General features: G+C 37.1%; 5 protein-coding genes and 1 long non-coding RNA gene across 10 annotated transcripts; 3 read left to right on the top strand and 3 right to left on the bottom strand.

The window, feature by feature from the left end:
• The first annotated feature begins 7,754 nt into the window (after nt 1–7,754).
• LOC108664556 (protein TsetseEP-like) lies at nt 7,755–9,704 on the top strand. Of its 2 annotated transcripts, XM_018151169.2 has the most exons (3): nt 7,755–7,858; nt 8,845–8,975; nt 9,012–9,704. In XM_018151169.2, the coding sequence occupies exons 1-3, from the start codon at nt 7,822–7,824 to the stop codon at nt 9,384–9,386; spliced, it is 543 nt and encodes a 180-aa protein (XP_018006658.1). In that variant the 5' UTR covers nt 7,755–7,821; the 3' UTR covers nt 9,387–9,704. The 2 variants fall into 2 exon arrangements, with proteins under 2 accessions (XP_018006658.1, XP_018006657.1); XM_018151168.2 differs by having other exon boundaries at nt 8,845–9,704.
• Nucleotides 9,705–14,078: 4,374 nt separating this feature from the next.
• On the bottom strand, nt 14,079–15,673 carry LOC108664557. The gene is made up of 2 exons (XR_001930371.2): nt 15,584–15,673; nt 14,079–14,894 (listed from the first exon to the last, which is right to left on the bottom strand). It is a non-coding gene; the product is annotated as an uncharacterized LOC108664557 (long non-coding RNA).
• A 6,833-nt stretch (nt 15,674–22,506) lies between these two features.
• Nucleotides 22,507–30,442, top strand: LOC108664555 (deoxynucleoside kinase). Of its 4 annotated transcripts, none has more exons than XM_018151162.2 (7): nt 22,507–22,526; nt 24,193–24,679; nt 24,974–25,093; nt 25,613–25,794; nt 28,457–28,575; nt 28,811–28,905; nt 29,069–30,442. In XM_018151162.2, exons 2-7 carry the CDS (start codon nt 24,308–24,310, stop codon nt 29,351–29,353), a joined length of 1,173 nt encoding a protein of 390 aa, XP_018006651.1. In that variant the 5' UTR covers nt 22,507–22,526; nt 24,193–24,307; the 3' UTR covers nt 29,354–30,442. The 4 variants fall into 4 exon arrangements, with proteins under 4 accessions (XP_018006651.1, XP_018006656.1, XP_047737681.1 ...); XM_018151167.2 differs by having other exon boundaries at nt 22,510–22,526; nt 24,314–24,679; XM_047881725.1 differs by lacking the exon at nt 22,507–22,526 and adding an exon at nt 23,517–23,545 and having other exon boundaries at nt 24,314–24,679.
• A 244-nt stretch (nt 30,443–30,686) lies between these two features.
• On the bottom strand, nt 30,687–47,845 carry LOC108664551 (tetratricopeptide repeat protein 21B). The gene is given in 28 exon segments (XM_047881727.1): nt 30,687–31,430; nt 31,707–31,848; nt 32,317–32,463; nt 32,705–32,901; nt 33,740–33,963; nt 34,173–34,329; nt 34,653–34,800; nt 35,159–35,317; nt 35,982–36,107; nt 36,434–36,600; nt 37,155–37,357; nt 37,766–37,959; nt 39,274–39,434; nt 39,982–40,108; nt 40,452–40,561; nt 41,048–41,276; nt 41,855–41,991; nt 42,175–42,265; nt 42,493–42,563; nt 42,848–43,040; nt 43,569–43,626; nt 44,468–44,593; nt 44,793–44,984; nt 45,581–45,703; nt 46,092–46,162; nt 46,536–46,673; nt 47,000–47,170; nt 47,717–47,845. Coding segments are annotated over 28 exon segments (4,035 nt in total). The 5' UTR covers nt 47,744–47,845; the 3' UTR covers nt 30,687–31,284.
• Nucleotides 47,846–48,201: 356 nt separating this feature from the next.
• On the top strand, nt 48,202–56,542 carry LOC108664558 (sperm-specific H1/protamine-like protein type 2). The gene is made up of 5 exons (XM_018151170.2): nt 48,202–48,374; nt 52,574–52,742; nt 52,901–53,043; nt 54,647–54,775; nt 55,106–56,542. Exons 2-5 carry the CDS (start codon nt 52,583–52,585, stop codon nt 55,250–55,252), a joined length of 579 nt encoding a protein of 192 aa, XP_018006659.1. The 5' UTR covers nt 48,202–48,374; nt 52,574–52,582; the 3' UTR covers nt 55,253–56,542.
• On the bottom strand, nt 56,393–60,543 carry LOC108664559 (protein POLR1D). Its single transcript, XM_018151171.2, has 3 exons — nt 60,386–60,543; nt 58,463–58,593; nt 56,393–56,882 (listed from the first exon to the last, which is right to left on the bottom strand). The coding sequence occupies exons 1-3, from the start codon at nt 60,415–60,417 to the stop codon at nt 56,467–56,469; spliced, it is 579 nt and encodes a 192-aa protein (XP_018006660.1). The 5' UTR covers nt 60,418–60,543; the 3' UTR covers nt 56,393–56,466.
• Nucleotides 60,544–72,012: the final 11,469 nt, after the last annotated feature.

The raw sequence follows: 72,012 nt of genomic DNA on the forward strand, positions 1-72,012 counted from the left end.
GATAAGTACAGAAAGAGAAGCCTAATGCTGAAAAGGAATTTTGATTTTCGATTAGTTCCATGCTTTTAATTAGGTAATCTAAATAATGTGCATGTTTGGCATCCATGGAATTTTCACTGTTCCCTTTACCACGTTTTACTGGTATCGTATAGCAATTTAGTCGAGTACTGTTGTCGAGTACGTACTGCATTGTTTTAGTAGAGCTTCATCGACCGCATCTTAATGAGTCGTCAAGAAAAACGATTTAATCATGGCAAGAGGATAGTAAATGATTAAATCAGATTCGTCTTTTGAACCCTCTGCTGTCCTTGGACCCGTGATTAAGCAGCTACGGTACGTCACAAAACTGGTAAATCTACCGGCGTCGCGACAATGGACCATAAGATTTGTAGCAAACAAAATAATTTTACCATTTTTTTCATATTGAAACTTTTTAAATTATTTATTCTGTCAATGATTTCTGGTATGTTTACTCCAACTTTACGCAAGTGTGCAACACCGGGGTGCATTAATGTAAGCCTCGTGCCAACAACGCAGTCACAAACACGATATGAATACATTAGTTACCCATTCAGAAAGTTATATAAGTATTTTGGCCATCAATTACATGCATAGTATTTTATACATTGCTGACATCTAAATTTGATCATAAATTCATAATTTCAAATCGAGATCTGATGTAACTTGAGGCAGAAGAGTATATTTTACTCGCCCAAAACATACTACAACATGTATTTTACAGATTTTAGATACGTATTTTGAGCCCATCTTCATCGAATGCGATATCGACTAACAGTCAGAGCAGTGGAATGGCTTGTTAAAGTCGAAAAGAATTTTGGAGACTCCAGCCTTACTTAAGGTTGGAGCGATAACAGAAAAAATAATTCGTACTCTTAGTCGCATATACGGATATATTCAAAAACAGACTAGATGAAGCTATGCAGGAGCATATGTTCAATATTAAAATGCCAAGCAATATACGGACCAAGCAATAAGTCCCGCAGCTATCTCAATCAATCGTCAGTTATGGAAAGATCGGGTTTCAAAGACCGGATCCCTTGTAGATCAAGTCACGAAAAGTTCAAGAATCGGCAACAGGCCATGGGCCCATTTCTTCAATGCCGACACTTCTATTCTATGTGATAAATTATGAAGTTTATCTTATTTGCGATGGAAAGGTATGAAAAGAAAAGTCATTGGGCGAATAATACATTACATTTGACACCTGAATAGGTTTATAATGTTATAAAGCCAACAGCAATCATAATCACGAAAACATTTTTTTACCCTTCCGCTGTAACGACTGCAACCGCTGATCTGCGGCGCAAAATGCTTGAATTTGAACCAAGCTCAAAGCTCAAGCGTCTCTTCAGGCTCGTGCCTGTCATGGCTTAAGCTCAGGCCCTACGGTTATCCTCGCGCTTGTCCTGTGGGCTGTGGCTCTAAGTCCACCCAGAGTGTACACCCGGAAAAGAAGAACCCTAGCTTGTCATGTGTGTTCTTCTGCCAGCTGTCAACTGTACTGTAACTGTCGTAGCCTCACTCACTCGTAGGTCCGCTGCCGCCTGCCAGCTGAGTGCTGACTGTTTTTGTTTGATTTTATAGCGAGTTTGGTCTCATTTCTTTATTTAAATATTTTAAAGGTCAAATTAGCTGCAAGTAGAAGCACGTTGCCGCTAGTTTTACACCTTTACAAATATATACAAAGATGACAAACCACTGAAACCAGAATGGCCTAAAATTGTTGGACTATCTTCTTATAGTTATTTCCTATGCAGTGCCTGGCAGCCAGGCAGTGGAATAAGGCTGCAAAGTTCCTAAATCCTAATGGCTAACGTAATAGTATAATTATATTGCTACTTATTTATAGTTAACAAGTCTGCAATCTTTCAAATTTAATCAAAACATGTGAACTGGTATTTATTATCCATGAGATTTCTGTTATAGTGAATTAGTGTCTAGTGACATTTGCCTTTGGCTTGCTAAATGCTAATACAGTAATACTGTTTACTCACTTTACTGTATAGTGTATAGGCATATAGGGTAAACGCACCATATTCCAACATTGTGGATTGTGGTGGCCGGTAAACGGTAATTGAGTAATTCCGACACTTCTCAACTTTTTCCTTTATATTAAGCTTTGTCTTAGTTCCACCATGCATGCGCCATACCCAGGATGGTGCCGTTTTCCGCGGATTAATCCGGCGTAAACGAGACTCCAAGCCCTTCTACTGGCGTACAACGCGGCGTACAAAGAGCTAAAATAACGTTATTGGCGCACACGCCCGGCGTACGTCCGCATCTAAAAAAAGAAAAACATTTACTCTTACATAACATTTAAGTTATGTAAAATGTTATGTAATGTTATGTAAGAGTAAAGGTTTTTCTTTTTTTGTCCGTTAAGAAAACGTAGTTTTTTAAAGTTTTTTTATTTGTTTTATTTAACTATTTTTAGTTTTGTAAAAACCAGAAAAACATGGTTTTTTAAAATATTTTTTATATATATTTATTTTCTACTCTTTAGTTAGCAATTTTAGCAATTCAAATCAATTTCCAGTGTTGGCAAGTGTGGATGTTCGAGAAAAAAACTCAATTCCAAACCGTGAATTTTTAGTGTTTTTTTTATTTTTAAATTTTTTTATTTAAAAAAAATTTTTAAATTATTATTTCTGATGATCATATCTTGAATTGTTAGGCAGCATAAGCATGCATGCCAAATATCAACTTACTAGGATCTATAGAAGTGCTTTAAATTAAGGTTTGAATTTTTGATGACAGACAGACACGAAACGAAGTCAAGAAAAACGTGGTAATACGCAAATTTGATCTTTCCTGTATTTGTATATGTGAAGTTTTTGAACTGATGATGGAGCTGGTCTCCGAAACTCAGCATCGCCGTCAAAATTATCTATTTACAATTCTATTTGGATAATAATTAAAAGTAGCATTAAAACAAGACTTCAAGCCGTTTCAAATTATACCGGGAGTCGAAACTTCATATCTTTTCGCTGAATGGGCTCCAGTTTCACCTGGTATTTTCTCAAATTAATATTAATAAATTTGTTCCCAAGTGCGATAATGTGAGCGTTGTTAATTGTTCATCTTCATTATTTGACCCAATATCTGAGGCTGTGTCATGGGAATGGATTATTTGGCTCATTGTTTGGGAATACATATCTTATTATATACTATTCATGTATTTTCATATATAAAGCTTTAAATTTGTTCCCAAGTGCGATAATGTGAGCGTTGTTAATTGTTCATCTTCATTATTTGACCCAATATCTGAGGCTGTGTCATGGGAATGGATTATTTGGCTCATTGTTTGGGAATACATATCTTATTATATACTATTCATGTATTTTCATATATAAAGCTTTAGATTTAGAAATGTTGAATGTATGTTCTGTAGGAATGCCATAAGATAAGGTAATTACCGTCTGTTAGCCCACATTGTCTATGTTCGTTTAACTTCGCTTAGCTTTGTTCATCGGTGCTTGTCACTTAGGGGTTATTTTTACTGAGCTTGTTACTTATCTTTGTAACATTCGCACATAAAAGATTCCGTTATTGGAGATCATTGCTCATTTGATTTTAAACCTATGTTTATTCATTCGTTAATTTAAGTGCTCTGTACAACAGGATTTTTTCTTTCCCCTAAATATAAACTCTCTTTATGTCATTTTTTCCAAAACTTAATGGCAACATTCTTGGCACGAACCAGCATTAGTCGCGAGGTTACGAAACTCAAGTGTTAGTGCGACTGGCCTTCTTAATTAATGAATGAATTAAATTGTGCTATCTATGATTCAGTTGATTGCTTGGGAATACAAATGGAACATTATTATGACTTGGTTATATTTTGATTCACAATTACTCTCATTTAATTTGTATTTGTTCTCGCAATCGGATGCTACTCAATATCACAAGTTCACTTAAATGATTAGAGCCGCCAGAGAAATCCAATGTTGGAAATTTCTCCTCTAGAGCAGTCAGCATTCATTAAGATATTGGAAAACAATCACATCCCAAACTTTTCTCATTGTAATCGATCATTATAGTGAAATAATGTTCGATTTCAATCGTATTATTTATTGGTTCATCGTTGATACCTTTTGCGCCTTTATTTTCAAATCCAGTGTGTGTATGTATTATCTTCCGCTACTCTAACTGAACAAATTCTGAACCAGCCTTACTAGGATATTTAATTTTAGTTATATATTTTTGAGAGGATTGCATAAAAGAGGACAGAGAAAAATAAATATTTCTTTTTATTCTTTTTGTTTGGGTTGGTGAAAGTTACATGGTAGGGCTTGATAACCTTTTGAACGTTAATCATCATATATCGTTAGTATTTCATTTTAAAATCGGGTAATTAAAGATAATTAATTTTCCCTTAGTTGGGAAATTAGAATCTTGCTCCTGTTTCTACTATACTTAAAAACGATTACAAGTTGAAAATCCTGTCAAAATTATTGCGTGTTTGGATGCATGGAAAATATGTATCAGGAGCACACTAGCCACTAGAGTACACTCGTGCTGAAGAATCTTCGACATCCACGGATTGCAGGTCATCTCTTTAACTTGTTTCTTTTGCGGCGTCCTCTGACTAGACGGTCGTGTGACGATGCAAACAAATAGCCAGAAGCCTAATGCGGTGCTCCAGCGTGGCCTGGGACTTCTACATTGGGAACATTTTCATAGGATACCAAGGACAAGAGTTTAATTCAGTGCGAGTCAGTGAGGGGATGAGGAGCTTGAAGGCAGACTATGTCATTTGAAGCAGTGAGTGCGGTGCAGTCGGTAACTGCTTCACAATTTTGGTTCACAGAACTTTGGGTTTGAATCCTTGTAAGAAAAGTTTTGTATTTCTTCCATAATATGACCGCTAATCTGTATGACTGAATTAATAACAGGTCGACCGTAAAATCCAACATTCGTAAATTTTGTTATTTGTGTCCCTTGCCGTGGTGACGTTGTAGCGGTCCGACTTTCTGTCGTTCGCGCTCTTCTTCTTTCTTTCTTTCCGACGCATTACTCGGAGCTGAAATTGGACCTGAACCGGGGTTGGCTCACTCGATTGAGCCGCCTGCCTGGACGGGCGTGGCAGGACGCGGTAATGGGTCGGCAAGGAAGTTCCTCAGATCCAGTCCGATGCTGCTGTCAACCATTCCTTCAAAACCAAGTTCTTGTATTTTGGTTACTTCATTCGTCGGCCATGGACGGGTGCGGCTGCAGGCAATCGGAGCTAAAGTGCCAGTCTCAAGACGGTAACGCTTCCGGCACTGTACGTCGCCTGGACTTGGTCGATGATTTGAACATTTCTCTCCCACTCGCCGAACAGCGTAGAAGGAAGCTGCAACTTGTCGGCAACGTTGGACCAGAGCCTCGTTGTAATCTCAGCAAGCACTGCGCTCCTCCGCTAGATTCCCGCACTTTGATTTGACTTGTCTATCTTCACGGAACTGCCTTCCTCTCGGCGACAGCACCGATGACCTTGCGGATGGACCCAGCCAGATTTAATGTTCTTCAATGTTTAACCATTCGTTTACCGTCTGATAGCTACCTAAGATTATTACTGATAAACTTCTCATGGATTCGCTTGTTCATTTTTATACATTGTTCATTAAATATATAGTTCATGCTTTGTTCATTCTTTCTAACTATCCCGTTGGGGTAGCCCATATGTGTTGCCCCCTCTCCCGCAACAACGTTGCAGCCCTGATGCTCCTCTACGAGTCTGCAAGAATTACTCTATTAAGTAAAGCGCATATAACGCAAACAAAACATTGGTCTACAAAAAGCAACGATTTAAATTTAAATTCACATAATTACATTGCGTTCATCTCATCCAAACATTTGTTTGGTTCTCAGTATCCTAAATGATACCTTGCAATGTTTTACGCATCAAATTGGTTGTCGTAGTCAGTTCCCAGAAAACGCATCAGTTGCGAGAATAATGCGAAGTTTGCACGTGTCGGTCTTGTCGCGGCTGGATTTTACTCGTTTCCCAAATTCTAAAAAAGTAATTTGGCGACTTAGTAAATTCCAGGTAACGACGAGGCAGGTTTAATGCAGGATAATTGCACTGTATTTTACATGGTATAACGTACCAAATACAGTAATTACATCTAAAGTAAAAAGCTTAATTTTTATTTTCTAGCAATCAATCATACAAACCGAAATTCTGAAGAGACCAATTCTTGAATATTTGAGCTTTTTTCTTCAGTGAGAATATATAATTTGGATAGCGCAAAAAATCATAATTTCTTCAAATATTCTCTGTTATTTGACTATCCGAGAATGAAATAGTAACTCGGAAAATTTGTTGATTGGACATTTTCTACAATAAAACCAGTTGAAATTTAATGATAAAACCGAATCGAATCATATATGAAAATTAATATCCTGACTGTGGGGGAAAAAATGTGGAAACGGAGAGAATGCAGGATCTTCTTCAGACGAGAGTTGGAAAATTTTCATGCCGCTTCGTAAATTTACATTGGCTTGGTTCGTAGCATTTGAATTATTCGAATATCAACAAAATAAATATATCAATGAATATCGAATATCAACAACAATGCGACCTGGAAATATGGTAATAAATTCTTTAGTAACCTCGAGGTAGTTGACTGCAAACTGTACAGTGAAGAACCCATATCACTTCAGAAGCACATCCATGCATACTAAGTTGCTATTGCGTGATAAGCATGCTTGAATTCAATAATTCTATCCTAGCATTCATTCATTCATCGTTACAAGCTTTGAATCATTCAGTACTTCTCGCTAAAAATCAACACTCAGGCTTTGGGACTGAGATCCGTGACCCGTGGCCCGGCTCTTACAGGAATGCCGCATTTGCAGGATCAGGTTATCAACTGAGTATTTTAGATTTTCACGTCCTACAGATATTGGTTAATTGGTTATTGGTTAATTATTGCTTAATTAACAGTCATCATACGTCTACTACACTCATATTTAGATTTGTTAATCCTTTTCAATTTTATTAAAGTATTTAATGTTACACTAATTTATATTGGTTAATGCTTTCGAATCTGCAACGTTACTGAAGTTTGCTTGCTGCATTGAATTGCATAACAAGAACCTATAAATAAAATAAATAAATGGCATTATATTCTTAGTTAAACCTCCGGAAGTCTGTAAATTTCATTTCATTCGTAAGTCAGCAGTGGCCGGTCATTGGGTTTGTTTCGCTTAAATTTAATTAATGTTTAATTTTTGAATTTTATAACCCTTCAATCGGGAATTTATACCCTTTAATTTCATTTTGACTTATATAATTGGAAAGCAAGCCAGAAATTACCCTTTTTATGAATATAGTGTTATGAATGTAAACTATTTCACTTCAGAACAAAAATTCTAACTTAATGTATGCAATTCCGCAGTCGTCACAGCGCTAGTGATGCGCATCGGTATAATTGCAAGTCATTCTACCCTTAAAAGTGCTAAGCAAATTGTTGGCACTAGCGCCCGCTGAACAGCGAGTTTCTCTTCCAGAAGGTTCGTGTAGCCCGTTTGCCTACGGGCCTTGATCTTGTTTGATCTACGACAAACGGATCATTTAACCGCCACTAGTAATGCAGGTATCAAATCGTGCCGCGGGTTTATGTGATAGTAAAGTTACCTGTGATGTGTTGGGATTTATTTCAGGAACGGATTTTCGATGTGAACAAGTAATAATGAGTTAATTCGTGGATAAGCACCCGGCTTGTATAAATACCGGTCTTGTTGAGAAGTGCATCAGTCTTGGGGACTTTCTCAAGGCAGCTGGTAAGAGCATCTCCACGAAACTTCCTCAAGATGTCCAACTTTATTAGATGTGCATTGCTTCTTGTAGGTGAGTTTAAATTATCATTTTGGTTCTTTTGTCCAATATTTTGAACCCCGTCCGAGTTTATCCGACTATAGTACAGAAAATAAAAACTAATTTTATTTCAGTTTTCTTATTTTAGAATTTTATTCCTTTAAAGATAAGAATGCGTTTAAATCATCCCGATTTTTTCAAATTACTTGGGGTGAAAATATTATCTGGGTACATTTTTCAAAAATTTTGCAGCAAAAAAAAATAAAACACTATCAATGTTGCAATAAATAATTGATTGAGCACTTATCTGTGCATAGTCATGACTTCACCAAAGTAATTTGGTACTGTGTTGTTACTGAATGTTGGATGCAGCATTTAGTAACTTCAATTTAGGTCTTTTGACGTTATTAAAAACAATGTGCGAGTAAATCCTTCAAACATCACAACCGTCTATTTGATGAAGCGACATTGACTTGAAAGCTTGCAACACGAAATTAAAATATGCAAAAAGTTTCATTACGAATAGGTTCACTCTTCAGTGAACTTGCCGTTCTGTTTTATGAATTCAAGTTTCTTGAAATTAAACAAATTTCAAATACGAGTTCATTTAATTTTTTTCGCTGCCAATAGGTTTTAATTTCACAAGAGACGAGGAGGAGAAATATAATTTAAAATTGCTGCTGTCCAATTGTGCCCCAGCCGGAGCATTCATCCTAGAAAATCTTCGACAATCATTCGGGAGCTGATCAATGGACTAGGAGTATAATTCTAATAAAATATCACTTGTTATTGCATGAAGTTGGCGTCAGAACATCGCGCATTTTTATTATTTCATATGGAGTTAAGTAAGTGTATGCCACTTTGCTACTTACTGTATATTTTACTGTATAAAAATATGTACACTGTACGTATATATTTTCACATGCTACCTGACTCTGCCATGAGCCACTGCACTCACAATACCTCTTTGAACGTCTCGGATAACAGTCATAAATCGTATTTCCCGATGTCCTGTGCAGTGGTGGTCGCGATGGCGTCCAGTTTTCCAGATCGCAATCTGGAAAGCTTGACCCCAGGCCGTCCAGTCGAGGGCGTGGCTCCAGGAATTCAGCCTGCGTCGGCTGGAGACGTATCCAACCCTGCCGGTGAGGTTGAAACCAAGCCTCTGCCCCGGCCTCCTGGTGAGGTTGAAACCAAGCCTCTGCCCCGACCTCCTGGTGAGGTTGAAACCAAGCCTCTGCCCCGACCTCCAGGTGAGGTTGAAACCAAGCCTCTGCCCCGACCTCCAGGTGAGGTTGAAACCAAGCCTCTGCCCCGACCTCCAGGCGAGATTCAAACCAAGCCTCTACCCCGACCATCCCAACAAGGGGGTGCAGTTATCCCTGATCCCCAGAAGCCTCAGGTTCAACCCGCTCCTCAACCTCTTCCAGTGCCGGCACCTCAACCCGTTCCAGCTGAAACCAAGCCTCTTCCCAGACCCCAGACCCCTCCCTCAGACTCCAGACCAGCTGTTATCCCAGACCCCAACGCCCCTCAGGTTGAGCCTCAACCTGAAGGATAATATCCAGGATGGACCGCTAAAGTCCTGACTGACACTTGATAACGTACCTCATGACTAAAATTAATATTCCTGACTCGTTTTTCTCCAACGTGAGCCTAAATTCTTGCTTCAGTATTGTCAAAAATCTTTACAGGCCACAAATTTCTAATCTCCGTTAAGGAAAAACTAATTCATAATTAAACATAACGAAAATTTTTGAGCAAACATTCAATTTTATTGCACCGAACATCAGGATTTGGTTATTGAGTTGATGTATCCGGTTACGATAAAGATGCATAAGTATGCACAGGTTGATTAATAAAATATATTCATATATTATTCGAAGTTTTCTTTCGCTCCATGTCTACACCATTCAAGAGATCTTTAAAAATTTGTGCTATTGCACATAAAGCTATGAAATTGAAGAAAACTCTCCCAGCGAAGTAGGGAGCAACGTATGTATCACGATTCAACGCTACTTCGAGGATAGACTCTACCAGTGATACGTGAAATATCGAAAAAAACACCACGCGTTAATCATGTCACCAATCAGGAAGAAAACCGCTGATGACTAACATCTAACCAGCCATAATCATCCAGTGAATGTTGCTAACTTGCTTGCAATTAAGCGGTAGAAACTGAAAGGAAAGATGAACAAGAGCAAAATTGAATGTTATTGGCTTAAATTTTCCTTTGATTTGAGCTCGTGAAGACAGACATTCATTGAGTTTTATTTTTTTACTTAATGGTACTTAATGTACGTAATGGTTACAGATAATGGTGAATTTTGTCTCATTTTCAAATCGGGTTCATTGGCTCTTTAGTATTTGCAAGTAGACAATTTAAAATAAGTTGTATAATAGCACATAATATAATCTACTCTCAGTATTTTTACCACACTTTCTCATCAACTTTAGATCACAATCGAGCGGAAAAAACGAGTTACTTAAAGCCCTTGATAACGAGTCCAATACACACCTCATTACTTCAAATAATTACCAATTATTTTTAAGTATACCATAAGTATCAGTATACTAATATACCATTCCAGAATACCAGAAAGTATCCCATAATGAATATACCATAATTGTTCTCGCAAAATGTAGTCCAGCATTCATGCAGAAAAGTCAAGACGATTGTATTGCGAGACAATCTTACTGATTGCTAATCAAGCAACAATCGTACTGATTGTGAGTCAAGAGACAATTGTACTGATTGTGAGTCGACAGACAATCGTACTGATTGCGAGTCATGAGACAATTGTGCTGATTGCGAGTCAAGAGACAATTGTACTGATTGCGAGTCAAGAGACAATCGTACTGATTGCGGATCAAGAAACAATCGTACTGATTGTGAGTCAAGAGATAATCTTACTGATTGCGAGTCGAGAGATAATCTTACTGATTGCGAGTCGAGAGACAATCTTACTGATTGTGAGTCAAGAGACAATCTTACTGACTGCGAGTCAAGAGACAATAATTGTACTGATTGCGAGTCAAGAGGCAATCGTACTGATTGTGGGTCAAGAGACAATCTTACTGATTGTGAGTCAAGAAACAATCTTACTGATTGCGAGTCAAGAGACAATTGTACTGATTGCGAGTCGATAGACAACTGTACTGATTGCGAGCCAAGCGACAATCGTACTGATTGTGAGTCAAGAGAGAATTGTACTGATTGCGAATCAAGAGACAATTGTATTGATTATGAGTAAAGAGACAATCTCACTGATTGAGAGTCAAGCGGCAATCGTACTGATTGTGAGTTAAGAGAGAATTGTTCTGATTGTGAGTCAAGAGACAATTGTACTGATTATGAGTCAAGAGACAATCGCACTGATTGCGAGTCAAGCGACTATCGTACTGATTGCGGACCAAGAAACAATCACTGCAATCGTCCGTCCCGAGTGTCGCCGGCCGGCATCTCGCTTGCCGCTTGTCGAGCTTTCGTCGCTCGTCGCCAGAACGCTCGACCTGAGCATTAAAATACAATTATTGAATTTTCTGTATGTATTATGATTGCACTTCAACCTGTGATGGACAATTTCTGATAGTATTAGGTATAATAAAACATTAACTAATATATTATCAGAAATATTTCAAAATTTCCATGTGCAAATTCGATACATTATGGATGCAATTTATAAAGCAATTAAAACAATGCAAAGACGAAATAAGAAATAATGAAAAATAAGTTTTTCAATTAAAGGAATAAAAATTCGCTCGAAGAGTCTATAACGTCACTCATTCCTATAAACGCCACTCCCAATAATAAATCCCATTCAATGTAAGAAAAATCATTGAAGCATAATTTTTTAGAATAAAAAGCAAGATATTTGTTAAGTTAACCGAAACACTTGAGAAATAAATCTTAATAAATAATATTTAATTGATAAATTTGTTAAGACAGCTCATTGAGTTGGAAACTATTAGTGCAGTATATAAAAAAATTTATCGTAAAAAAAATAAATAAATCATTGAATCAAGTCGAACTTCGACTATGATTTTCCATTCAGCTCAACCGCTGCTAATAAATGCAAATTTATTTATGAATATCCAAAAAACTTTCGTGGCAGTGAATTTACGACTGTAATCAATATGCCAAACCATACAATTTAATTTCGAATTTACAAATCCCTTGTTGAAGTCGCCACGATCAGTTTAACAAACTGAATAATTTAATTCTGAATTTTTAAACCCCTTATTGTAGTTGTTGAATAGCAGGTATAATCAATTTGCTACACCAAATCATTTAATTCCGAAATATAAAACTTTTTTGTAGTTGTTGAATTGCAGGTAGAACCAGTTTGCCGTACCTGATCATTTAATTCCGAAATATAAACTTTTTTTGTAGTTGTTGACTCGCAGGTATGATCAATTTACCGTACATGATCATTTAATTATGAAATTTCAAACCCTTATCAGTATGGGCCGAATTACAGGTAGAATCAATCTATCAAACCCGATCATTTATCCGCCAGGGTTTGCGTCGGGCGCCAACACTGCCAGGGGTCACCTTCCCGCCGGGCCCGAGTCAACATCGTAAACACAATCCGGACACCTTACCCTGCACCTCCATGCCCCTGCCCTGTGTGTCCTGTATGCAGTTACTGCTGCAGTGTGCAGTTACTGCTGCAGTGAGCAGTTACTGTTGCAGTGAGCAGTTACTGGTGCTGTGAGCAGTTACTGCTGCAGTGAGCAGTTACTGCTGCAGTGAGCAGTTACTGCTGCAGTGAGCAATTACTGGTGCTGTGAGCAGTTACTGCTGCAGTGAGCAGTTACTGCTGCAGTGAGCAGTTACTGCTGCAGTGAGCAGTTACTGCAGCAGTGAGCAGTTACAGGTGCAGTAAGCACAGCACCGCTGAAGCCATGAGTGCGGCGTTGGAAGATCGTTGAGTGTGTGCAGGGTTACGTGGGTTGCTAAAATATGATTCTGAATAAATGAATAGCTCGGTTTACTGTACAATACTCGATTTTATCATGGAATCCTTCAGATCATTGACCTAAATTTTTGGTGAGAGTTGAGAAAATTTTAAAATTAGTCTCATTGATTTTAATCTTATTTAAATTCATTTAAATTTGAATAAAATATTTTACTTGAAGAAGCACGTGAAGAACTCTTATTATTTCCCAAGACTGTTATCGTCCATGAAAATGATTCAACTTGTCACCCAATCCAAGTTTTACTCCTGAGAAATAAATATTTTCTTATGATAATGAATAGTCAAAGTTTTTGCATGCTTTCAGGAACGGATATGCAAGTCTTAAAATCTATGGTACTGAGCAACTAACTTGCATGTTGGGCGTTGAAGGAACTCCTATGCTGAATCTGGGAAATTTATTTCCTTTATGCTTGAATTTTTTGCTTCAGACGAAATTAAGTTAATTAATTCTGACGAAATTTATTTACATCTATTTAATGGCTGCATCAAACTATACTTCGGAATCGTGTTTCGGGGTTGAGAATAGTGACTGTTTCAACATACGAGAAAGGTGACTGTTTCAACATGTATTTTTGCTTATGTTAGGCAACATTTCGCTCGAATACTGTGGGTGAATTCGAGGTTTTTAGGCCTTGATTTGATATCAGCAGATGTTCTCTTTTATGCTTGACATTGCATTTAAATCGCGATTGATAACAGATAGAAAACTCGAATTCCAGACTGCGCAGACGGCCGGTGTTATTGAACTAAATCATTTCGCAAATTGATAACATGAATTTCATCAATGTGTGAACTGATAACATGAATTTCATTAATGTGCAAACTGATAACATCATTTCATCAATCTGCAAACTGATAACACGAATTTCATCAATGTGCGAACTGATAACATCATTTCATCAATCTGCAAACTGATAACACGAATTTCATCAATGTGCGAACTGATAACATGAACTCCAGCACTGCACAAACCGTGAACCTGAACGTCATCAATACGCAAGTTAATAAAATGAACTTCATTAATGGCAAACCGTGAACATGAACTTTATCATTTCGAAAATTAATAACATAAACTTCATCACTAGGCAAACCGTGAACATAATCTTGATCACTGCTCGAATAGCGAGCCTAAACATAAACGTGATCGCTCTGCAAACCATAGACATAAACTTATCTATGAAGAAGGCTATTCCCTGAACTTCAAACAAAAGTAGAAATTATCCAGGTCAAATATCAATGAAGTAATGAAGGGATGTAATAAAACAAAAATATTGATTACCATATAAATATAATCAATTAATCTGAATAAACAAGAACCGAAAAACATAAACGGGAGGAGGAAAATAACTAAAACGATATTTGGTGTTTCAGGCATAATTATGTGAACCTTCCAATCTAGAAGCGAAACTCAGTTTATTGTTTCAGATTCAAAAAAAGTTTCTATTCGTCATATTTCGGTTAGATCAAACATTTCGACAATATTTTGTTATAAATGAACTAAACACAGTATTCTTGACATTGAATTATTAGTATCAGCTTTTGATTATGATAATTCGTTGTATCTAGTTTGGTTTAACCTAAAAGATTTACGCTGTATTGCGTGGCTTCGTTGCTGGAGCTGTTTTTACGCGGGACAACGACCGCCGGATGATATTTATAAAAAAAATTCGTAATTAACGTCTCAAAAGACACGTTCAGTGTGTTAATCATATGTGATGAAGCAGGCATAGTTTCATATTATTCGTAAGTTATTTGTGAAGCCCTAGAACGTGGAGGGTTTGGGCTCCTAACAGTTCCTGGAGGATTCCTATTCCCCGAATGCTTAGGCCTGAACCGACCACGAGGACGTTCGGGTTCTGGAACTTCTCCGGCATCTCCTTGCAGCGTTGGGTGAGGTTCAGGTTCAGGCTCTTCTTCAGTAGCATTTAGGTTACTGAAACGACGTCCAGTTCTTGCATGAGTATGCTGAGGAGATCCCCATTGGTTAGGCCTGGTCTGAGCTCTACCCCTCACAGGTTTGGTCCCTTCAGCAACGTCGTAGTCGTAGCTGCCATGGTCCCGTCGAGCCGATGTCAACACGGCCACCACTGCACGAGAGTTCAGGTATTCATTTCATTTTTCTTTGCATCACGAAAGTCGCAATTTATGCTTGATTGGACGAGTACATGCCTAGAACTTTTAATACAGCCAAGACTTTTTGCGTCATATTGAATTGAATAAATATTTTATCGAAAAATCATCGTAATGGACCGCAACTTTCCATGGGAGTTATTAAACTGCAACTTTTCCAATAACACATTGTGCATTATTTAATGATGGTCATAAGTGAGTTATACGCAGATATATTCAGCCACGTTTGTTAAGTCAATGTTTCCAGCTAAGAATTAATTTTTATTGACAGTTGCAATTGATGAAAAAAATATTAAACGTGTGTTCATTATTATATCGAAACAATAGAGTTATTGGGACTTATTCGAGCTCCAAAGGACATGAATAAACGGTAACAACGCAACAGAATGTAAATATTCAAATTTAGTTTTTAACTCTCGAAGCGTGAAAAAAAAACGCAAAATATTTTAAGGCAAAATTATACATATTTCAACTATTCATTTCTTACTTATTAGGAGAAAGCCAAAAAAAAGTAAGTAATGTGGTTATAAATTTTATACATTTGTCACCTGTGCAAAACAAGAACGTGACTCAAGTAACCATTTAACGAATTATGGAAGATTGGAAAATGGGAAAGCTGCAGGCAGACTCAGACTAGTAACCGTACCGACAAGAAGCAATGCCAAACGAAGAACGAAGCTGCGCATGTTGATGCCGTTGCGATTTGCGGGTGATGCGTGACAGCTGCCTTGAAAAATTCAATAGGACTGATAGTCGATACTTGGAAAAGTCCCGTATTTATGCCGTTCGGCTTGTATTCCTAAAAAAGTTTGTTTTCCTACCAGCTGCGTGCTTGCATTGATGCAAAGCCTTGTTGCTAAAACATCAGAACGCATGGGTACAATATCTCCTCCCGCATGCTGTTCTTCACGTCGATCGCCAGTGTCCGAAAAGTACCGCATCACAAACCAGGTAGCTTTACAATCAGCGATGCCGTGGCAAGATTTAGCACCATCATCAACTGTGGCGGTCAAATGATTTCTAGTTGTTGACCAAACAAGAGAAAGATGGACCGACTGGTCAACGGACGAGAAGAAAATTTCGGGAAAAGAAAGTCTCAGAGTGGAAATTAATAAGTAGAATCGTTAGACATGAAGAATAGCTCGTCATTTCTGCTGGTAACAATTGTCACTGTTCGCACCACGCTGAGTTCATATAGATTGCATTAAAATTTCATATGAACAAATGGCGTTGTTGGCACCAAGTTGAAGCATGACATCAGAATTTGGTTCATATTTAAGGCTCGGCGAATGCCTCGGTAAATGCATGAATAGTTTCTGCTGTCTCCCATGAAATAATGTAATAATAATACACTTGAAGAAAACATCAAACGATCAACATTTCTCACGGAACTTTCAAACGAATGAAAATCCCAAAATGCTGAAAGCAAAGACACATTACATGTTCATCGTTAAACCACCTACGACTCGAGCTCTTCAACGACCAGGCGGACGCTTGCGAAAATTATATTTTATAACATATTATAATTATAACATATCATTCATATTTATTCCTGGCATATCTGCGTAATTTAGGGAAAACTCCAACAATTTGACATTGGAATTGGTTATTTTCCTTCATTAAGACTAACAATCATCACTTTTACCATATTCGACCACCATTTAAAATAGTTAAAGAAATTTTTCGCACCCATGTTTAGCTGCAGCAGTGGCCGTCTGAGCAGCAGCCACCCCAGGCACAATCGGCGCCGAGTTTTTCCTCACTCTCTAATTCCCGTTTGATCCCGTATAATGAAGAGCAAGTTAAGTGGACGATATAAATTTATTAGTGCTGTAATAAGAAAGATTTATGTTGCAGGAGCTTTCGAAATCTAACTACTTCAAATATCAGCGAACCATGTCGAAGAAAATGAGGTGATCTGCACTCTTTGTATCGTCGATTTTTTATTTTCTAATAATTTCTCGTCTCTTATGGCAAATTAATATCGCTTCCTATTGTAAAATGTTGGGAACCTCAAACCCATGAAATGCTTTACAAATATTATGTATATTTAAGCTTGTGAATGACTTTTTAGTGTTCGGAAATATATATCATAATAATCGGTGTAAACATTTTTAACGTGTAAAATATTTGCAATGCCAAACGCATTGAGAAATCTGATAATTTGAACCATTTGCACGCTTGTCAGAGTTCCAACTCTGCAAATATCCACTCGGAAAAAATTATTTTGCCTGCTTTGCTAACATCTCAAACCAAGTTAACAGGGATTACCCTTTCTTGGATTACCCTCTCTGCAAACGGATTACCCTCTCTTGTATTACCCTTTAAATTTTACCCTACTTTTAACTATGCTTTATAAATTTATTTTCTACGTCACTTTTATTTCAAACATATATTTATATATATTTAGACGATCTCAACTGCACCAAACGGCTGAACTGGTAAGGTCAACATTTCCATGCCATGAGGGGTATTTCATTAAAAAAATATAACTCAGTACTCACTGCCGTGAGTGACAGAGAGCGCATTTTCTCATCGACGAAAGCGTGAAGTCTCGGACGGACAGACAGACAGACGGACATGGCGAGCACATTAGCGCCTTTTTTCCATCAATGAGAAGATGCGCTAAAAAGTTCGGGGAGCTAATTTCAGGCTAATTTCAGGCGTAGGTGTTAATGTAGTATTAATGGGTAGGTGGTAGGGGTAAACCAAGTTCAACAACGCCAGATCAAAATAGGGCAACCTATAAGGAATGATTAATTAATATTAAGTGATTAGAGCCAGACGCGTGCACTCCGATAACGCATGATCGAGCTGTGCAGCTGAATTGGAGTAAAGGCAATGACGACCGTAACAGAAGTTCCCAATTTTTCACTGTTCTGCAATAGATTATAAAAAAATTACCTGTGATGTTCAGTTTCTCAAGAATACTGACGCCATAAAATAAACGTTTTTGTTTCATGTATAAAGATTGTAAATTGAATTTATCAGATACTCGTAGATCTTCACATTTTAAAACGCCCGCAAGTCCGGCCGTAAATTTGTCCGAGACGTGGACATATTTACGGTTACGGTCAAGTCAGTTCGGAATGAACAGCTTTCGTGTGCCCAAAACATTAAAATGAAAATGAATTGAAATATACATTACTTCTGTGAATTGGAAAACTTCCATGTTTGAAAAGGTATCATTACACTAGGAATAAATTGAACGACAGAGCCAAAAAAAACTTTTTTTAACTATGCGAAATTTCAGTTTCCTGTATTTTCAATGAGGCCATAAAGAAAACAAGCCGTATTTGTTATGTTTTAATTAAACATCGGGACATTTTAACATTTCCAACCACAAATTGAATCTCCGCTATTTTTAATACCATGCAATCTCATTTTCACAAACTCAGCTGATTTATTTTAATGGAAATCTTGTTGAACGAAAACATTGCAATTTGTCACGATTGCGTAAAATCACTATATAACAAATTACTCTCAGGTAATGTAAGGTGCAAATATTGGATTGCGTAAATTTCAATTATTCATCACCTGAAATATTTTGTTATTATATAGGATTTCCATGGATTAATGCTTCTCTTTCTCTCTGTTTTACGTATTAGAAGCCATGTGCATTCCTGGTTCCTGGTATTTTGGGAACCAAGCATACGTGAGACAATAAGCATGGCGTGCGGTCATGCATTCTTTTCTTCCTATGCTATGTATACAAGAAGCATGTTATGAATACCCTAGGCAAGTTATGAATACTAGGTATGTTATGAACACACATGGCACCAACGCAGCATGTATGTAAACGAGATGAATTCCTTGACATTTATATGAAACACGAGTTGACGTGAAACTACTTTAAATTCTATTGCATTGGGTTTTGTCCTCCTTTCAACATTAAATCATCTCTTTGGTTCGGATATTTTTTTAATCAACTTCGAAAACATAAAAAACATGATTGAAAATATCATTTCCTAGCTCGCAAGATCCTGGTACGTATGCCAAATAATTTCAAAATTCTAATTAATTTTGCGCATTTAGAGCGCGAAGCGGCTAGATGTATTATCTGAAATTATATGCTGATGTGTCATTAAAATGATTTGTGCTTCAAAATTGTCAGTCCCACCGAATTTTCACTTGTGTGTCAAAAAATTTCAAAAGACGTAAAAATGAATCAGTATTCAATGCTGTAACAGAACGCCGGTTATGTTTCGTCTCTTATCTTAACATATTCATGAAAGGTTGCGAGTAAGAGGAAATAACTTTCAAAGCACACAAGTGCAGAATAGCTATCACTGAATTAGCATCAACGATCAGTTGTCCGCCAAGCTAAGATATTAAAGGATTGGAACGGTGAAATGGTCCTCTATTTGCAATTCATAAGCTTCATAATCCTCGTGTAGAACTGATATCTGGTTTACATCGATAACAAATAAATACATTGAACTTTTGTTAGATGAATCCTTAACATATAATCTCTAAACTAATGGGTTGGGACAGTCATTACTGTTGGATGAAGTCGGCTAGCCTACTTAGTTCCTCAATCTTCTGTAAGGCCTGAATTACTTAGAAGTAAGCGTGTTCCAGAATGAGTAAGTTAATTGAGATATACAGTATATCTAATAACTTAACCTTGTATAGAGGCAAGAGTTTCTCCCACTGCCAAGTCATTTAATATTGAAGCATTTTATGTTCATAATGTTATATTACATTGATGAAATCGAATTAACCCATACCTGCACTTTGATCATATTAAAAAGGTGAAATTGCTAAAAGGGGTGGGGAAAAATATTGTATTGGCAATTTGCTTATACTAAACTATATTCTAACTCTTCCTAAATCAGTATTAAATATTATTTTAATCTCAAAATCGTATTTGTTTTGTTTGAATTCTTGCATACGCCTGTTCGGGATTACACTAAATTAAGTCAACTAAATTACAGTAAATGAAATCAAATTAACCCAATGAACCTGGTTTCCCCGCCTTACAAATGCACGTGTATTTTGTCAAGAGCCTTAAGCACATGAAGATAATCCGTAGCAGTTATACTATAATCAAGCAATAAATAATGTACATTTAAAAACTACTTTTTAAACACAACACTTCTAAAGAATCCAGTGTCTCCAATGGTAAAGATGTACAATGAATTTCTCGTTTTATTTTTGAATATTAAAAAAATTAATTTTTCAAATTTTGTTAATATATAAATTTTTTTCAAAATTATTTATTCTGTCGATTGATTCATGCATTGCCTCCGAATTCACACAAGTACGCAAAATTTCAGATCAATTGGACAGGTAAAAGTGTGTCAAATAACAGTTATAAGATTTGTAGCTGACAAAATTATTTTTTCTATTTTTTTAATATTGATAAAAGATTTTAATTTTTAGAATCATTTATTTTGTTATTTGATTCTTGCATTATCTCCAACTTTACGCAAGTGAGAAAAATTTCATATCGATAGGATAAGTAGAAGTGTGTTAAATTTCGATTATAAGATTTGTAGCAGACAGACAGACAAACAAGAAGTGAACTAAAAGATAAGTGTTGTAAAAATAGTGCATTTCATGAATATTCTGACCGCAATATCCCTTAACCTATATTTTAATCAAGTGAAGAACCGAACTGAAAGACGAATTTATAAAAGAAAAAGAAGCCAGATAAAGATTCGCCAATGAGCTCGCAGACAGCCGAGTTAGAGGCATGGTTGAATTAATACATATATTTAATTTAATAAATAAAATAAATAATTAATAAATGTATTAATTCAACCATGAGTTAGAGGTGCGAACATCCCTGGGATTTACGTGATGCTGCTCCCAGGCTGACCTTTTCTACTCCGGTCTTGTGATGGCAGTCGTTTCCCATATGAACCTTACCAATTTTTTATTACCACGTTTTTCTTAGCTCGCTTTCGTGTCCCTCTGTCTGTGATGATCAAATCTTGCAATCGATATTTCACCAACTTTCCCGCTAGCTAGCGCTCTGAAACTTTTAGGGAAGCTCAGCTACTGGTAACAATACAATAATCAAAAATTTGTTGCACGTTTCCAGGCGTATTAATGTGAACCTTCCCACTTTTATCGGATAATGTTATCGGTAATTTTTAGCGCATTTTCTCATTTATGGGAAAAAATGCACTATTGTGCTCGCCATGTCCGTCTGTCTGTCTGTCTGTCTGTTCGTCTGTCTGTCTGTCCGTCCGTCCGTGACCAGTCATTTCCCATGTGAACCTTCCCACTTTTATCGGATAATGTTATCGGTAATTTTAAGCGCATTTTCTCATTTATGGAAAAAATGCACTATTGTGCTCGCCATGTCCGTCTGTCTGTCTGTCTGTCTGTTCGTCTGTCTGTCTGTTCGTCTGTCCGTCCGTCCGTGACCTCAAGTTTTCGTCGACGAGAAAATGCGTTCTCTGTCACTCACTGCAGTGAGTACTGAGTTAATTTTTTATTTCAAGTGCGCTATTTTCAGCACAATTCTTGAATCATTTGCTTTCATTTTAAATTATGCATTATTATTTTCCATCGTTTCAACAAAATCGATATTCAACATTGAACAACACGTTTTCAATAGAAGATTGAATGAAAACTCTTAATACCATGCAATTTTAACCGACTAATGTCCATTTTTTATTACTACATATATAAATTTTTGTTATCTTGCTTGGTGCTATGGCTGGTAAAAAAAATTTGTTACCCTAACGTCACAATGGCTGCTCCCAAATATGTACTAAATATATGCACTGTACGGAGAAACTTTTGCAACAACAAAAACTTTTTTACTTCCTCTCGGTTTCGTAAACTAGAAAAACTTGAGAGCTCAATTAGGGTTTTTAGGACCTTATATTATTTTGCTATTGTTTCTTTCAGTGCCACTTTGTTCTATTGAATCAATAATAAATACGAGATGGCAAATGTCCCTAAATATAATTTATTGGTCACTGGCTCCTCGTGCCACGGTGAGAGTTTGTGGCGAAGAACCTGTTTCAGAGCTTTTCTAGGTCAAAACTTCCGCTATCTGGAACCCGGTATCTGCAACCTATCGTACAAGATGGTTAGTGTTGGGATCGGGACCCAGTCGTCGTTTTCTGACCGACTTATCTTCCATGCACTAGCCCGTATCAATATAAAAAGGATTTTTCGCCCGCGAATTTATATGTATTACGAGACCTGGTCATAAAAAGCATCAGATCTTCGGCAGATCTCACACGTAGCAACACCCCGAATGAAGGCAGCTGAAGAAATCCTTTTAGCTGTAATCCAGTTTATAGTAATTTAGAAGGAGTATGAATGAATTGCTCATATTGTTTTATCATTTATTTTTATAGACTGGCGCACCGAATTTTCGTTGAAAGATTGCTACGTGCGCGCTGGAAAAGAATTGTCAGTAACATCTGACTGTCATGAATAAGAAATTTGAATACGCGCCGAGTAAAAACATCATAAAAATAGATAAGTACAGAAAGAGAAGCCTAATGCTGAAAAGGAATTTTGATTTTCGATTAGTTCCATGCTTTTAATTAGGTAATCTAAATAATGTGCATGTTTGGCATCCATGGAATTTTCACTGTTCCCTTTACCACGTTTTACTGGTATCGTATAGCAATTTAGTCGAGTACTGTTGTCGAGTACGTACTGCATTGTTTTAGTAGAGCTTCATCGACCGCATCTTAATGAGTCGTCAAGAAAAACGATTTAATCATGGCAAGAGGATAGTAAATGATTAAATCAGATTCGTCTTTTGAACCCTCTGCTGTCCTTGGACCCGTGATTAAGCAGCTACGGTACGTCACAAAACTGGTAAATCTACCGGCGTCGCGACAATGGACCATAAGATTTGTAGCAAACAAAATAATTTTACCATTTTTTTCATATTGAAACTTTTTAAATTATTTATTCTGTCAATGATTTCTGGTATGTTTACTCCAACTTTACGCAAGTGTGCAACACCGGGGTGCATTAATGTAAGCCTCGTGCCAACAACGCAGTCACAAACACGATATGAATACATTAGTTACCCATTCAGAAAGTTATATAAGTATTTTGGCCATCAATTACATGCATAGTATTTTATACATTGCTGACATCTAAATTTGATCATAAATTCATAATTTCAAATCGAGATCTACAAGCATATTGGCAACTTTCTTTCCTGGCGTACTGGCGTACATCCGAAAACGAACCTCCGGCGTACACGCTGCACCTTCCTGACCATGGTGCATGCGTAGATGGTTGAAAACTTGAAATAGTGACGTGACTGACGTCATACTATTGCGTGCCAGATTCGGCCAGAATAATGGAAGGTGTAACATGGTAAGCTTTTCAATCCATTTTCTTAAGAGTTACAGGCAAAAATGTGTCAATTTTCTTATTCATATGAAATATATTTGGCAAATGCTATAAAACTGGTTACTGGTAGAATTGACCAGAAGCATGGGCCTTTTTGTCTTATTTACTAAATGCCTAATTTTCCTAAATATATCTAGCAGGAATTTTGTTTAGTGTTCTGGTAGATGCTAGATGGTGGGCATTGGGCAAGATCTAATGTGGCTTGAATGGTAGATATATTCAATGCCTATCCTATGTCATAGCATCAAATGGAGTAAGCCAGGTTGGGAAAAGTCTTACTTTTTCTGAAATATCACAGCTCTAATATATAATTTTAGTAGCAGTAGGTATGAAATATTGAGGTTTGCACTTTGCAAAATGTCATTTTATAAAATTTTCAACTTCCACAATCTGCAGTAATGCAAAGCTCCTACTAAAATCTCTTGCAGAACGTAATGATAACAAGTCAACCCAAAACATTTTGTTGAAGATAGCCTAGTTGCAGTCACATCAGTGCAGTCAGACTGCATTATCACATGTTCAGTTGTCACTACTCACTAAAGTAAAGACAAATTTTATTGTTGCTGTTTGACTGTTTTTAGGGTAAAATTAGATATTTGGGAAAACACATGCACAGGACTTTGTAAATAAGATGGCTCCTCATGGCTGATGATGGCCAAGATAGGGAATTCGCAGCCCAAAGAAATGGAATCACGGCTGTCAAATCCATAAAACCATGGCATGAAAAATCCTGTTGCAGCTCAGTGAGCTCACCAAGTAGATATATTCCATGCCTGGAGTAAGCCACTGAATTACATAAGATTTCTGTGTTGGGGTCATTTTCTCTTTGCATCTTCAAGTTAAAGTTATAAAATTTATAATAAAGTTCATCTGAAGTACTTATTAATTCAATTTGATCACATTCTCCAGCTACTATCTCCTCTGTGAAACAAGGTAAAAAGTAACCATTTAAATATAGGTAGTACAGGCTTACAAAAATTAAAATATTATTAGTCACTAATTGGCTCTGTTTTCTTCCCTGCTGATGAAGAGAACTGCATTTCTGTATTCAATTCAACGTCATCTCTGTTCCAAAACCTTAACTCCAGCAAAAATGACTTCTGAAACTAAGCATGAGAAAGAAAATTTATCACAGCCTGCTGTTGCTCCTGATGCTTTAAAGTCTTCTAATCATAAAGGTCAATCAATGATTATGTCAACCTACAATACAGCTGGAAATAACCATGAATTGTCCACATCTTCTATGCTTGGTCAAACTTTGGATGAAGATCTTCATGTTAATGAGAAAAGAAATCATGAGAACTTTGAGAAAATTCATGCATCTCCAAAAGTTTTTGAACCTAGATATGGAAAGAGGTTGGAATTCCATCCAACAAAGATACAAGCATTAGACCAGGTGAGCCAATTTTCATATATATTGATAAAAACATTCTTTTGCTAATTTTGTCCCTCTGATGGTTATTACCAGTATCCTTCATTGATATTAATAGCAAGAAAATGTATGGTAGATGACAACTTCCCAGATATATCATTGTTTGTGATTATGTGGTTGCAATGATTACATAAATTATTGCCAATTAGACTTTAATTGTTCTATCATATTATAATTTTCTAGCAGTAATTTTCAGTCCTTTCATCCTGAAAATTTCATTTCCAATAGTAGTCTTTACTCACTTGTTTCTAATTGCAGGAAGCAAAGGAAAATTCATTTTCCCGGCCATTTACCGTGTCCATTGAAGGCAATATTGGAAGTGGGAAATCAACATTTTTGAAGCATTTTGCTGCTCTGCCCAATGTTGCTACCTACCAGGTAAGTTGATTTCCAATAACAATCCATCATAATGTAGCAGTTGATATTGAATCTAATTCTGTTGCTTTTGGAATGCTGCAAACTTGTATCTGTAAATGAATTTGCAAAAATAAATTGCTTTGTCATTGTTGCTGAGGCTTTGAGAAGAACCATGGATATTAGTTTGATGATATTTCTGTTCATTTAACCCTAGTTACTTACTTTGGTTGCTGGAAACTTGATACAAACATGGGTGCAAGCATTGTACACTTATAGCAAAAAAAAGATGTAAATTTAAGTCATTTTCTATTTTATTACTATGAACAACATTTTCCAAGTCAAAAATCAATACCTATATGAGTCATAAATAAATTTCATCCTTATATCTAAAGCCAAAGAAATTAAATTATAATTTTAATGTTTTTTATCTTAATAATCAAATACTGTAATACCCACTGTTCAACTATACTGAAAGGAGTAGCTTGACCACCATTTCTCATGTTAATTGTTGGAAAAATAACTCATTTATTGAATTTCCAGGAACCACTGGGCAAGTGGACTGATGTTGGAGGCTACAATTTGCTTGGTAAGCTGTATGAAGACCCAAAGCGTTGGAGTTTCCTATTCCAATCTTATGTTCAGCTCACACGACTTCACATTCACTTACAGAATGATGCCAATTCTTCAGTCAAGCTCATAGAAAGATCACTGCATAATAACAGGTAATTGCATTGTTATTGATTGAAAAATAGGCTGGTATTTTGCACCATTGCTAACTCTTTTTGTACAAATTACTCAGCTATTTAGTTTCAATGTAATTCATGTACTTGATCGGTATTTTTACCTCCATGCTCCTCCTTCTGTAGTGATATATTTTCACACAACTTTGTGGCAATACTTTAAATCTAAGTCATCAACTTATATTTAGAATTAATAACCTGCTTATTATTTGACTGGTCATGTTTTTAGCCCATTTTCTCATTTATGGAAAAAAGGCTCTAATTTGCTCATCATGTACGTCCGTCCGTGACGGACGGACGTGAGAAAAGGTGCTCTCTGTCACTTGCTGCAGTGAGTACTGATTTAATTTTTTATTTTACTTAATAAGAAATTTTTTTGTGCAAAGAGCAAACATTTTGGCTAGTTTTCACACGTTTTTCACTTGCTTGAAAAAATTCTTTCTTTGCTGAAAAAATGCTTTATTAGAACTAAGAGCTGAAGCAATGAAACAACAAGGAAGATCTATGTCTTCAATTCAAACACGAGCTCTAGGCCAGACTTTGAAACTCTTGGTGGTAAGTGGTAACAATCAAATTGTAATACGGTGTAATGTGGTACGTACAGCTGACAAAAGTAATGTGTTTGTTAATTTGAATGAAACTGAATATCAATCAAGATCAGCAACATTCTTCCCGATGACTCTAAATTCTGCCGCATAACATAAGACCCAGCAGAAAAACTGCACAGGAAAGCTAACAAACGGACAAGTATGGTCAACTCCATTGTAGGGTTTAGAAAGCTCACACCTATTGTCTGAAGTTACTCTCCCAGTTATGTACCCTGAGGTAAACGTTTAAAATCGCAAGGAAGACGATCTGCTCAGACCCATTATTTCTCACGTTACGTCTCCAATCTACAAAACAGCCAAAGAACTGGATACCATAATAAAGCCATGTATTCCAAAGTAATTTTCTGTAAAATCTAGAGACAACTGGACAGGAGTGACTTGGAGGTCCTTCGCGCCCCATCTGGGCCTTCTCGCGCCCCTTGGAGGTCCATCTGGCCTTCTTGCGTCACTTGACTTCACCAGAATCTTCACCAAAATGCCAACTGAAGAAACATTAGAAATCATTGCCAAGCACATATATTATCATTCAAGTATGCCGGCTCCACCAATACCTAAGAAAAATAAATTCTCCTCCATCTCCTTTAACTCTGCTCCTCTGAATCACCTTTTCGGACTCCAAACAACAAAATTTACTGGCAAACCAATGGTATAGCCATGGGCAGTCATTGGGCAGTCCCCATGGTCCTACATTTGCTGAGTACTATATTTGCAAAATTGAATATTGCATACTTCCAGATAAACAGATCGAGCGCGAATTGTACTGCAGGTATGTCGATGATATCTTTGTTGTCGCTCGAGATGAAGAACAACTGAGGAGGAATCTCTGTATGGCCTTTGAAATGAATTTTAACTCAAAGTTTACTCATAAACTTAGACCAAATCGCACTTTGCCTTTTTAGATATATTCATCAAAGCTAAAAATAATTAATTGGTTCATTACAAAAGTATACCATAACATATTTTCGGGAGAGTCCTGAACGCCGCCAACAAATGCCGAATGGAAGCGCAATACCTGCTCTCATCCAACAAGCTCTCAAAACCTGATCATCTGAAAATAACTTGTATACGGAGCTGAGAAATTTCAAAATAATCTTAGTCAATAATGAGTTTGCCAGTAGAATCATTGACGCAGAAATCTCAAAACTTTGATTGAACCAAAACAGACTCAAGAACGAACCGGGGACAAACGAAAATACTACAAGAATCAAATGACCAGCGGTTATAAATCAAATAAATAGATCCTTCAATCCATCTATCACAACAACATTGTAAGCGTAACTAATAATATAATCAAACTACTGATCTACTATAAAACCAGAAAATACAGAATCTCGTAATGAACATTAACACTTGCAAAAAACGGGAGTTTTACAAGATACCAGTGTGGTGGACCAAATTGGGCTCACAACTACGATTTTAACCCGACGTCTCACGTGCCACCTTCAGTCTGGTGAACAAAGAAACCACCTAATTGAAGCTCACAAAGAGACCATCACTCGCGTGGTGCTGGAGGAGTGCACCAGCGTCGTCATGCGATGCCCCGACACCAACCGACTCGCGATAGCTGAGGCCCTCATCATTAAGGATGGGACTCCAGCCATCAACCGTGATTGACGGCTGGATTTGTCAAAACCCTAAGACTGTTAACGGATTAATTTTTAGTGCCTCAATTCTTGATCATCTTCATTTTTTGTGATTTATAATTATTTATAATCAGATTCCGATTTTTAGTAGTATCGTATTTATAGGATTTCGTACTTATGTCGATCCAAATTTCATCACTCAATGCATCTTGTAACGTGATAATGTATGATTGATACTTTGGAAACGTTTTTAAGAAATAACGGTATCCATTGTTACCATGATTTTCAATTTGCCAGTGCAAATGAAAAATATTGTTCATTATGCTAAAAAAAACGAATAAGGAAATTGTCAATAGTACAAATTCTCTGGTCTTTACTGGAATCTGCTTAAAGGAACAAATTATGCCAACCTACCTATACTAATGATATTTAAGTCTCCATTATTATTTACAGATATTGCTTTGTTGAGAGTGGACACGATTCAGGAGATCTTCATTCAAGTGAATATGATGTTCTCTGTGAGTATTTCGACTTCCTGAAGGAGAACTTGGATCTTGGCATTGACCTTATTGGTGAGTACAAGCAACTACCTATATATCACCTATTCATTACTTTCAGATAAATATTGCAAATCTGCAGTTTTTGATTGTTTTATATATCGATATCTTGTGTAGTTACCAAATTGCGGTGAGCTGTTCTATCTCTTTATAATATTATTATTATTATTATCTACTGTTGGCTGAATGTCTATCATCAATAATTTCAACACGTTTCTGTAATTCTTTTCAACCAAGTTTAATTTTCCAGTATATCTTCAGTCAACTCCTGAAGTGGTTCATCAGAGGATGCAAAAACGGGGCCGTTCTGAAGAGGCTGGTGTTCCACTTGCTTACCTGCAGAAGGTAAGGGTTGTCTTCCAAGTTATATTATAATTATGAAATGATTTCAACATTGCAGTAAATTTTGTATGTAAGTAATCATATTTATAAGATATTTATTATTTATTTAAGCATAACTAAAAAGAATTACCTATAATATTTGAGTATAACGTCTACATTCCCACAGCTCCACCACTACTATGAACGCTGGCTGATCCATGGCGTGCCGTGCCAGCCTCCAGCTCCCGTACTCGTAATCAATGCTGACCCTGACTTGGTCACCGTCACTCGCAATTTCAACCTGCACCAGAGCATCATTCTTGGCCAGGAACCTCTTCGTTGCGCAAGCCGTAGTGATGAAAAAGAAAATCTGGACCCTTCTTTGGGGAAATCAAAGAAAAATATCTCTGATACAAATTCCCCACAAAATGATAAAAAAAAACTTGAGCAAAGCTTGACTGAACGATCTTAAATAAACGTTCTACATTCATTATACATTCGCGTAATTTCTAGTTATGTTCAGATCTGATTGCAAGAGGCTAGAGAAACTCGTTATTTAAATGAACCTACAATAATTTTTTAGGAAGACAGAAGGCAGTAGATCTCATCTGTGTTGAATTACGTTATGTGCCTGAATTTATATCGTTTAGACCTTATAATTTGATCAAATTTTTGTTTTTGTTAGGTACTTTTATTAGTCTATTACGTAGCTACTACAAGATTTCTTATTACATACCTGAACAATGCAACATTTATTGTCTGTCATCTGACACTGCTTCGTTCATTATAAGATTAAACTGCACCGTTCATTATAAGTTTAAACTACATCGTTTATTATAAAGTTGAACTACGCCGTTCATTATTAAGTTTAAGTGCACCGTTCATTATAAGTTTAAACTGCATCGTTCATTTTAAGGTTAAACTGCACCGTTCATTACAAGGTTAAACTGAATCTTTCATTTTGATTACCATGTACCATTGTACCAACTGCACCGTTAATTTTAACTACCAGCTAAATCATTACTATTACGAACTGCATCATTCATTATAATTAGTAGCTGCATTATTCATTACGTTTTATTAGTAGCAGCTGCATACTTTTTTAACTGCACCCGTCCGTCATTTGGGTGAATTACGTGCGATCTTATTTACAGCAGTGAAGTTCCAACAGTTTTGAGTTAAAAACAAGCTTTGGACCTTGTATCTATATAAGATAATTTAAAATCAATTTATCGACTGTGAATTTTTTTTCTATTTAAAATGGATTAACGAAGAAATTTCTATTCTGGTAGCAATTCATGTCGCCATTGTTCTTTAGTGAAATTATCGTTATTAAGAGTAATCTCGCCATGGCTACATTCTGAAAATTTGTCATTGTTTTTTTCGCCACTAGGTTAACGGTCTTCGTACGGATGTAAACGATCCTGTATAGAGTGATGGCCGTTTGAATTTTTATACTAAAGTATATAGTTTTATATTTACATTGCTCTTGTCATCCTGTGTAATGTACTCAGGATTTTTGTATGGTTTGCATGAAAATGATGAAACTTGAGGAAAGGTTTTCCTGTCTTTAATTTTCCATTCATCACAACGTTTCGATTTTGTTTTTATGCCCGTTTTAGTTAGTTATCTTACTTTTCAGCGATTTTTCATGTTAATGTTTCATGATTAACAGATTTTTTTTTGCGCTATCAATTGACGAGTTTTCCTCGTGTTAACCCTGTAGTCCTCCCTCGAGAAAACCCGGAGGAAATGAATGTAAGCCGTTGTATAGAACTGCATTTTATTTTGCAAGTATAGAATATTATTCAATCGTGCATCTTCACAAATTCGTGTAAGTTATTTGGTGATGTTCAGTTCTAAGGTACGCACTCAAAAAATTATCTTAAAAATACAACCGCCTCAATCCATGTCAAATTTAAGATTTTAAAATTCTTTTTCTTTTATCACTTCTTGAGATATTTCCTGGATTAATGGTATAAAAAAACATAATTTCGTGTATACGAAAGCTTGTGAATTGGAGATTATAGTGACAGTGCTATTAAATGTTGCCATACTGTGTAATCGGCTGCATTACGACACTAGTTGAAACCAGAGCCCTTGAGAGTTGCTGATGCCAGCTTTCAGAAAATACATAGCATCGTGTGACGCTTGCAATGACTTGGACAATATACTTAGGGCATATAGTACGTATATAACTTAGGGAATATAGTATATAACTTAGGGCTTATGGTTGCGTTATATAGAATACACGCAAATCCAATGCTTGAACTGAAAATATTGCTGGTTATGTTTACAATTGTGCTCTGAATTAAATATAAGGTACTGGTCCCAACAATTCAACTCATTTGATGATTATCTCTTGATTTGAGTTGAACGTTTAAAGATCGACTTCAGAGTTAGTTAAGCTCTTATATTAGCCCTGCATTTCTCCAGGATTTCTTTCCTGATGCGCGGATAGTCCGGGTGCTTGTCAAGAACGCTGTGTGCAACATCAATGGCGTCCACATATCGTTTCGCCTTCATGTAGTTGAATGCGAGCTTGTAACCTGTTCATAATTTAATTAAATGAGGTTCCTTTGCTTGACATAGATCATGGTAAGTTAATGATTTTATTGTCATCTTGATAGAACATGGTCACAAATGATTACAGATCGACCAACAAATATTCATGAATACAGATATGCGTCTATAGGTCCATTTTTAGATGAAATTTATCCTAACATAATATCTGAAAGAGTTTTCTGTATGCCACTGAATGAAATTTAAAACTGGAATAACCATACTATCTGAGATTTAGGCAATATTGTCGTTGAATAACTCACCAATCATTGGGTTTGTATTGCCACTGAATTTCCAGGCGTGTTCATAATGAAACGCGGCATCCCTGTAGCTTTGCTCCTTCTCCATGATGAAGCCCATGTACTCGTAAGCCTTCATGCACGATTGGTTGTGCTCCAGCACACGCTGAACACAAGAATAAGTGTGAACGTACCAGTCTTATATTCTACAGAATTTATTCACTAATTAAAGAGTGGCTCCTTTTTCCCAGTGGGTCAGTTCAGAGTAACACGATTGGCGCAGAAAGGCGCGGGTTCGATAAGAGCTCTGTGCGCCAGTTTATGGTCAGAATCGGCAAGGAGGCCGGGCGGTTAGACAAAGCAAAATTGAATCAGTGAGTTGCGCGTTCGAAACCCCAACAAGCTGTGAATATTCTGCGATGTTAAGAATCGTCAACAGGCCTACGGCCTAATAAACGCTGAAACCGCTATTATTATTATTTTTGACCATGATCTGCATTATCGGTCAATATTTTGAGTTTTTCAGCGATTCGGCTTTAACTTTGTGCGATCAAAACATCAGTTTTTGAGGTTTTCACCTGAAATCCAAATTTATCTAAAGTGATCATTGCTCTCACGTAGAACGAAGCTCCACCTTTAGCTGGAAGGTTGCCATGTCGTATTTGCCAGTCTGCACATAAATGTCAGCAAGCAGAAGCCAGCATCGCTCTAAGTCCTCAGCGTCTTCGAAGTTCCACGGTTCCTTTGCGACTCTCTTCAGAGTGTTGCGCGCCCGCGGGGTCTTTCGATAATGCAGAGAATGAAATGACTTTTTAAGAAATAACAGCTACTGGGCTAAAAAACCTATGCTTATGAATAGCTATGTCGCACCTTTTACCATTGCTTAAAATTTGTTATCGCTTAATCTCTACGTGTGACAGAATTTATATCATTTCTTCGTTTCATAATACATAACTCATCGACTGGGTATTATTTCTTTGGTAATAGTAACATATATCAATACAGTTAATTGGCAAATGTACCTGTTTGAGAATCATGTAGGCAGCAGCCATGCCAAATATTGCTCCCACATGATCCTTGTATGTGTCGATGCCAGCGATTTGCATGAAAAGTTGTAGTGCAGACTCAGCGTTACCCTTCTGCTTCGTAGCGAGCAGTACACGGCCGCTGAGCACTTGATAGCTTATTTGTTGGTCACCCACTGTCGGTTTCAGCTCCTGTAATAATTTAAGCTAGTCGTAAAATTCAATTCAATTACCGATAATTCTGCAATTCGCAATAAGTAAGCAACTTCGATCACAATTTCCTCAACCATTTGGGTTCATTTCTCATTATTAACTAAAAGTAACAGGACTATAACTTGTTCGATGAATGATGACACTGTGAGGTTATCATTTAGGAGAGAGTTATCAAGTTGAAAACTATCTCCTCTTACTTCAAACTTGAGGAAATGGTTTTTGTATGTTTCATAGTTTAAACCGAATGTTCAAAATGATTACTCTATCGTGTCCAAATAACAAAAAATCTACATGTAGGCAGCAGCCATGCCAAATATTGCTCCCACATGATCCTTGTATGTGTCGATGCCAGCGATTTGCATGAAAAGCTGTAGTGCAGATTCAGCGTTGCCCTTCTGCTTCGTAGCGAGCAGTACGCGGCCGCTGAGCACTTGATAGCTTATTTGTTGGTCACCCACGGTCGGTTTCAGCTCCTGTAATAAGTTAAGTTAGTCGTAAAATTCAATTTAATTACCGATAGTTCGGCAATTTACAATGAGTTAGCAACTTCGATCACAATATCCTCAACCATTTGGGTTAATTTCTCATTGTTAAGTTAGAGTGACTGGACTATAACTTGTTTGATGAATGATGACACTGTTCGGTTATCATTTAGGAGAGAGTTATAAAGTTTAAAACTATCTTCTATTTCCTCAAACTTGAGTAAATGGTTTTTGTATGCATCATAATTTCAACCGAAAATTCAATATGATTTCCCTCCCCTGTCAAAATAACAAAAAATCTGGAAAGGCTTGAGCCTTCTCAAAAAAGTTCTCCCCTTGAGCAATTTATTTGCTGTCCTGATGGCCATGTCTTGCGTGTCTTTGCTGGAGCTGTCGCGGTGCAGCTCTTCGTCCATCGACTGGAAGGTTTCACCGCCCAAGGTGTCGTTGTCAGGATTCAGGCAAATCTCGATCATGTTGTAGATGGCGCGCTGTCCCCACTCGGGATCCTTCCTAGCTTGGTTAAACTGCTTCAAGGCTGAGTTTGGGTTACCCGTGTACCTTTTAAATCCAATTTTTCCATTACAAACCTAACCTGAATCGAATGATATGCTGATTCATCTAAAATCGAACAATTTTAAGTTTATGAAACTTGGTAAACGCTAACTTTTACTTATATTTTATCTTATCTTAGATCGCTCACGGTATTCGATTGTTAACATTCGATTGTATCGTTGTCTTCCAATGAGACTCATGAAATTAAATCTGACCAGTCAAGCAGTCCTTGGCAGAAGAACATGCCGGGCGTGGGCCGATGCGTGGCTTGTTGCGCTTGCGTCATGTAAGGTTCTGCCTCCTCCAGCCTGCCTGTTCTGCGCAGCACCTCAATGAGGCGTGATAGGGCCGAGTAATGCGTAGGACGGCGGTCTGGAATTTACGTGCGATATCTTTCTGCTGCATTACACCGAGCAAAATGATCTGAATAATTATGATTGATCGTTGATGTTGTTTCCTTGCTTTACAAGACGTCGAAAATTGCAATGAAATGTAAGTTTTGTTTGCCATCGCCCAGCAAATTTTCCTGAAGCGTTCTCTAAAACAATATGTTCGTTTAGTTATATACTTCGTTAGAAATTAATTCAAATTAGAATGCAAAAACACATCACGTCTTAATCTGCGTATTAGACAATAAAAATGTTTCACCTTAAAATGCCAGGGCGTGATTAATAATATTCCATGATAGAACCAACCTAGGAGTTTTTGGAAGTGGAACATAGCGTTGTCGTACTGGTTGCGGCGGTACGACAAGTCCGCCATCATCACTGTTGCTCCGTCGTTGTCTTCATCAACACGTAGCAGCTCCTGACACGTCTTCTGACACATCTCCATGTTGTTGATCTGAACAAACGCATATTATTTCCTTGACTATATAAATGGTGATTCAAGCGTAATCTCAAGAAAAATTATTAACTTTAAGAAAGTGTTGCTCCTTGATCCGCAGTTGACTCTCACGGGAAAACTCATTCATGTTAAATTTAACTCGCCCGTTACTGTGTTTGTGCAGAGAATTAAATTGACCACAATTTCCAATTGAGCTCATATATCGAAATAACATGAAAAGTCACAACAGCTGCAATTTTTCTGGCAGCTGATTACTTGAAGCCTGTCATCTCGTATCTGCAATAAACCCAATAATACTTAACAATAATAATAATACATACATGTCCTGCTTGTATTTAGTTAATAAGTTACAAACGTGCAGGTAGAGCTTGGCTAGGGCAAGTCTAGTGACGGGATCGTCGGGTGTGATGTCAAGAGCGTCCTTGTAGAGCTGGATCGCCTCATCGTAGTTCCTCTGGTTGGCGTGCTGCTCAGCCATCTTGCAGCACATGCTGCCAGCATAAAAAAAATTTGTCTGTTTTCTTATGTTACGACATAAAAGAAATGTTGCGTATGGTCAATATTGGATTCTTTGGGTATTATCAGAATGAGTGCGCTATCCTATGTGACGGAAGGTATTTGTGCTCCAGTAGTATTTCAGGGTAACTATGAGGTTTGAATGAGGTAACTGAAGACAGTTACCTCATTCAAAAATAATGGTGGTGCTCCAGAAGAAAAATATTTGACGATAAACTTGGAAAGTACAGAAAAAATAAAACCGAAACATTGGCAAAGTGGGCAATATTTGCAGAGTAAACTTTCAGTTGAGGGTTATTCGGGTTTGAAATGGAGTTATAAACGTGAATGGAATTTGCACAGCAGGAAATTGCTGTGCTATATGGAAGTGAATTATAGATTTGCACAGCAGGATATTGCTGTGCAATATGGAAGTGAATTATAGATTTGCACAGCAGGATATTGCTGTGCAATATGGAAGTGAATTATAGATTTGCACAGCAGGAAATTGCTGTGCAATATGGAAGTGAATTATAGATTTGCAGAGCAGGATATTGCTGTGCAATATGGAAGAGAATTATAGATTTACACAACAGGATATTGCTGTGCAATATAGATGTGAATTATAGATTTTCACAGCAGGATGTTGCTGTGCAATATAGATGTGAATTATAGATTTGCACAGCAGGATGTTGCTGTGCAATAGGGAGCTCCACCTGGGCTCTCTTGAGCACCTTCACCTGTACATCTTTGGCTTGCCTCAGGGTGGACTGCGCTTGTTCGTACTTGCCCTCCCACTTCTCGTACACCTTAGGAAGTTTATATTTTTGTTTACATACAAAACATTTGTTGCTTGAAATAACTATAACGCCACTATATCGATACAAAATAACCAAAGAACAGTTTCACGAGCTCAATAATAAAAATTTACCCGCAGCGCGAAAACTGTCTCTAAACCTTTTATACGATGCTTGAAATAACTATAACGGACATTATATCGAAACAAAATAACCAAAGAACTGTTTCACCAGCTAAATGGTAAAAATTATCCCATCGTCCAGTACTTTGTCTCTCCTAATCTTTCATACGAGTTTGTCTTCCTAATGGATTGTCATTATAATATTTTCATTCTCACTCTGGCGAGCAGATTGAAGAGCTTGGCTTGCATGACCATGGAGGAGATCTCATTGCTGTTGCCTTCATGTTCCAGCGCTTGCATGATGGCTTTCTCTGCCTTGTCGTTCTGACCCATGCGCAGCAACAGCTCCGCCATGTCATATCTGGAAATATTGAAAAAAATCAGTTCACGCCGCGGAATTTGATCACGCATCTTCATTCACTATTAAAGCTTAACTATCTAGTCGACTACCAAAAAATCTTCATCCAATATTAAATCTCACCTATCCAATCGACTAACAAAAAAATATAACTCAGTACTCACTGCAGTGAGTGACATAGAGCACATTTTCTCGTCGACGAAAACGTTAAATCACGGACGGACGGGCGTGGCGAGCACAATAGGGCCTTTTTTCCATAAATGAGAAAATGCGCTAAAAATGAAGTGCTATTTTTGTTGATCCGATGTGCTCAATTACTATTCTCAGTGAAAATTCTTGATTTGATGGTCATTTCGAAATTATTTCGGGTATTCCTCATGGCTGATTTTAGTAATGATCACATCGTAAATACATCATTATTATATTGTATATTATATTTTAACTGCTTGTTTTGTGCTATATTAAATTGCATTCAAAAAACTATTGGCTTATATTTAATATTTTTTTGAGTTATACATGCTCAACTCAAAGCCAAATTTTTCTGTGGAAAGTAATTTCAGTTACCACTTCTGTATAGATATTTCCGAGAATTATGTCTGAAATTCTAGTGTTTCGAGTAGAATTTTTATTCTGAAACTACTTCAGCAGAAATTTTGATCACTAAAGTAAGACGAAGGCACATTGAGCTCACCTCTATGGCGCGCTCTGGCTCTTGGATGGACATATAGGCATCGCCCAGCACCAAAAAGCTTTGCGTGCTCGGTGACTTCTCAACCATTTCCCTGTTGTAACGTAAATCAGAATGTTGTATATTTCGAGTGTTTAAATTTGCATCTACATACTGTGTTTATAATTACGCAAAACTAAAATGTCGAATAATTGTAAGAGGAAGAGGTAAATATCATTATAAAACATGACCATTAAGAGATAAATATCATTATAAACATGACCATTAAAAGATAAATATCATTATAAAGATGACCATTAAAAGATAAATATCATTATAAAACATGACCATTAAGAGATAAATATCATCATAAAACATGACCATTAAGAGATAAATATCATCATAAAACATGACCATTAAGAGATAAATATCATTATAAAACATGACCATTAAGAGATAAATATCATTATAAAACATGAGCATTAAGTGTTAAATATCATTATAAAACATGACATTAACACACTTGTAGCATGCAGCAAACATGCGCTTGTCGTGCAGATGGTTGAGGTAGATATTAGCCATCTTATGGCGAGCCTGCAGGTAGTATTGGTTGTCGGTAGCGACGGCACGAAGCGTCGCAAGTGCTTGCTGGGGATCTCCTCTGTTCAGGGCCAGGTCTGCTGACGCCACGTTCAGACGCACTTCTTCTCCTGAGCCCTGACATGGGCATTATTAACTCATTACATGTGCATTAACACGTGCATAAACTCATTACACGTGCATTGACATGTGCGTAAACTCATTACATGTGCATTGACATGTGCATAAGCTTATTACATGTGCATTGACATGTGCATAAACTTATTACATATGCATTAACATGTGCGTAAGCTCATTATTTCGCTCTGGATCAATCCTTGCGCCAAACGGCAGCATGTAGATAATTCGAATGATAATGTTTGTGCGACGCCTCGCCGTTCATCGGAAAGTACGTTAACAAATCATGAATTATTGCGTAAATAATTCAAGAATGTGAATGAATGACTATTACCTATCACCTGCCTAAGAAACTTAATCAAAAGATTTTAGCTGAATATTTCGTTCATTGATTTTATAACCAGTAAAATAATATCAAGTTTGAATGCTGATATAAAATCAATGTGCTGATTAATTTCACTATCCTACCATGTCTTCGACCCATACATGAAATTATTATAAACCATCTACTTTTGTTCTTTATTTTGTGATCTAGAAAAGTATATACTGCCTGATTATGTATTGAAAGCAAAGATCAAGTCTGTGCATTTTGTGACCTATTGGCTTTAGATGTATGAATTTATGAAGTTCGTTACAATTTACTCAATATGATTGTTTTAAAAAACATGAAGAACTCAGCAAGCAATCCAAGAACCTCCAACTCGAACAGCGCCATGAAGAACTCAGCAAGCAATCCAAGAACCTCCGACTCGAACAGCGCAGATCATCCAGGCGCAATTTTAAACTTGACAAAGTCCGCGGACAACAAAACGAATATTTAATTTACTCCGTACATTTACGCATCATGAAATACTTTGTAGACCCTATGTTTAACTGACACAGTTCCGACGCTTCATCGAAACACCTCATCTACATTTAGTCCTGAGTTCAATTATAAGTTTTAGATAATAAAATTATGAACTACAATTTTAAAACTGGATTATAAAGTGTACCCAAAAATTACAAGTAGGTAGTATACAAGGAAGCAGAGACAAATATTAGAAAGCAACTAATATATATAATTATTAGAGATTTGGGATGATTAAAAGACCTCTCACTCACTCACTTCAGTCATTGACCAGTAGGTATCAAACAAAGAAATTTTGATACAATTAAATAGTAGTTTATTTATGGATGCAAAGCAGTTTATTTAAAAATAACTTGAATCGGAATGCGTCTCCTCGTGTAAAAAATTAAATTGTTTAATTAAGTTTCAAGAGAATTAATGCATATGAATGACTCTATAGGAGAAAAATAAGCTGCATGATGACTCACTTTGAGAGCGACTCGAGCCTCCTCCATGACCTGGGCTGCCAACTCAGGCTGTTTCGCCAGCAGGTGGCAGTCAACCTTCTCCAGGAACACAGAGGTCTTCTCTGTGATGGTCAACTCGCGTGACCCGCCCCCTGACGCCAACATCATGTTGGACGACGAGCCTGGTCAGCGGCAACCAACTTTTTATTTCTCATCCTCGTGCATAGAAATATTGGCCTGGTAGCCAAACTACCGGATTCAAATGAGTACTATTTGAAAACGAATTTAAAAATTAGCCAATATGGTTTGTCGTGAATACAATCTACAGAAGGGTACTTAGTGTTTACCACTTTAATCGTAAAGACAACCACCACTTATTCTCCAAACTTGTACCGACATATGGGATTAACAATACCTTATGCATCAATTTGCACACGCTGGTTTGTGGCCTTTGAATGATTGGACGTCTTCAGGGAGTTACTAACTTTAAATATGCTGAACGCGTCATCATTTAAAAATGGACATTGTTCCTATAATCATCTGAGTTCTCCAGCATGGAGTCTAGTTATTTATTCCGTTATAGGAGTAATATATTTAAATTTAACGAAATTATTCTGATATAGTCTTTAATATTAGAACCAATTGGTCTAACCACGGAATAATTTACATATGTAAATCAGTAAGAATTGCTGAATTGTATTGACTGATTTGGAATATGATTTCACGCACCGCCCGAAGCGGCCTTGGTTTTGTTGAGCTGCAGGCAGTTAGTGAGTGTCTTGAGTGCCTCGCTGTAGGCGCCCTGCTTCTTCAGCACCCGCGCCTTCACCAGGTGGAAGGTTGGCTGCTCTCGCACCTGCCACGCACGATTTGTAATTAGATTAGTGCCTCTCATTTGCTTCCGCAAACTTTATTCTTAAATTAATTTAGAGAATTTCATCTCCAAACATCAAGTACGAATTATGATCTAGTTCTCTAGATGGTCCGAGCGAATTGCAGTGTTACCTACGACCAGATTTTTAATTTATGTCTCATTTTAATTGCTTTAGCGAGTTTTAATCTACAACTCGAGAGTTTTCGCTCAAGCTTCTTTAAATCCCTATAAAAAGCCTTCCATTTTCTTTTATACAATAAAAATTGTCGGAAATTCGTTTATTTCCCATCGGAAGTTTGGGACATAGCGTGTTGCGGGTACATACCTCGAAGTTGAAGCTTAGGGCGACCTCGAGCGACTGTTGCGCCTGTTTGTAGTTGCCTTGCTGCAGCTGCACTTCTGCCATCAGCAGCCTCGCCTCTGAACTCGTACTTCCTAATGCATCAAAAATTTATTGTAATTCATTATTTCAAGTTTGCTGTTAATATTTATCTATTCTTTCACTCAAGTTTAGGGAGCATTGGTATGTATTATTTATTTGCTGATATTGTTATCTAGTAACAGATTAACTGGTTACATTTATATTCTATCGGCACTTTGCGTCACTTTGGCTTGGTTACACAATTTACCTACTAATTTTGAGCTGTTACAGCTTCATGAAGTAAATTCTACATCGCGTGACGGAAAATATAAAATCCATAATTGCTGAAAAATTATCATTTCCACAGTTAAATCATTCTAATTAATACAATTTCGACGTGTATTTTGGTAATTCATTTATTGAGCTCTTTCTGTGCTTATTCCACAACTACTTCAGCTTCAATTTTAGTTTCAACTTTGGCTCCAATTTTAGTTTCAGCTCTGGCTTCAATTTTAGTTTGACTTATCAGGTAAACAAAGGTGTCATTCTCCCGGTCTCACCGACGTTGTCGATGATGTGTGAGAGCGTGGCATTCGCCGCCCTCAAGTCCCCGGTGATCATTTTTATCCTGGCAGTGAGGAGTAATGCCGGTAGCAAAGCTGGACATGCCTGGCCGATGCTCTCGAGGACCATCGAGCACCGCTTGACCAGCGTGAAACTGTCGCTTTCACCGCCAGTGCTTGAATCCAAACCTCCGCTAATGTTTGGGTTCGACTCTGCAAAACTATCCTGTGAATAAATGACATTCATATTATCTGAAACTAAATAAAATCCATGCTTTAAATGTCGCCATAAAGAACAGTTCGCAACCATCGAACTCCTATCGTTATTTAGCACAGAAAATCTCTCCAATTTCTCAGACATGTTTCTCAAAAAATAAATTCAAATACCAGGTGGTCAATTCATAACTAATTACTTTTCGTAGCCTGCAAAGTACCTGCAGTACGCAGCTTGCAAAGTACCTGTAGTACTAGCTTGCAAAGTACCTGCAGTACTAGCCTGCAAAGTACCTGCAGTACGTAGCTTGCAAAGTACCTGCAGGACGCAGCTTGCAAAGTACCTGCAGTACGTAGCTTGCAAAGTACCTGCAGTACTAGCTCGCAAAGTACCTGCAGTACGTACCTTGCAAAGTACCTGCAGTACGTAGCTTGCAAAGTACCTGCAGTACGTAGCTTGCGAAGTACCTGCAGTACGTAGCTTGCAAAGTACCTGCAGTCCTAGCTTGCAAAGTACCTGCAGTACTAGCTCGCAAAGTACCTGCAGTACGTAGCTTGCAAAGTACCTGTAGTACGCAGCTTGCAAAGTACCTGAGAAGGAGCGTACAGAAGGCTCTCCTGTACAATCATGAGGAGGAAATCTGGGTTCAAGGCTGCCAAGTAGGTGGCTCCGAAGCCTTGGCCACGCAGATGTTTGTAGTGATTCTCGATTGCTTCGCTCAGAAGACCTAAGAGAGATCCCGCTCATGTATCAGATCCATTCAAGCTTCAGCTTTATTTCATTTATCACAATTAAAATTGTCAATATCGAGGAAATGAGTTGATAGCCGTACTAATTCTAACAAAATATAAAGTCGATATGACGATGAAAAATCTTGCTAGGTGTTTTACAACTATCTGGGACCACTAACCAATACTCTTTTCCGCTGGTCCTTTCTTGAGACGATTGAGCACCGCAGACAAATAAAGTATGTCAGGGGATGTTCCAAGCGATCGCTGGACCTGAATCCATTAAAACGTGCATGGTAATGTTGATTGCATTTCAGCTTATGTGGTGTGGATCTCAAGATAAGCAAACAACACGATTATTTTGAGCAGGCATATTTGCAATTATGCATCCTACGAGGTATCGAAAAACATCTCATGAAGAACACCTCATCTTCTTTCAAAGATATTTGATATTCGGTTGACGATTATAAAACTATCCGTCACTACAGTTTTCAACGCACCTCTTTCAAAAAGTCGAGCTGCTGTTCTGCCATGTCGACTTGCCCGTCCAATAATTGGCAAGTAATTATACCTGAAGAATCGATCAATATCAGATTATGACATTACCAAAGTTTCTGATTCAATGATAGTTTGGAATGCATTTCTTTGCCAAATTTTAGTGATGGAGAGACATATGCCTTTGTTTATGGACAAAATTTCTATGCTCCAGCATATTCCAAAGCATTCACAGAGTTTCGTTGCATGAAAATTCCACTAAGACATGTCAAGGCTCATACATATGGTAATAAATAATTCATTCGTGTATATTATAATTTACGTACGAATTTGTTGTTCCATTTAGTACATAAAACTCACCCGTGAGCGCAGCAACAGAGGATTCGTCGAGCTTCGTGGCGTTGCGATAGAACTTGGTTGCTTCTTTAACCTTAGAGAGCAGAAGGCACTGGTAGCCAACCTCGGTGAGGTACTCAGCGTTGCTGGTGTCAACTTTGGCTGCTCGGCTGGCCATCATGTAGGTCTCCTCCAGCACGGCTGGCGACCTACCGCACTGTAAGTACAACTTACAAGTGTCACCACATCCATATAATTTAAATTTCAACTTTCATCTTCACTAGTTATTTATAGGGTACAATACAAATGAATTCACTTCATTCATAATTGCAATTAAATAAGATTATGTGCGCCATCCGATCGTAAGGACATCTGCAGCGACATCGAACGATTCTGTCGCGTTTGATTATCAGTTGATTGCTGCTAATGAAAAATGCCCAGGTATATAAAGTAAGAAGATTTAACCATAAATTAGACTAAAAAAGCCTGATTACATTCAATATGCGTATAACAGAATCATATATCCCGATGAAGTTAGTTGGACTCCGCACCACCATTAGAAATATCGGAGCAATAGTAGAAGACCTTCAGTCGACTACAAAAGATTTTAGAAACCACTAACAGCGATTAATAATAACACAGATGGCTGGGTACAGGGCTTGCATAAGCCACGACATATAATATACTTATTCAATGTACAATTGTACATTATGAATTTTTGTAAGCATATGGTAATCGGCCTCACCAGTCTAGAGAAGAGTTGAGCCATTGTGATGAAAAGCGCTGCGTTGTTTGTTTCGCTCCTGGAGAAAAAGGGCTTTTATTGCCAACAAATAATGTTTAGGTTCTAAATAAATATCAATTATTATTTAACGATTTCTTTGGCAAGAGATGTTTGAGCTATGTTTTTTTCGTTATGTTATTATTTTCGTTATTTCGTTATTGTTTCGTTTTCGTTATTATTCTTCAGATGAAGTAAGGACTTGATTTTGAACACAGTTATTTGTGGTCGTAGTTCAGTTATTGATGCATATTGAATGTTTCTATGCTAATATTAATGTAAGATCTGAATTCCAAATTCTGCTTTTATTTTTATTAACTTGTTCCATTATAGTCCGCATGCTCGCTTCAAGGTATGGTATTTCTGAGATCGGCTATCAGAAAAATAGAATGAGTCATATTATCAAAATAGTGACTCATACACACAACATGAGCAATGAGCGCACGTTGCGCTGATACACCCTTCAACCTGACCAAAGTGGGTCAAGATGAACCACACACGGGGGGAAAAGTGAATTGCTATTTGGACAAAGTCTCACTCATCTCTCTTAGTATACACTATACAGAGTACAAATTATCTGAGCAGTATAATAATATAGTATAGCTTTTTCAGCGTTTATTTGGCTGTAGGCCTGTCGCCGATCATTAACTTGGCAGAACATCCACAGCTTGTTGCGGGCTTGCACTCGCAACTCACTGCTTCAAATTTTCTTTGCTTGACCGCCCGGCTTCCTTGCCGATTATGACCAGAAACTGGCGCACAGAGCTGGGATCGAACCCGCGCCTCTCTGCGCCAATCTTAGTACTCTGAACTGTAACGACTGGGCCACCCTGCCCATCAGGATGTATTAAACATTTCCCCACCTGTCCATCTCGCTGTAAAGTTCTTTCAGCCCTTGCGCCGGGTCCGAGGACTCCCCCACACGACACATGCCGTACAGCACGCGGTACTTCATCCCCTCCAAATTATGAGGATCCTCCGTCAGCACTCTGTGTGCAAAATTTCATCACATTATGTGTCTACTACATTGAAATCTTAGCTTTTTTATCGTCAAATTTACCGATTCAGAAGAGCAATGTAGTGGAATTCAAATATAAATGGTCAAATAACTCGATAAGCTCGTCTTTCCCATGAATTATTTTCATTCTCGTTTATCTATAACCATATATTGTAAATAAGTTCCATTACCGTTTTGCAGCATCCAGCGTTTGGTCCCAATCTTGCCCAGCGAGCAAGACTTTAATTTTCTCGACGAGTCCGGGAATGAAGTTTGGGATGGTGACGATAATGTAGTTGAGCACCTCGGTGGCCTCGGCGTACTGGTCAACTGACTCGAAGTATTTGGCACGACCGAACAGTGCGTCCAGGTGCTGCGGCTGGCTGCTCTCGGGTCACGAAAATAAAAGTTACATTATTTATGTTTAGGAAAGTACGGGTGAGATAATGAAAATATTACCTAATCAAAATAAAACTAACATTGTCCAGGCATTTTAATTTACTGTTAGAATGATAAAAATATAATTTCAATGAAATAAAATTACAATGTTCAGGCACTGTAATTTAATGTTGAAATTATATAAGTATAATGGTGCGGAAATGTAATGCGGTCAAATTTAAATAACATCGTTTAAGCTTAATTAGTTCGTGTTCAGATGACAAAAAAGATCGATATCAATATAATCTTACATATATTTTCATCCCATTGAGGCAAAATATTTTACATCAGTAATTTCTCGTTTTTTCGTCTCTTTACTACGTAATTTACCTACACTTACTATGATCGTTCCATAATTACTTCACGAAATACTACGAGACTATTCAACTTCTCCTAAACCATTTTTTTCTGATTGAGTTTAAAAAACGACCAAAAAGTATTATTGAGACAATTATTGCATTTCGTAATAATTAATTTTTCTCTCTCATGGTGCCAATCTTTCCGATCATTACTGCGAATTTCATTCATTATAGTTCCTGACCTCTCTAGCACTCGCTGAAAGAACTGTTGGATGTTTCTTGTCTTCGTGTCTTTGCCAGCCTGTATCTCGATCCACCCTTTAAGAGCGAGACCTTCCAGGGAAGCAGAGTTGAGCTTCAGCAGCCTGTGAATCATAAAACATGAAATAAGTCCAACATTGACTACTTTTATTTGTAAATTCGTCAGTTTGTTGAATGCTTTAATCTAAGTAATCAGCTTAAATGAAATAATTTTGTCCGCATTATAATCTTTAAATAGTAGTAAATGGACTGAGAGATGAACTTGAGTTTAATGAAATGAAAGTCACAAATAATTTTATACAACTTCGTTAAACATCAAATTTTCACGGACATCAAATGTTATTTTGGAACTGAAACTAATAATTTTCATTTGCTTTTCTGGATTTTAATAGCTCTAATTCGAGACTGCGCATACAGTTGTTATGTTGCGCTGACCATCTGCCTTTAATATTTATCAAGTTATTCACCCGAGCTTAAGCATAGACGTTGCACCTGTCAATGTACTCCCGGGCTTTGTCATTACGCCCTGCGAAGAAGAGGAAGAGTCCTGCGTAGTAAAGAGCCTGCAAAATTAATCATACTATAATAATAAATTAATTCTCTTCCTACTTGCACAGATTCGAAGCATGGAGAGGTCAAAATAAATAATAATGATCTCACTAATAAATATATTGTGATACCAACTTTTCTTCATCTTCGCTTGAAACGAGATATTTGCAACATTGATTTTCTAAAAAGTGTATACATCTTTGCTGTTATTTCTACTTTTCGTTTGGAAATCCTTTTTATTCATTTCCTCTCTGCTAGAATGGTTCTGTGAAATCAAGAGCAATTTCTTTGTGTGCCCAGTTTTTAAGCCATAGAGTAGTTTGTGGGTTAAGATTCATGGCTAAAATGACTTTGAGTGAAAATAAATAATTTTGAATAATAATTCACCTCGTCAGAAGCCTTTTTTCTTTCCTCTTTCAAGGCAGCGTCTAGCTGAGCTACCGCCTCCTTGTCGATGTTCTGACACTTTTTATGCGCGTAAAGCAGCGCCGTGATTGCTCCCAGGTTCACCACGCTGTCTTCGCTCTGAGGATCGTCACATTATCGATTTATTTTTCCTTTTTATCTCCAAATTTTAATTAACAATATTAGAAAAAAAATTTAAAATATGATTCATTTAATCTGACAGTGCCTAGATAAATCAACGGCTTATGTGATGTTTCCACATCTTTTTTTCCGTTTCCATTAATCAATGCTTGAACTTTTCGTAGGCAGATATTCCTCGCCATTCTTCTTCAAATCATTACAAATCCACTGAGAGATAAACCAAAGCATTATTATAATATTATAACATATTGTCATAATTTTAGCAATATATTTTCCGTTAATAAGTATATTATTGACACTTTCACCTGCAGTGGTTGCAACTGCCGTATAGCCTCCTGCGTGTGCCCCTGCAGCAGGTGTGACACGGCGGAGTAGAAGCGATAGACGGGAGCGTTGCCCAGGCGCTTGATGCCCTCCACGCTCGCATTTTGCATGGCTTGGTAATAGCCTTCCCGTCCATAATAGTGGATACGACCCTGCAATTATTTAAGGCTCTAAATAAAATATTCATAGCAGATTACGCTTAAAGATTTCAAGCCTTTCATCAGTAGGTTAAAACCAGATATCTGGCACTTTTCTTCTGCATGTGTAATCGAATTATTGTTAGCTTTTTATCTGCACGTTTCAACTAAAAATTGAAAAACTTCCATTAACTGGTTTTTAACTTTTTTTGGGCTTTCTCGTAACAGGTTGTAACCGATTCCTTCAACTATTAATTATAAACTTTTATTTATGTTTAGTAATTTATTAGACATGGGCCTCAAGTTGTATTGCATATTAGCACTTTGATGTTCGTAGAGGTTATTTTCAGAAATAATTCCTAACTATTCAAAAAGTACCAACAGCGAATTAGTTAGAATATAAGAAAACAGATTTGATCATTCCATCTATTTAATTCTAGTAGTCAATGCTTGGTGTATCAATCGCATGCTTTAGTTGCAGCACTTTGTGTTTATATGTCAAAGCATTGGTTGCCATGGAAACCTGTATACCAAATATAAAGCATTTAATAGTATTATTACCTTCAGAAGAGCATTAGTACTGTCCATAGCCTTAAAACTAATTTTCTCTTGATATTGATAGTGATGAGTAAGCTTTTAGTAGATAGAGCAACTTATTATTCAGCCCGTCGATAAGCACCTCACCACAGCGTAGACGAGGAGCGAGTGAGTTTTTGCATCGACGCGGACCGCGAAACATTATGAAATTATCGAAGAACTCATTTTTCTGAAATGTCTATTTTATAATAGAGTGATTTGATGATGCACATTTCATCGCAAAAATCATTCATACGAGAGAATTGCATTAAATTTACTTCATCATGAAAAACAAGTTTATCATGTTGTTATCTATATAAAATTTTATGTTGAGATTTTCGTGGATTATTCTGAATCCAAAGTTGTTCGATTGAGTTAAGTTTTTATTCTATTTCTTAAAATCGATTATTTTTTCTGCGATAAGTTTTTATGATGTGATCGCAAGCAAACTTTCAAGCAAGCGTCTGTCTGTACCAGCAGCAACTGCCATTGACGTTTGAACTCTGGAAGAAAGCAGTGAGCTGTGAAGCATCGAAGTCTGACGACGTTACAATTGAGTTAGGCCTAAAACCCCTAATCATTGGTTACATCACTATATTGTCACAATTTTACTTGAATAATTTTTGATAAACTTCAGCACCTTGTAAGTGTTTTTTATTGTTTTTGTTTATATTTGTATGAGATACAAATTGTATATTGTCGAGCTTTTTTATATGAGAGAATAGTTCAGTTTATGCTGGGAATATGATTTGATAGCCAAATTTTAACAAATGCATTCAGTAGAAATGAATACCTTAGCATTCTCGTAAAAGAATTAAAAATATCTGTAAATGAGAGAAGGCATTATTCGGGCGTTATATTGCTGGGCGGTACCTGAAATTTAGTCGTGCGAGTAAATGCGGCTATTTTCGAACCGAGCAGCAAGTGCAGCGGCCATTCGTTCGAAGTCTAATAAAATTTCCTCCTAGATTGCCTATTAAAATTACTGTAATTCAGCTTGGTGGCAAAAGATATAAAAATAGTTGTGTGCGACACAAATTAATATTTTAAATGGTAGATACTGCAATAATTCAAATAGTGGATAGTAGTGATAATTTAAATAGTAGATTGTAGTCGATAGTAAATAGTAGTATATATTCTATTCTTTATAACCTTGAATAAAACCAAAATCAATGTGTTTATCATTGATTACACATTATTTTATCCTACAATAAGATATTGCTCTGTTTCATTTCAACGAAGACAAAATTACGCTGAGATCGCTAGTTGATTAAATAGGTATTTTTTAAGAGAATATTATATATATATAGAGAGAGAGACGTTTCCTATCGTCTCATATCTTTTAAAGTTGGTTGAATCGGAGTGATCTACTCCACCAAATTTACGTTACGTTCAGGTTCAAGATACCGGTATTCATTACTTATCGTTTTGTCAGGTAGTCTGCCGAGTGGCATTTGATTTGGCACGTGAATAAGGTTCTCTTTTTGGAAGCGTTACGGCAAAGAAAATACAAAGAGAGGGTTGTAATGAAACACTGATACATTTCATATTAAATTGAGAAATTTCAAGTTCACATCCTACGTTAACAAAAGGTGAGCTTTACACAATCAAAAGTGAGAACCTATCAGTTTACATACGTTGATCAATTGCTGTTCCGTTGAGCCGTACGACCGTTGCAAACGACCGTATTGTACACGCACACTATGCGGCCGTAGGTTGAGCGGCCGTAGGTTGAGCGGCCGTACCGCTGCTGTATTCTCGCGTGCAGCCGTTTGTTAAGCGGCCGTTCTGCAGCTGTATCGCGCTTCTCTCTTCACAGTTGCTCTTTCTTCATGGCCGTATTTCTCGCGCTATAGTGATGTCTCGCGGCCGGTCTAACTGTGGAGTTTATGATGACCGTACTTTGGAATAGTAGTGCTCGTCTTCATAGCCGATGAAAATACTCCAACTCCGTTGTCGTACTGTCGTCGAGGTGACTGTGACCGTACCACTTCTTCAGATGAAAATAGTGACCGTATACTTTGTTGAAGTCGTAGCCGTCCATTGTATCTGTTTGTCGCACTCACAGGAATCGTGACGGCCTCGGTGAGTCTAAGTTTCTCGCAAGTCGCGACCGTCAATGTTCGAAAACGGTAACACCGCGGCCTCACGGCCGCAGCACGTCCGCAGACCGTACGTGCGTGACGGTCTCCGTCGTAGAACCAACAACCCTTGGCGCCAAATCTGAGGTCCTTATATATGCTAGAGTCGCGCACACTTAAGCCTAACCCTCGCACTGACGCGCATTCTTTCGAATGGAATGTCCCTCGCAACGCTGAGCGTCAACGTTTCAATGTAAACAACCTTTCCCACGGTCTCGCAATAACGGCCCGCATTCCTAGCATTCTTAACATCTACGCATAATACATGTTCAATATTACCTATGTTCAATCTTACCTACTTTATTCATTAAGGGGTAATGAATAAAGTAGGTAATATTGAACATAGGTAATATTGAACATGTATTATGCGTAGATGTTAAGAATGCGGGCCGTTATTGCGAGACCGTGGGAAAGGTTGTTTACATTGAAACGTTGACGCTCAGCGTTGCGAGGGACATTCCATTCGAAAGAATGCGCGTCACTTCGAGGGAATAGGCTTAACTGTGCGCGACGGCTCCCTATATAAGGACTTCAAAATTGGCGCCAAGGGTGGTTGGATATACGGAGGTGGCCGTCACGCACGTACGGTCTGCAGTCAGCAGACACAATGGCCGCGGCCGTGAGGCCGGTGGTTTGTCGTTTTCGAACATTGACGGTCGCGAGAAACCTAGACTATCGAGGCAGCTACGAAGCAGTTGGCACTGCATTATCATATATTATGGTTAGGAACCTGCTAGCCTATTCACCTACTCAAATTTTTCACCTACTCAAATTTTTTCAAGTTTTATTAAAAATTAGATAGGAGATAGCCTAATTCATCTAGTACTGCACTACTGCTAGATGAATTATAATTAGCAGGAATCTCAAGGCTCTGAAAATGGCAATGTTTTCACAATAGAATTTATGTCAATGCTAGATGATTTATCTACTAATTGTTGATAAAACTCACTGCACAATCAAACTTCAATTTCATTCATAAATAAAAAAATTCTAATCTAACTTCTGACTTTCTGTAGTAGAAATTGTGCAGAAACCATCCATAAATTGTATGAAAATGCCTGGAAATCTGGCCAATTTCACTTTCTTTTTGGCTTTTTTTTGCAATTTCTACAGCATGAAAGAAGAACAGCAGCCTAGCCTATGTAATTTTTTGAAATCATTGGTGAAAATTGTGATCATTCTCACCCACAATTTTAGGGAACTTTGGTGCAATATATATTCCACATTGGGTCCATGGTGCAGAGGGTGGATGCAGCGTCGCCAATATATGGGTTTTTAAGCCCTAAGCGTCGCCGTGTAATTTTTAATGAAAAGCCATTTACGCTGAGTAACGCAAAACTATTTACAAGCCACAAACTTATTTACAAGGTTGCATGCACGTGTTACTCCAAATAACTAATTTTACCCTAAAAACAGTCCGATTGTACAGCAAGTGTCAACTAAACATGTGGTAATGCAGTCTGACCACTCTAATGTGACCGCAACTACGTAATCCTAAACTTGATGTTTACATTTTTTTGGTGGGAACTCATCGCAACTGATTTCCGGACAAGCTTCACTGCATACTGATCAATCCAACATACCGGAAACCTTACTTTTTTTTAAATAGTTGGCCGAAGACTGACAAATATATTAAATGAAAGAATTTCAATCTAAATGTGTCGGCAAGATCTTCTGAAGCCATAAATTTTTGCTACTGAAGCATCGCCAAAGATCTTGCAATATTCATCCACTCTCTGCACCGTGGCATTGGGTAACCTATGATTGAGACAAAAATCCTATACTCAAGGACAATTTTACACTTTCCCAGGCTCTTGCCTATTTTTTTTTTTTTTCATTTCAATCTGAAGAGAAGGAAAGAAAATTTCCTGCAATTTCGAAAAATTATTATAAATTGTAAAAGATTGTTTTGGCTGTAATTTTTTTATCCTTAACTAATTTTCTGGATAGGTACTTGGTACTGGTGCAAGATAAAACCTCTTATATGAAACGTTGCAAGCTGCAGCTCCAAGTTCATGTATTTTAGGTAAAGCTTCATTGCCATTTCTAAATTATTCAGTTTTTTATAACAATCTAAAACCTTGCTATTGTAGCATCACTAATAAAAGGTTAGCTCAGTGATCTGTAATTAGTTGAGCTGCAGTTAACTACAGATCACTGTAGTTAACTGTAACACACTACAATGCAGTTGTAGGCAGTTAAACTGCATTGTAGCAGCTTACAATGCTAGATAGGAAAAGGTTTGCTATTTACCTGAACTTTGCAGCTAAAAGTTGCATATCTCCAATAAATTTGAAATTTCAGGGCTTGATTCTGTTAACAATTATAGGGGAAATACCTACTTCATCTAATGGAAAACTTAATGACTCGAAAAAATAGCTTTTTTTCGTGGGTAACATTTTTAATTTTTTAACCTATTAGATATGCAAACTTTTTAAATCTTTCTATTGTGTTATGTAGCCTCAGTATTAGGCCTTTAATGCCAATTGACAAAATTTTTCTATGTCAAATAGTTGCTGAGTTGAGGGGTTTTTTGTTAAAAAAACGAAAAGTGGTCTAAGTTACCCCGCCGGTCTAAGTTACCCCATTTTACGGTACTTCATCTAATGGAAAACTTAATGACTCGAAACTTTTGTTGCAAATCTCATTTTATTGCTTGGAAAGCAGATATATGCATCTAAATTCTATGCCTGTTGCTTAGCCGACAGGCATGGGCCGGCGTGACAAAGCTCCTGTAGCAGAAGTTGCCCAGGAAGAAGAAGAGGCTGAGGAAGTCAGTTCTGCCCCTGAGTCTACAGAAGAATCAGAAGAAGAACCAGCCACTGCAGCTCCTCCTCAGAAAAAGGCCAAGACAGCAAAAAAAGCAAAAGGTTTGTACTATTCCATAAGTTAAGTTGATTAAATAAGAAAATAAATAAAAAAAATTTCTGATGCTGAATTGAAAAAATATATGTATTACCAGATTTTTAGTTTAGTCAAAAAGTTATTGATCGAGTCCAGCAATTGAAACTTATTCATGTCTGTACAGCTTCAGAGAGTGAAGATGAAGCTGGTGTCAAGAAGCAGCGTAAGAAGGCTCGTCGCTCAAGTGAAGCCCTCAATCCGCCCACCACAGAGATGGTTCTCCAGGCTCTCATGGCTCTTGATGAAAAGAAGGGAACTACCATCAAGGTATGTCACATGCTCCCTTAGTCCATTCTGAACCATCATATTGAATTCATTTTATATTCTGTTTATTGTGAGAAATTCTTAACTTGTAAACTAAAATACAACTGTGAAAATCTGTAATATTTATTTCTGACTGCCATAGGAAGTTTACATATAGAAAGGGTTTAACTGAACATTTGGCTTGGTTTATTATTTCACAAATTTTAATTTTCACTTGAATTTTTGATGAATTGGAATAAACATAAAGGAGAGCATGTTGGTCAAAAATCAATCAATTTGCTTTTTCAAATTTCTTGGCTCATTTTGTAGCTGCTGAAAAGGTGCATCTAATGCAGCAAACCGCATGTATGTGCGTGCTCTAGTTTTTGCACAATTTAAAAAATGGATAAAAAATTAACAATATGTATACAAAGATTTCTTCAAAATAAATCTGTATTTATAGATCACTATTCTCGTTAATTGCAAACTGTTAGCACTCATCTGAAAGCTACAAACAAGACGCGTTCAACAAAGCTCATACGTACCATGTATGTACATGCAAGAATTTTTGCATAAAGCTGTTTTGAACTTTTACAAAATTGTCATTTTATAACAATATTTACAAATTTTCATTTAAAAATTGTATTTATTGGGTATTATTTGTGTTGATTGCAAAGTGTTTGCACTTGTTTGAAAGCTACTAATGATAGGCATTCAAGAAAGAAAACACCATGGATGTACATGCAATGTTTTTTGCATTAGGCTTTTTGAACTTGTATTAAATGAACATTTTTATATATTTAAATATAAAAAAGTCACATTTGCAGCTCACTATTCATGTTAAACTGGTCAAGAATAAGTCTGAAGATGCACGCTGGTACCCTAAATGCAACTATGGGTACCAGCAATGGGAAAGCTTGTGCTACAATATCTAGCCATTTTATAACCTATTCTTTTTTAATACATTTTAATTTTTTTGGCTCCCCTGAACGATTAAAATTTCCAAAATGCACAAGCTTAAAAATATAGGTATCTACTATGAGTTTGAAGCTACAGCATTGAGATATACCATTCGATTTGTAAGAAAAATTTCTTGAGATCATCCAGTCATTTTTTCAATTTATTTTTGGTTTCTCATAAAAGGAAGGGAAGGGGTCAACATTTAAAAAATCAGAAAACCCCAAAAAAATGTAAAATATTATGACCGGATGATCTTTAGATATGGTATTCACGCATAGAATGATATGTGTCTCGATTTTGTAGCTTGAAAATCCTAGGAGGATATGGATTTTTATAGTACTCTCTTTTATTATGTTTTCTATAAATTTCACGTTTTCTATCGTTTTTTGTTAATTTTTTTGAACAAAAAGTTATTGATATCTATTTTACATATGTGTACCTGGTTTCTTAATGATCGTCTGAAAATGAAATTTTTTACCCACATGATCCCCTAATACTTGCATACAAGCATTAAACATCCAAGTATTTAATTGTCCAATGAACAATTTTTCACCAAGTATCCTGGAATTAAAATTTTTCTTCAAGTCTGTAGTATTCGTGCCTAATTAAATAATAACAGTACAAGCTGAAAATTGTCACTACATGCAATATATTTCTTTTATTACAGGCTATAAAGGATTACATCCTTCTCCAAAACGATGTGCGACCTGAGCACATCTCCCACCTCATGAGGAAGGCCCTGCCAAAGCTCTTGGCCAAGGAATCCATTATCAGGCCTAAAGGAGAAGAAAATAAGGTATTTCAATATTTTACGTTTTATAATACATTGATACTAAATCAACTAGTTATTGTTGATATTTTTGTTTCTTCTAGAGTACATTTTGGTGAAATATTTGAGTCAGGGTTTGTGACAATTTTAATGCGATTATAAAGATGTTTAATCTGAAAAGTCGCTTTAATCAGCTGTTATTTTTTACTTTTTTATGAAGAGATAATGAATGTATAACTTCCTTCAGGCTAGGCTTCATTAACACTGATAATTTGACTGATGAGTTTGTGAATTACACTCGTTTTAATCTGAAGCAAGTTTTAATGTTTCCATTGAGCGCATATCCAACCATTGCAGTCTGTTATGCTGGGCCGCTACAAGATCGCCCCTCGTAAAACTGATAAAACAGCTGTGCGGGAGAGACCAGCTTCGCTCCGCAAACTCGTTGACCCGAATGCTCCCGCCAAGAAGAAAAAGAAGAGGAAGAGGAGTGGCTTCTACTAAGAAGTCATCTGAACACTTGCAACTTTCGTTGTGGTCATGCCATCAGTTCCGTTCGCCGAGTGCTGCCTGATTATGAATATTATTTTAGTTTTTTGCCAATTTTGATGATGAATCAAGTTATTTGAATTAAAGGAAGCATGTATCACGGTTTAAGTAAATTTCGAATGAAATTAATTCGAGAGGCGGCAGCCCTGAAAAATCATTTTATATATTTTGTTTTGAGATAATCTCATAGGATGATAAGCAAATAAGTTGGGCGTGCTTATTTAGACGTCTGTTGCTAAAATTAGCTTGTGAGTATTTAATCTTACATTAAACGGATTTACTTTGAAGGGTTTACTCGTTAAAGTTAAGTAGGTTTATTAATTTCCCAATGCCTTACCCATGAGATGGAATTGGGAGGTGCCAAGTACAAATTTCTTGAAGAAAAATTATAGCGCGCCTTGTTAGATTTAAATTTTATGTTATTGCAAAATCGTAGAATTTGATTGAATGAATTTAGCAAAAAATGTTACAACTTCTGTAGTCTGATGCGCTTTGAAGGCAAACTTGGGAAAGGTCTACCGTAAGTAATTAGCTATAATGCATAACGCCAGAGGTGCACTCGACCTTACAGTTCATAGGCTACTGGTTTTATGTTGTTCATGTGTTTAATGATAACACCTAGTCTAAGAAGTCGATGGTGCAATTTCCTGATTCGTGGTTATTCTTTCATTTGCTTTTCTAGCATAGAATTGCTAATGTTGCTATTTATTATTTCATCCAGTTGCAAATTCTTATCATTTCTCTCCTTGTCAAGCTTGGCGCAGTAATTTAATACTATTGATGATAAATTCCTTCTCCACTGATATTGTAAGACGGCAACATACCTTGCCTGCTATGTAGCACAGTTTTGTAAACAAAGGTCAATAATATACCGCAAGATTTCGCTCTGCCAAAATTAAAGTTTGGGAAAGTCGAGATCTGAGCATTTATGCAAAGCTCGTTTGATCGAATGCATATGTCTGAAATACCTAGTGACACTTCAAAAATAAGGTGTTACTATGAAAGAACACTATTTCTGAAAATTTAGCTGCGGAGTCAGAATTTTTATTCTGATAAAAATAAGTTGAAAGATGAAGGATGATTGAAAATCTCTCGACGATTTTTTTTTTTCATTTGTAATACCTGCCAGATCGACTAAATTAGGGATTATTAACACGTATGATGAATTGTCAGGATGCGTTTTTGGCCGGTATAAAATTTAATGATCTTAGCTTTTTCTTAGCTCTGAGTAAAGATTTCTCCTTTTGTTTAGATTTTCTTTCTTCCTCAGTGACAGGCCGGAGTTCGAGGTAGTTTTCCTCGGTCCACACGACGCAAGTCTCGCTTATAATACGACCATCAATGCCGGGGGAAGGAGAGGGAGGCATAATTCGGTCATTCAGTGGCGCTTTACGAGGTTCATTCTTTGTTGGGTCGGATTTGGAACTGCTTAAACTAGTGTTTACGTTGCAACTCTTGGTTGATGCTTTGAGGTATTTTTTCTTATACTTTCGAGAATCTCTAACCAACTCTTCCAGTGCTTCTTTCTTCAAGTTACTTCGTTGACTGAGTTTTGTCTCCCGTATCTTGTTAGAAAATACAGCACCTGGAAGAGACAGTTTATGCAAAAAAGGCGGAATTTCAAGTGAATAACAATTGACCAGGCACATAATAAATAATCCTTGTATTTATAATTAGTAGCATATGAAGAAAAGTTTTAGTGTCTTTCAGACACATAATAGAGCACGAGTGAACATTGATGAACAGAACTACTGTACATACAGCATCACCCCTGCATGCTTGAGGTTACGATGTTACCTATGATTTATTCCGTCCATCGAATACATCAATATTTTGGCTAATTATTTCTAAGACACTGAAACAAATATGGCGTGAAATTTTCAGGAACACGTATCACTGAAGTAAACGTAGTTAGTGGCGAGGCAATTTAGTAGTACAGAATAGACCGATTATAAGATTCACGTGAGAAAATACTAGCACTTGACTGACAACATAACAGTTTATCACCTTATTTACCTTCAAATAGATTTGACATAGTTTTAGTTATTAACATATAGCTACAACTAGCCCAATCTTTGTCTCAATTGAACCACCAGTGATCTTAAAATTCAACTAGTTGTATTTTGAATCAACCCCTGGTGGTGTTGACAAGCAATTAGTTACCCCTGATGACATTGACAAGGAATTAGTTAACCCATGATAGTGTTGACAAGCAATTAGTTACTCCTGATGGTGTTGACAAGCAATTAGTTACCCATGATGGTGTTGACAAGCAATTAGTTACCCATGATGGTGTTGACAAGCAATTAGTTACCCCTGATGACATTGACAAGCAATTAGTTAACCCCTGATAGTGTTGACAAGCAATTAGTTACCCCTGATAGTGTTGACAAGCAATTAGTTACCCATGATGGTGTTGACAAGCAATTAGTTACCCCTGATGACATTGACAAGCAATTAGTTAACCCCTGATAGTGTTGACAAGCAATTAGTTACCCCTGATGGTGTTGACAAGCAATTAGTTACCCCTGATGACATTGACAAGCAATTAGTTAACCCCTGATAGTGTTGACAAGCAATTAGTCACCCCTGATAGTGTTGACAAGCAATTAGTTACCCATGATGGTGTTGACAAGCAATTAGTTACCCCTGATGGCGTTGACAAGCAATTAGTTACCCCTGATGGTGTTGACAAGCAATTAGTTACCCATGATGGTGTTGACAAGCAATTAGTTACCCCTGATGGTGTTGAGAAGCAATTAGTCACCCCTGATGGTTTTGATAAGCAATTAGTTACCTCTGATGGTGTTGACAAGCAATTAGTTACCCCTGATGGCGTTGACAAGCAATTAGTTACCCCTGATGGCGTTGACAAGGAATTCATTACTTTTGATGAGATGGTCTTGACAAGGAATAAGTTACCTCTGATGGTGTTGACAAGGAATTAGTTACCCTGATGGCATTGACAAGAAATTCGTTACCCCTGATGCTGTTGACAAGGAATTAGTTACTCCTGATGGCATTGACAAGGAATTAGTTACTCCTGATGAGATGGTCTTGACAAGGAATAAGTTACTTCTGATGGTGTTGACAAGGAATTAGTTACCCCTGATGGTGTTGACAAGGAATTAGTTACCATGATGGCATTGACAAGAAATTCATTACCCCTGATGGTGTTGGCGAGAAATTTCTTGTTGGGTTCCCCTCTGTTGGGCTTTCTCCAGCCGCTGGGCCCAGCAAGGCTTGCGCGTGCCGCTCCTCTCACCGCCTCGCGCATCAGTGCTTCCGCTGCCAACCTGCACATGAAACACACCATTTAGTCTGAGCCAGCAATGCAGTGGGGAGCCAACAATGAAATGTGACCGAAATAAGGTGACAAGTGGTAGTAACTGCAAACTTGTGTCAGTTGTGTGGCAATCTAGATTAAAGTACAGCACAACATAGGTAAAGGATGCCAAATTTATTGGATTGAAGATGCAGATTAATTGCTCTGCAGATCCCAAGGTAGGTTAATGTGTAGACAGTGGATGTGAATTACATTTCTCCGTTGATGAAAACTTTAGATCAATATGTTAAATGGCAGATATGTACTCAGAATGTTACAATTCAATGCAAGTAACAGATACCAATTATGAAGACTAAATCATGGCAGATATCATTCACATAGTGTAGATTCATTGATCCAATATTTGTGATCAGGCCTGCCACATGAACAAATTTAAGGTGAAGATGGCTTGATGGTAAGCTTAAAAATATGCCAACATCTCAACCTTGAAAGCTTCAATTCACAGTCTGCAATGCATTGGCAACAAAATGGGAAATTTCCTTTTTAATATATTTTGGTGGCTTCAAGCTGTAAAGTGACGTAGTATTTATAATTAATTTTTGAATCTTTTAGCTTGATTTTGCACTTGTGTTAACAACTACCATCAATCACACCAAAGTCACCAAGCAGCAGCTAACGGTACTGCACTAAACTTGCCGCACATCAGTAAAAACCATACAAAATTGGTCAGGATTATAATTTTAGGGTTCAATTACCATGTAAAAACTGAAATTATTTTTTATTGCAATAGAAAATTAAGGCTTACTTCTGATTGCAAAATAGATTGTTTCTTTTGAAAGCCCTAAATACATAAATGCTGAGATACTGGGGAAACATTTGTATTTGTAATATTGACTGTAGATAGGAGAAAATTTATCAAGCAGGAATCCTGCAGTTCCCAAAATAGAAAAAATGTTCTTATTGTGCCTCAGGAAGTACCATCAATCTGGTACAAAATTTTCCTACTGCACAAGTTCCCAATGGAATCTTGCAGCTCTAATGTAACCTACTTTGCCCAAATTTGAAATCTTGTGGCCCGATTGTGCACATTTATTTTATAAGATATAATTCTTCTAGGTTCTCGAAGCCTCAAGTTGTGACTGAGGAAGTAGATATATTCCATGGCCCATGCCCCTCACCAGCAATCAATGCCATGTGTCAACATTTGGGCTATGATTTGGCCAGTTGGCCTAAACTGTACAATCTTGCTGCTTGTCCCTCTAAAGTCTAAACTGTATATATAAGTATATGATACAAAAGTAGTCAGAACTATGATTTTTAAGCTTTGAAAAATAGATCATTTCCATTGAAGGCAAACAACTTAGGTGCTGCTGGTGAGGTTAGTGATCACTGTGGGCATTTACAGGCATTTTTGTCCTATTCATAGTACAATTTTCCAATTTGGCCTGCAGTTTGGGACAATAAAAGGTACTAGAAAAAGTCTCTTAGACTCTTTCAGGTCTTTCTAATAATTTCTAACTTTAACAATTAAACAAAAATACCAAAATATATATATTCTTCAGGCTTAGAGGATTATTTTTGAAATATTTATAGCTTTATTGTCTATTGATATTCCATTTTATACTGCTCATTTAGGACCATATCAACTCAATTGATGCTGTTGCTGTGAATTGTGATGCTCATCATCTCATGCAGTCAGGCGTCAGCCAGTCAGGACTCAGGAGACAGGAGTCATTCAGAAAATCAAGTTTTTGCAATACTCAAATTTAGTCAAATACCCACTCAGCACTCAGGGCACTCACCGTGTCAAATCATTGTCAGATGGAGATGCCATTATTATTCAAATCTTTTGAAGAATTAAGAAGTTGGCAATGGGCAACATCTATTTTTTAATTCAAAGAAGAGATAAGAGAGCTATGACTATCCTGTAAACTTAAAGTGACACTGTGAGTCGGTGACACAGTGACAGTAGGTACGAGCGTACAACATGCACAGGCAGAGGCTACTATAGTATTACTAAGTATAGGGCCCATAGTATGATAGTGGCAAAGCAGAGAGTTTTTTAGACCCAATCTCAAGTTCATTTGTGAGTCCTAGAAGTAGACCAGTAAGAGTAAAGTATCGTGGATACCAGCAGTATCAGTATCATACATAAGAAATTGATTTAAATCTTGTGTAAATGAGAAAATTATAAATGAACTGATTCTAAAAAAGCTATGGTTTGCCACTATGGTGCCACTATAGGCTAGGCAGTAGGCATAGACACTATGTCTATTAGTCTATATAATGTATATATGATATCTATAGATATATTAGATACTAAATCATTATCATCTTTCTGTGATAGAAAGGCAGTGCGAGTGTGCGACCCCAGTCTGAGAGTGAGAGGCCTAGAAGTAGAACATCACATAACCAAAATACAATACACATAAAAAATCATTCTATTGCCTGCATTAGATTGATAAGGAAAATTTCACTGTTTAATGTTGATTCAATATAAGATTAGGTTCAAAACTTTGCGCTACTAGGTTAAGGCCATCAGTGAAAAATTATTGCAATCAGAATAAAATCGAATACAGCGCAAATTTGTCTCAGACAACGACCGTGAATTCAAAGATGGTTTGATTCAATCGGGCCGTAAATTTGTCGCAGACGTGATTCAACCAGGATTTGATTTACAATGTAAAGTCCGCGAATTCACGTTTCGGACATATTTACGGCCGATATATTTTCGTATAAAATAATGACAATGCTTTTTCAGACGCTCTTCATAATTTTCATCGTATTGCGGTGAAACTATACTATTCTCCTCCGAGCGCAGTAATATTGAAATTCTATTTAAATCTTTTTTTCGATAACAATTCTACCTGTATGCCACAGCAGTGTATTCAATTTTCACTTAATAAAAGCTCAATAAAACCAAGCAATTTGAATCCTTTCTTGTGCATAATAGCCTGCTCAAAACATATGAGCACTTCATTCTAAATAATTTTCCGCAGTTTAGTGTAAGTTGACAACAAACAGCTGGCGAATAAAGAAGAGACAGATTGCCCTCCTCTGATAGTCTGACCCGATTAAAAATAAAGAAATCTTTGGTAAGTAACGAAAATAAAACTAGCTCTTTTATGTGCAATCAATGTAAGAAAATCATTTGCTGCATGTATAAATATTGAGTTTAAATATAATAATGCATTTCTAATGAAGTATTGTCGTTGTTAGTATTCACTTTTGGAATTTGAAGCATTGATCATAATTTCGTAAACTTTTTCATTAATAAGCACTAAAAATGTGATTTTCCTTCACTTTGTCTCTACCTTTTAGCAATCCTGCTACCTTCCAAATGCAAATGCTACATTTTATCCCATCTGTCCATACTACATTTCTGAAATTTATTTATAAAAAACCTGGCAGTGGCAAGTATGTGAGAAGTGACAAAAGCAAAAATCTCCAGGCAAGTATGGAAAAATCCTACCATTAAGACCACAACAGGAGCTTTCCCTGCCATTTCCGGAACCGTGAGTCGTGAGATTTCTTTCAGGTGAATTACCTTCTATCTAATTGTTAACAAAAGTGCACGATTGGGCCGCAAGTTACGAGATTCCAAATGTATTTAAAATTTGTCATATTGGAGTCGCGAGATTTCAGAAACATAGTGGCAAAGCAGAGTTTTTTTAGACTCTTCGTCAAGTTCATTTTCGAGTCCTATAGGGAGACCAGTGAAGTATCTTGGATACCAGAATAATCATACATAAGAAATTGGTTAAAATCTTGAGTAAATGAGGATATTAAAAATGTACAGATTCTAAGAGATCACTGGTTTGCCACTATGTTCAGAAACAAGTTGGAAAATTCCAATCTGGCCTCCAGGCCAGGCACGGAATATATGACTTTACTTGGCAAGCCGCAACTGAATTTTTTGAGCTGTGGCTTCATGAGTTTGCCAGTCGTGTTTCCATTTCTTCAAGCCTTCAATTCCATATCTCAGCCGTGGAAAACCATTTATGACCCGCGTGGCCGCGTCCCGCGTGGCCGCGTCCCGCGATTTTGTTATTTACAAAGTATCTGGATATTTACAAAGTCCCATACAAAAAAGTCACTAGCATTTGTCTTCACTTTAGCAGCAGCCGGCAACTGAACAAGTGATAATGAAGGAAGACCATTCTGATGTCATGATGTGACTGCAACTATGCCATCTTCATAGAGGAAGCATTTTGAGTTGACTTGTTATTATGTTCTGCATGTTATTGTGCAAACCGCAAGTCCGCAACTATTGTTGCGGTTATTGTGCAAACTTGTTATTGTGCAAACCGCAAAGTGCAAACTGCAACTTTTTCAAGCAACCAAAAATTTATGACATAAGAGCCTCAGCCACAAGATTTCATACCCACTGAAATTATATGATATTAGAGCTGCAATATTTCAGAAAAAATAGGACTTTTCCAGCCCTGCTCCAGGGCCCAGGCCATGGTCAGGAAGGTGCGGTGTGTACGCTNGCGTTAGAACACAATAGATCACGTTTGAACGCAATAGATCAAGGTAGAACGCAATAGATCACGTTAGAACGCAATAGATCAGGTTAGAACACAATAGATCACGTTAGAACACAATAGATCACATTAGAACACAATAGATCGCATTAGAACACGATAGATCGCGTTAGAACACAATAGATTGACAAGTTTTTTTCAGCAGAAGCATTGGGCTTGCCAGATGTATGCACATTGTGATCGGGTGACAGATAAGAGCAATCCTGATCAAGCAATCTTTAGTTTATGATCAGTCATGGCTGCCTGAGCCATAGTTTATGATCGGCCATGGACGCCAATTTAAGGTCAATGTGGCTGATGGAGAGCTTGAAAAGACGCCGATATCTCGAGCTGAAAGGCCCTACTCTACAGCCTGGGATGAGAGGTCTTTATGGCAACTAGTGAGGAGAACATCTACTCTCTGAGCCATGACTGGAATTTTCTAGCTGTGAATTAAGGAATTTTCAAACCGTGAGCCTATTTCCAAAGCCGTGGAAAGCCATTGTACGTACGCCAGGTAAGAAAGTTGCCAATATGCTTGCTAAAAATGTAAGTGTAACCCTCACCAATGCTGCATGATCGACATGGGCAGACGCACTTTACGATTGATGTGACTGATGCCTGACAATTGTCAGAAACACACGCTTTACGATCGATTTAGCCGATGCCCAATGATCAACACTGATGCGCACACTTTACGATCGATGTGGTCGATGCCAGATTATTGACACAAATGCACGCCTTTGCGATCGATTTAGCCAATGCCTAATGACCAACAGCGTATGCACGCTCTCTGCGATCGATGTGGCTGATGCCTGGCAATCAACAGAGACACACTTGCTTTACGATCGATGTGACCGATGCCAGATTATTGACACAATCACACACCTTTGCGATCGATTTAGCCGATGCCCAATGACCAACAGCGGATGCGCACTCTCTTGTTGTTTGTTTCTTCTTTATGTTTCAGAAGAAGAATGTTTCTTCTTTATGTTTCAGACTCTACAGTCTTATATATGGTAATTTTAACTTAATTTCCAAGCCAGTCAATATTACCCCTTCACGGCTGACATTAGGTGGTCTAAGTTCCCCCATTGTGGGACGGCACCCCCCATTTGCAAACTAGGTATGATACTTTCCTCAAATTTGTCATTTGCTTTGTTACCCAGTCAGGGCTGACATTAGGTAGTCTAAGTTCCCCTATTCAGGGGCAGCGCCCCCCATTTGCAACTATGTCAAATAGTTTGTGTTTTGGGGGTTTTGTTAAAAAACTGAAAGTGGTCTAAGTTACCCAGGAGTCTAAGTTAACTCATTTTATGGTATGTTTTCAGGGAATTTTCCCATGCATTATGACTTTTTTTATGCCATTGCTGCGCACAGTTGGTGCAACTCCTGGCCATCCCCACTCGCGCGCGCAAGAGTCCGTGAGACACGCAGATACATTTTGTCAAGGGACAAGAGACAGAAAACTCATAATACTCAGTATGCATTTAATTACCGTCAACCGGGGCTACTCGGGACAGATTTGAACGATTAGTTTTAAATAACAGTTAATAACTTCTTACGATGAAACATTTCATAAACAAGTTTAGTCTCATTTTATAGCTGATTGGCAGGGCTATTGAATGGCCTTGTCAAAAAAATTCCATATGCTATTCGTAAGGTGCCAGACGCAAAATAGAGAATGTCCCGAGTAGCCCCGTCGGTTTGGGCTACTCGGGACAACAGGAATAAAACTTAATTTCAAAACATTTGAAGCATGCAGAGCGTACTCATCCATTACTAACAGTACTCTGAAGTCCTCCTCTTTCATTGTAGATGATGTAGAGGTAGAATAAATGACATTTCCTTTGATTTTTAATGTGGTCATTAACTTCACTTGATCATTAACTTAGCTTGATCATTAACTTCGCCTGATCATTAACTTCGCGTGATCATTAACTTCACATGATCATTAACTTCCTGTGGTCATTAACTTCAGGTGATCATTAACTTAGCTTGATCATTAACTTCACCTGATCATTAACTTCCTGTGATCATTAACTTCACGTGATCATTAACTTCCTGTGGTCATTAACTTCACGTGATCATTAACTTAGCTTGATCATTAACTTCACATGATCATTAACTTCACGTGATCATTAACTTCACGTGATCATTAACTTCACGTGATCATTAACTTCACATGGTCATTAACTTCACATGATCATTAACTTCACATGGTATTTAACTTCACGTGATCATTAACTTCACCTGATCATTGACTTCGCCTGATCATTGACTTCCTGAAAGGAATGTTTTAGTGACAACCAACCTATCTTTTGGAGAAATAAATCATAGTTTAGGTCAATTACTTTTCATTCTATAATGCCTGGTGCACAATTCTATACATGACATGCTATGCACAATTTTAAGATGACTGATGATGCACTAATTTTTCAATAAGTGAAATTTTTCTATGAAAATGAAATGGTTCTATGGTTAATGAAAGGAGTCAGAAATAATTTCATCATTCTAATGACTGGAAAATAGTTTTAAGTGCAAAATCTTTGTAAATAAAATATGGCTAGACATAGCTGTCATCAGAAATTCCCAATGGAAAAGTATGGCAACCTCATCTTTACAGACTTTTAAGTAATGCTGATACATCTTCATGTGTCATGTGATGTCTCTTGAAGCTATTCATATTTTATTAATATTTGTTGTTTGTCTATATAATTAACCTTCAAAGTTGCAAAAAATGGGAACTGATAATTAAACAAAAATTCTGGTGCCTGAATTTTTGTATTCAATGGGTTTGCACCTCACAAACCCATTCCACCAGCTGGAAGGCTGTCGGGAATGTAACATATTCCTGACATAGACATAAGTTTTTGTACTATTTGCCAAAAATCAGTCATTCATTAGAAGGCACCAATCTCTCAAGCCATGTGGATTGTCGCCTTCTACTATACAGTTTCGTAATTCATTTCCAACCGAAATATGATCTATGAATGGTGAAAAAATATTCATAACTGTGCCGACTCTTAGAACCTGAGTTAACATGTTAAAAATCTAGTCAACTTGATGCAGATATATGTTTGTATGTGATAGCGTTGCCATGCATTCATCTTTAAACAACTTAAGGAGCACGGCACATGGAGCATTTTTTACCGGCATATTACAGTGCACGGTGCAGTGAAAATTGCACAATGAAAATTCCCACGCATCTGGCACATCTTCCTGACCTTGGGGCACATGCACATATTAAGAATAAGCTCTAATTCTTCTCTAGGAATAGCAGCAAAACATTATTCCCTAATTCACATGCAATTTGCTAATGGTAATGCCTACTTTACATTTTTGCAAAAATAAAACACGGTTTTACAAGAGTCTGAGATGCGAGTTCAAAATGTTTATCTTCCACATGACCATCTTGCTACAGTCCTAGTTCAATATGCAAGAGTATGTATGACGGAAGCATGCTACTAAGTCGCAGACCTAAATATTTTATGAAACGATAAATTCTGTGATAAAGAAAAGAGGTCAATCAGCAAAGCTCAGAAAACACTTAACACATTGAGTGCACATGGTGCAATTAGATTTTAATTTTAAATTACCTCAGTAATTTGGGTTTTGGGAACGTCAAACTTGAATTAGAGGAGCAGCTTGCACCTTGCAGAAGAGCAGACAACTAAATGGGATGGTAGACAACCTCCACGCTCCAACTCTAAACGTAGCACACTGGGGAACTGAGAGTAAATTTCAGTGGCAGCGTCTGGCAGGGTAGAGACGTTGCCTAGAGTGCATGAGAATAGGGAGATAGGAACTGCATTAATAATTGTGCATGTTTTTTTAGTTACATCAAGGCATACATTTTCATTACTATTTGAATACTCTCGATTTCCTGAGTTGCCGCAAAATTTATCATCTTCACTGCAGACAGCGGCTTAGTTTTCACTAATAGATAAACCGTTTGCTGCCAACAGGAAAAATTCAGTGCACTGCGAACAGTGTCCACCAGTCTATTCTCATCATTCAGACTGTTCATGATTATTTGCAACTATGATCTTTTAGTTCCTTACTCAAATAATGGCTGGCTCAAAAATACGTTTGCACATTGAAGAAAGCCATAAAGCTATAGTGTAAGTCAATAAAATTATTTAATTACATTTGTGACATCAATCTGTTCCCTTATCGAATGATTTCCAATTAATAATCACATGGTTATGGGAGGTAGCTGAGAGCTTTCTCTGCGCTTAGTTAGGCCCAACTGACTGTGCTTATTCTCCCAAAACAGAGGGGGAGGAAGGAACTGGTAAATAAAATGGGAGAGTTGAGGAATTTGCCTCATGCGCTCAACCCCACAAGACTCAACCCTTCCTACCTCCCGATGGTTCTGACATTGTCCTCCCCTACCTCAATCGTCTTCTGTGTTGTTATCTTGGCCAGTTATCGTTGCCTCAATACCGATGCCGAGGGATGTGGTACGGTATCGCCGTACCAAATTGTCACGGCATATACTGTGTGCTGTAGAAATACCGTCAAAAGTTTAGCATTAAAGACATACAAAATATTCTATTTACATGTTATATTTTACAGTCGCATTCATAAACTTTTGAAGTCCGTGCTACGCTACCATATCAGAACTGCGAGTATAGACTTGAGACAACAGCGAGCCTTGTGGAACTGATGACAAGGGTTGAGAGGATGAGTGGGGAAGGGGAGGGTTGAGGAGTAATATATTGCTGTATACTGATGGCAGTGTTGGAGTATGGTACATGTGTCCCCTCACCTACCTACTATAACTATACATAACTGTATAGTTATTGGCTGCACTGTAAAGTAATTAGGTACACTGTATACTGTATAGTTATTGGATGCACTGTATAGTTACAGGCTCCTTTGTATTCTTGTATAAATTTGTTTGTGGACTGACTGACAGGTATCATTCATTAATAGATATTGTAACATAGCAATTTTAACAAATTTATAATTTGCAACATTGAAATGGCATCGTTATTTGAATATGTACTCATGAATTCATGGACAACACCATCGTTGATATTGCTCCAAATATTTTTACTAGCTCCAAAGGAATTATTTGTTACGATTTTATTTTATATTAATAAGAAGCTCTTCCAGAAACATCAATCGCAATATTAAGTGCGAGAAATTTCAAATCATATAATATGGTAAAATATGGAGAGATGTTCAGACAGTTTGCTGAGTTGATCCTCACCTCGTCTCCATAGAAATTTAATAGGCAAGGGGATCTGTTCTCCCCTCCGAGCTCACTCTCATGTCATCATCTACCCACCAGTCCACCACAATTGTAAACAATCTTGTGTTGTGAACCTCACAGACATTGGCAGTGTTTTGGGGTTGTCCATTGATGGATTGGCACTTTAAAACCTACCCCTCGCCCCTCCTTTCACCTCCAAACACAGAATGTCATTCTACATTCATGCCTATAGTCCATATATCAGCATTTTTACAATATATTAATATGACATATTATAAAGCGATGTTCAATTCATTGTTACGGACTACTTTTTATCCTTGAAAAAATTTTTCCAGCAATAGAAGGACATGAAATTAAGAACATTTCTTAACCGTATTTAATAAATTTCTGACTGAAAATTTCCACATCAAATTAAATACTCCAATGATTACATAGAATCCTGAACATATAGAATTTAATATGCTATACTCCAGCTCATTTAATTCAAAGATGTGCATTAAAATAATTGTTCATGTGGCAGCAAATGGAAAACTTTATACTAAATTGTGTTGTTTTAGCATTCATTCTCATCATATTTAAAAACATAATTATGCTCGTATACGATCATGATGCTCATAGACCAGTCTGTGAAGTGGGCTGTGAAAGAAGAGTGCATGTTTACCTTGAAATGAAGATTTATTGCCTGCGCCTGCAGGAGAGTATGACAACCAAAGGTCGGGTTGTGCTTTAATTTATGGAAGTTTCACCTGCCTTTGGGCTTCAAGTGCTTATATCTAATACTAGAATAATAATTCAGAAATGTTTGAGGTAGCAATCAATAAAGAATGAATAGTTAAACTGACGTATATCAAGAAATTGCTAGAAAAGTCGCGCACTTTACAAACATCGGGGTACAAAATTTCATCCTCCCTGATAACAGTTGAAATAAAGAGTTTACATAATTTATCTTAATGTCTCATTATTGAAAATAATTAGCAGGATAGCATTCCAAATTTCAGACTAACCTATATCTTATTATGAGGGGAGTTATTGGACCTAGTAATAGTTAAAAAACTCCATTATCGACCAACGCGGCTGAGCGCTTTGATGCAGAGTCTTAACTCTAATTCAAATCAATGACAATTCAACACCAAGTTATGATAATGATATCTTTGGTAGATACACAAATTTGGATAAGTGAATAATTTTTGAATGTTAATTAAGTTGAAAGCGTAATCATATCAAGTATACTATCAATTGAATTTCTTAGAATGTTTGATGCCATTTGGTATGGAAACTCATATACCATAATGCATGGAGAGTGATCAAATATCTGAACTTTCTTAGAACTATAGTCTAAGGAACAATGTTGCCGGTGTCTCCCACGGGTGAGGTAAATACGTCACCTACTTCTACTTGATAGGTTGGCAACAGCCTACTTGGGAAGTGGGTAATGATGAGACTAAAATTTATCTTTTATTACTGACAAATGAAACAGAATTCAAGTTACAGTTCAGTTAAATGGATATTGGTTATGCAGTGAACACAAGTGTGGTGCATAAGTGAATGAAGAATGTCATTATATAAGGAGTTTAAGAGCACAGGACTAAGGAGCATAGGAGCATTGAACTAACAAGCATGGGAGCATGGACAAGCTGCATATGTGATCTGCCATAAAAGAAAGTAAAACTTATTAATTTTATGCATCACAGCCCTAGGACTATAAGATAAAGAATTTGATTATACATGAACAAGCATTAAATTAACAAGCAGAAAAATCGTAATAATCAAGAACCTTTATGATGATATCTTAGAGCAACTTTGTTGCTTATGGATGCAAAGAAAACATGAACAAATTTGTATTGCAGCAAAAAGCTTAATGAAGAATTAATGAACACCAAAATATAAAGCTTGCAGAATTAAAAGACACTGAACACAATTAATAGAAAATCAGAAAATGAAGCGAAATCACAAAAATATAAACCATTAGTAATATAACATCAATTGAGCAATAAAATGAATGTATGCAATAAATAATCACTTCCTCTCAAGTGGTGAGTTAGCTTAGGGTCCCATACTGGTGCAGTTATTCATTGGGATTTTGCATTAGGATTATGCTTGGCTTTGGAATTTACTTTACATTAAACATTTTACATCCTTGTCTGGACTGGAGAGAAAAACAGAAAAAAATTACATTAACAGTTACATAATGAGAAAACACAGCTCAGGCATTAAATAAACAAGCATGAAAGCCAAAGGGTTGGGCTAAAAAGCAACACAGCTTCCCCTGCAACAACAATAAATTATTTCAATCAATAAAATTAGTTCATTTAATCACCTGCATGCAAGAAGTGGGGGCTTGACATTTAAGAGCAGGCTTTGAGGTCATTGGCCAAGCAGCCAGTAATAGTGCTGCTTGTCTCCTTAGGCACATTCACTTGGGAACCTGGATTGAAATAAAAGGCTGGTATCAGGTATGAATTCCATAACCTACTAGAAAGCTAACATGAATTTATCTGGAAAGAAAATCCTAGAAATTCAAGAATCACATTTTCCCCTAACATACTATCCAATCCAATAAAACAATGAACTCAAGCCAACTAAAATTAAAATCCTTATCATAGTTATTGGCATGGTGACATCAAATGCCTATGTAAATAACTATTTTCTGGATGTTTAACATCCAATGTAACAAAAGTGGGTGCTCTGCAATTGATTTTCTAGATGCATATAAATTGCTTGGTATATTAAACTACATACCGTAAAATGGGGTTACTTTGACCGGTGGGGTAACTTTGACCACTTTTTGTTTTTTTAACCCTTTACGCCCTGAATTTCTTGGATGAAAATCGTAAAATTCACTTTTTCGGTTTTAAGTCTCACTTCAAAGCTGACATTCTGACCTATCCAATGGTACCAAAATCGTCTCTGTATGTTGATTTATGCCTTGACGACAGTTCGTGAAAGGGTTAGGGGTGGGGGAGTTCTTTAACATTTAATATGGGCGAAAATTACTGGTCGGGCACATAAATAGACAACCTGAATACGCTGCTATTTAGTTACCCGGCTGCTGTCGTGTGGGATGGTGCTCATGCAGTCGTTCCCACCATCCTTGACTGAATTTCGGCTCCAGTAATGTCTAGTCTTGCATCTATGTCACCTTGAATGCCTGTTTTGAGGGGCTCGGGACTTTGTCGCGCCCTACTGAACATTCACACTTATTGTCACTGCAAACCTATCTCCTCCCAGAGTTTTTAAGCTACAGCAATGAGTAATATACCGTTCGATTCGCAAATAAAAGATCTAGAGATTGGTCAAAGTTTTTTTTCATTTTCGTTATAGTTTTGAAAATATTTTGAAAAAAGGGGAGGGGATATTCAAAAGGGGGGGGAAACCAATTTTTTCGAAAAATGCCCACCCCACCCACAAAAATAAGAATTTTGAAAAACAGCAAGGACCAATCGATAGATATGGTCCTTACGCATTGAATGATCTGCGTCTCAATGTTGTAGCTCAAAAATCATAGGAGGTGCCGTAAAATGGGGTAACTTAGACCACTTTTTTCTTTATAAATGATGCCATTTTTTTACTAGCTAAATTAAACTTGAATTGATACATGCAAAATACAGGTCTATACTCTAGCTTCACTCACCATAAATTGCTGGCTCCTGCCTCTCATAGTCTTTACGTAATTTCAAAA

The sequence above is a fragment of the Hyalella azteca genome, unplaced genomic scaffold (assembly GCF_000764305.2).
Source record: "Hyalella azteca isolate HAZT.00-mixed unplaced genomic scaffold, Hazt_2.0.2 contig8720, whole genome shotgun sequence".
In the NCBI taxonomy this organism is placed as follows: Eukaryota; Metazoa; Arthropoda; class Malacostraca; order Amphipoda; family Hyalellidae; genus Hyalella; species Hyalella azteca.

What these genes read in the sequence shown, in the direction of transcription:
- LOC108664556 (XM_018151168.2), top strand. Translation starts at nt 7,822, where the DNA reads ATGTCCAACTTTATTAGATGTGCATTGCTTCTTGTAG. An exon ending in ATGTGCATTGCTTCTTGTAG is followed by an intron (nt 7,859 to 8,844) that starts GTGAGTTTAAAT and finishes TGTCCTGTGCAG; the next exon opens with TGGTGGTCGCGATGGCGTCC.
- LOC108664555 (XM_018151162.2), top strand. Translation starts at nt 24,308, where the DNA reads ATGAAGAGAACTGCATTTCTGTATTCAATTCAACGTCATCTCTGTTCC. An exon ending in AGATACAAGCATTAGACCAG is followed by an intron (nt 24,680 to 24,973) that starts GTGAGCCAATTT and finishes TTCTAATTGCAG; the next exon opens with GAAGCAAAGGAAAATTCATT. An exon ending in CCAATGTTGCTACCTACCAG is followed by an intron (nt 25,094 to 25,612) that starts GTAAGTTGATTT and finishes TTGAATTTCCAG; the next exon opens with GAACCACTGGGCAAGTGGAC.
- LOC108664558 (XM_018151170.2), top strand. Translation starts at nt 52,583, where the DNA reads ATGGGCCGGCGTGACAAAGCTCCTGTAGCAGAAGTTGCCCAGGAAGAA. An exon ending in GACAGCAAAAAAAGCAAAAG is followed by an intron (nt 52,743 to 52,900) that starts GTTTGTACTATT and finishes ATGTCTGTACAG; the next exon opens with CTTCAGAGAGTGAAGATGAA. An exon ending in AGAAGGGAACTACCATCAAG is followed by an intron (nt 53,044 to 54,646) that starts GTATGTCACATG and finishes CTTTTATTACAG; the next exon opens with GCTATAAAGGATTACATCCT.
- LOC108664559 (XM_018151171.2), bottom strand. Translation starts at nt 60,417, where the DNA reads ATGGCATCTCCATCTGACAATGATTTGACACG. An exon ending in TCTGACAATGATTTGACACG is followed by an intron (nt 58,594 to 60,385) that starts GTGAGTGCCCTG and finishes TTTCATGTGCAG; the next exon opens with GTTGGCAGCGGAAGCACTGA. An exon ending in TCTCGCCAACACCATCAGGG is followed by an intron (nt 56,883 to 58,462) that starts GTAATGAATTTC and finishes TGTCTCTTCCAG; the next exon opens with GTGCTGTATTTTCTAACAAG.